The sequence below is a fragment of the Sceloporus occidentalis genome, unplaced genomic scaffold (genome assembly GCF_023333645.1).
Source record: "Sceloporus occidentalis isolate IW3139 unplaced genomic scaffold, rSceOcc1.0.p SCAF_164, whole genome shotgun sequence".
Classification (NCBI taxonomy): Eukaryota; Metazoa; Chordata; class Lepidosauria; order Squamata; family Phrynosomatidae; genus Sceloporus; species Sceloporus occidentalis.
Window position 1 is genome coordinate 844,209 of NW_028317144.1, and position 72,089 is coordinate 916,297.

The 72,089-nt window shown below is 39.4% G+C and overlaps 1 protein-coding gene across 1 annotated transcript; it reads left to right on the forward strand.

The window, feature by feature from the left end:
* The first annotated feature begins 26,791 nt into the window (after window positions 1-26,791).
* On the forward strand, window positions 26,792-39,028 carry LOC149279486 (purine nucleoside phosphorylase LACC1-like). The gene is made up of 5 exons (XM_089501119.1): window positions 26,792-27,362; window positions 28,947-29,128; window positions 30,025-30,190; window positions 33,299-33,524; window positions 38,854-39,028. Exons 1-5 carry the CDS (start codon window positions 26,792-26,794, stop codon window positions 39,026-39,028), a joined length of 1,320 nt encoding a protein of 439 aa, XP_089357245.1.
* The last annotated feature ends 33,061 nt before the right edge of the window (window positions 39,029-72,089 follow it).

Below are 72,089 nucleotides of genomic sequence, written 5' to 3' on the forward strand. Positions count from 1 at the left end.
ATTCTGTACATGCCGCTGTACAGGAGGCAGGGAAGCCACACATACTACATACTAGTCCCAGGATAAAATCTGTTCCAAAATTAACAGGGTCATGGTAGCATTACTTTGCCAGTCAGGAGCATATCTTAGGGTACAGAAAACACTGCCATTATCTTCGTATTATATATATATATATATATATATATATATATATATATATATATATATATATATATACACATACATTGCTTCATAACAAGTGACACAAAATGCAGGATACCAAAATCACTGTTGTAATACACATGTAGTATACTAATTAAGAAAGCATGCTAATTAAAAAATACCAACTCAGCATACAGCATACAGATCTTAGTGGTTTCCATGTTTGCTGGCCACGTGAACAATGTTACTGCATCACAAATTAACTGAAAGAACTGACTCAGTTTTCACATAAACCATATTATTACTGAAGCATATGACAAAATGAGGAAAAAGTCATCAAATGTAGAATAAACCTTGTTAATATATTTTCACTGCAATTACACTGCAAAGAAGCAACAAAATGTAACATGCACAATCTGGTGTATGATACACAGTGGAAGGGCGTTCACTCAAGTGAAAAGATTATCACTAGGCTTTACTTGAATATAGTCTGAATGAGTATATTTGTATAGTATTTTCTGCTAGGTAGAAAACAGAATACAGAAATATAAAAATATGATTTCCATTAAACACGTTAGGGAATTACTTATTTTTCTTTTTAGAATTTAAGACAAATTGGATAATTTATCATCAAGTACCTGTAATACTACAGGCGTAAGTAAAATCCCATCTTCTAAGTGATGCTCCTTCTTCCTTCACCACATTCTCTGTAGTATAATTAAATTGTCATAGTTAAACAATACAAACACCGTGATGCTGTAAAACGATTTACATACATATTGCCTTGACCTTGGTTTTGTCTTTTTTGGTAGGCACAGTTCTTCTGTAATTTTACCCCTGAGAACATGATAGGTTTACCCAGAGTACATTGTTCGTAATGCAAATAAAAGACAACAAAATGTTATAAAGCACAGTCATGCAATGAGAGCGAAGTGGATGCTTCAATAGATCTAAGCCTGCACTGCCGGCAGTAAAACGCACTGTTGGTTTACTGAGAGAGTGGTAGATAAGAGGAACAGACTCCCAGCAGAAATGATAGAGGCTAATACAGTGGGGGAAATTTCCCGGTGGGCCGGTCGGTCCGGGCTGCCGGCAGACCAACATTCAAAACAGCCAATCAGCAGCTGCGATCGGGATTGAAAGCGGCAGCCGGGTCACCTTCTTCGTCTGCCACCGCCAAATGAAGTTAAAGGGGCCAGCGTGCACGCACCGCGCCGCCCAATGGGCCTTTTAACGTTTTTGCTTTCTGGCATTTTAATACAAATAATGTGATAAAAAGAATGTTATTTGTATGGCAAATAGTGTGATTCGGGTATGTATAAGGGGTGCGTGTGAGTACAAGAGCTCGACCGCAAGATAAACTATATGGGGCTGGTCTCCAAATGTTTCCAGGGCTGCTTTTCAGTCCCAGTCCGGCCCTGCCTGCAGCCGCGAGCCGCGGTCATTCAGTAAGTGCGGCCGCGGTCACTATGGGGAGGAGTGGGAGCGAGTTTGCCAGTTAGGAAGACCTTATTTGATCCTCAAGCTGAATTGGGGGAAAACTGTAAGATATCCGAAATTAGCTAGTCTAGTAAAGTGCTGCATGCAAAAACATTGGTTACTGACTGTGACAATGACAAGCTGTCCTCTAAATTTGTGACAAAAATATTTGTTAATTTATGCATAAAAAGTGCCGAGGTAACAAGCATTAAAATAGGTGGATGTGACAAAAGGGGGAGGGGCTTTTGGGGGTGGAGCCAGGGGCGGCAAAATTAGGTTTTGCCTAGGGTGGCAAAAATCCTTGCACCAGCCCTGTGCATAGGATAGGCATTTGAATTACATATGGCAAGACCAAGGTCTAGTTAAGGTTTAAGACTTTATATCTGGACAATATCTGGGCCAAAAAGCCTATGTATCTATGCAGGGCCGGCCTTAGGGGTGTGCGACCTGTGCGGCCGCACAGGGCGCCATGGCAACAGGGGCGCCTGCCCGGGACTTAAATTAACTTTATTTAACATCCTCCATATTAAATAAAGTTGTTTTAACTTTATTTAACATGGAGGATGTTAAATAAAGTTAAAACAAACAAAAAAAAAACATGTTTCAATGTAAGTCCCAGGCAGGGGCGCCAAGCGCTCGTGAAGTTTTCAGCGACCGCTCAGTGCCCCTCACTCTCTGTGACTCCGTTGCGGTGCCGGCGTTTCATGCTGAACGCCGGAATTATTCCGGCGCTCAGCAGATCGGGAAGACGGACGGCTCCCACTCCCACCGCAGGACTCCGGCAACGAGGTAAGTAAGGATAGGGAGAAGGGGCAGAGGGAGGGGGCAGTGAGAAGGGGCAGGGGGGAGGCAGTGAGAAGGGGCAGGGGGGGAGGCAGTGAGAAGGGGCAGAGGGGGGGGCAGTGAGAAGGGGATGGGGGGGCGCCAGAGGAGTAGTCCGTACAGGGCGCCAGAACACTTAAGGCCGGCTCTGTATCTATGGATCAGTTATATTTTTGGAACTGGGGAAGAAATAGTAGGGTTTGAGAGATAGGGTTTGAGAGATGTTGCAGATTTTTTAAGCATCTCAGCCTCTTGCTTCTGTTGGTCACGGATATCTGGCGATATTTTGGAAAAGTTTTAGTGCAACTATTAGGTAATCATTAGTGTATGCCTGATGCAGAAGTTCTTGTATAGGAATACATTAAAAATTAGCACAGAATGTATTCTAGAGCCGTATCTAAACTTTAAGAAAAGCAAGTTATAACTTTACAATTACTGAAGTCACTCCAGGACTGATGCAGGCAGCCTTTCCACTACTCCCACTATTCACACTATAGATACGAGTCAAACATATTTAGAAGTCAAATGCAGCATAATTGTTGGCATTATTGCTTGCTGAAGAATAAATATTAACACAACGGAAGAGAGGTGATAAGTGTAACACTGAGCAAAACTGATAAGAATGGAGCTGTTGAATTTGGCTGCCTGATTAAAATTGACAAGCAATTGGAGCATGGACACATTCTGCTGTTAAATACAAGACTGCAAGGGTGTTTATTCCCCAAGCCTTGGCACACATTTAAGTTTTATCGGCATGCTTGTTTTCATTTTTTTTTGTGTGGTTATTTCACAAAAGCAGTGGAGCTGTAATCATTTCTAAGATGCGTTATGCTATAAGCCAGTGCATGCTCATTATTTCTTTACTTGTCAACACTGTAAATATTCTATTTCTCAAACCCTGCTTCAGAAATACCATTAAAAATATCATTTCAATGGAATACTGCAAACTATCTTTTGTCCATGTGGTTCCCATTATAGAACAAACCAAAACATTTCTTTATGCTCTGCCTGGAATGGTAGATACACTCAACCTCAAAGGCGTGTGAGCATCTGAAACGTTCTTTCATCAGTTTAATGCTTTACGGAATTATAATTTAGCTCACAATTTAACCCCGTGGAACCATGGGACACCCATTCAGCATTCAAGATGGTGATTATCATCATCATCATCCAAATATTTGATAAGCAAGTTTTCATATATTTAGAAAATATGCTTCCATAAGCACTTTGGTAAAGATACTAACAGAATTTACATTACACTTTTTATGGATGAAGGCTGTGTTTTGTTAAACTGGATTTAACACCTTTCTAAATTCCAATTGTTTCATTTCAATGTACTAAATAAACTGATGTAATGGTGTTTACAAATACAAGCCTCATAGTTGTTTTAAGTGCTGGACTTCTAGTTCGGGTAGGATAAATCTTCATTGATGCTCCAGTGACATCTTCAGACACCTGACTGATAGCTCAGCTTAAAATTACTCTGTTTGTAGCTTGACTCAGCACTTTGGTTTTATTACTGTTAGAAATGGCAATAAAACACGACTTGTGAACATCTGCAGTCGTATATGCTGCCGCTGAAGCTATTGAGACCAAGGCGTTTAAGTGCACATAATGATAGCACAAAAACTAAACTGATGCTTGCACCGTGCAGCAAATGAATTTTTTTGTTTGCTGGCATTGAATTACAGTGGGTTTATAAAACAACATAAAAATGAACACCGTACCATTAAGGGTAATAGTATATTCAGAGTGAATATTAGAAGTGACTGGTGAGATGTGAGCGTAGAACAGCAATTACAGGGCAATCAAGCTCATGTTCTAGGTACGAAAAAGCAAACTATTAAAATAATATGTTTGTAAGCATAAGTGGAGCGAAAAGTGTCATATTGTGTTCAAAGCACTAGGAACCCACTGTATCCATCCTGAATACTGTATGGGTATGATATATAAGACTTTGGTATGGCTCCTGATATCCTTCTTTATATAGTTACATAGTTATAGTACATGTACACTATATGGACAAAGGTATTGTGACACTTGCCCATTACACCAACTGGAACTTTTATGACATTGCATTCTAAATACATAGACATTAATATGTACTTCCTCATTTTGCAGCTATAACAGCACTCTTCTGGAAAGGATTTCCACAAGATTGTGGAGTGTTTCTGTGGGAATTTTTGCCCATTCATCCAGTAGAGCATTTGTGAGGTCAGGCCCTGATGTTGGCTGAGAAGGCCTGGCTCTCAATCTCCGTTCCAGTTCATCCCAAAGGTGTTTGATGGGCTTGAGGTTGGGGCTCTGTGTGAGCCAGTCAGGCTCATCCACACCAAACTCAGCCAACCATGTCTTTATAGACCTTGCTTTGTGCACTGGGCACGGTCCTGCTGGAATAGAAAAGGGCCTTGGTATGCTGAAGCATTAAGATTCGCCTTTGCTCAAAGTAAGGGGACAACCCCTGAACAACAGCCCTATACCTCTATCCCTCCTCCACCAAACTCTATAGGTGGCACAATGCAGTCAGGCAGGCAACATTCTTCTGGCGTCCGCCAAACTCAGACTCAGACTGACAAACGGAGAACATGTTTCCACTGCTCTCTTGACATTGTACTTGGTCATGTAAGGCTTGCATGCAGCTGCTCGGCCATGCAAAACCATTCTATAAAGCTCCTGCCGCCCTGATATTAATGCCAGGGGAATTTTGGAACTCTTCATCTAAGGAATCAACAGAGCGTTGGCGACTTTTACACACTGTGCACCTCAGCACACAGTAACCCCACTTTACATGGTCTTTCACTTAATGGTTGAGTTGCTGCTGTTCATAAACTCTTCCACTTTCCAATAATACCACTTACAATTCACCGTGCAATATCTAGCAGGGATGAAATTTCACAAACTGACTTTTTGCAAAAGTGGCATCTTATCACAGTACCACGTTTAAATTCACTAAGCTCGTCAAAATCACCCTTTTTTTAAGTGTTTGATTTTATACACTTGTGACAATGCGTCTGATTGAAACACCAGAATTTAATTAAGAGGCCTGTCCCAATCCTGGGGATCCTATGCACAAATGTGTGTGTGCATCCCTGGGGTAGAGCATTTGAACAGTAGGGTGGGTCAATGCTCCATCTCCATCGTTGCAACAGACTGGAAGTCAAAACCAGATTTTTAAAGTCCATCTAGTACAGGGCTTGACAAATTTGTTGTGAATCTAGGCGCCAGCTAAAAAAGTTAGGAGCCAGGATTTTTTTTTAAACTAACAGTTGGTTAGGAGTGATCGGATCATCATCAGCCCACTTACTAAACTCACAGCATTTGACCTGGAAGCACCCTGGACTTTCAGGTCAGTGCTGTTTTTTTTAATTATTTTTTTATATATATATATATATTTTTTAACGCTTTCAATGCTGATGTTCCATTGAAGCACAGCATTGACTGATATTTAGTCCCCACAAGCTTGTGGGGACAAATGTTAACCCCTGCAATGCCACGAATGTGTTATACACAATTGTGGAATTGAAGGGGTTAACGCTGCACTGTCACTCTCATTGAGCGATCAGGCAGCAGGGGGGTGTTGGGGCTGGTGTCCACACTCATGTGGAGACCAAAGAACCCTCTCCCCGTCCCTGAAGCTGCCTCTGGCATCTGGGAAGCAATTGCTGGTCTATAGACCAGCCATTGCAGGGGGGAGTCTGATGACTGCTGTAGGCTTCCATGCCTATAGGAATCATCAAAGGGCTTGTGGGGGCTTGTTTTTGCTGTTGCTGGTCTAGCTCGGCTTCCAGGCACACCACCAGCAGGAGAGCCCCTTACAAAACGGGAATTAACCCCTAAATGCCGCAATCGCGGCATTGAAGGGGGGGTTAACGCTGCACTGTCGCTCTCATGGAGCGATCAGGCAGCAGGGGGTGTTGTGTCAGGTCCCCACACTCATGTGGAGACCGAAGAACCCTCTCCCCCTGTCCCTGAAGCTGCCTCTAGCAGCTGGGACGCAATTGCTGGTCTATAGACCAGCCATTGCAGGGGGAGTCTCTCTGATGACTGCTGTAGGCTTCCATGCCTACAGGAGTCATCAAAGGGCTTGTGGGGGCTCGTTTTTGCTGTTGCTGGCCTGCCTGGGCTTCCAGGCAGACCACCAGCAGCAGAGCCCCATACAAAATGGGAATTAACCCTTAAAATGCGGCGATTGTGGCATTGAAGGGGTTAACGCTGCCCTGTCGCTCTCATGGAGCGATCAGGCAGCAGGGGGATGTTGTGTCAGGTCCCCACACTTGTGTGGGGACCCAATCAACACTGAACCCCCTTTCCTGAAGCTGCCTGTGGCAGCTGAAAACGCTATTGCAGGTTTTCCTGCAATCGCGGTTTCAGCCTACAGGATCACTCCGTGGGAGTGATCTCAGGCTCGGGGGCGGGCTCTGAGTGGCTGTGCTGTTTGCCCAGACTCCTGGGCAGACAGCAGCAGCAGCGCCCCCGCGTGGTGACGTGGGGGCATTTTTTTGTGGATGTAAGAGGCTGACAAACTCCTAGGCGCCAGGACAAAATTCTGAGTCGCCATGGCGACCTGGCGCCTGGGATTTGTCGAGCCCTGATCTAGTAGACATTTAAACTCACCGAAGGTTCACAATCAGAGAGAAGGTTGAGTGGAGAGGTAGTTTCTCTGAGCTCCCAGACCATCCCTGAGTGTGGCACTTCCTTCCTGGACCTGTGTATCTCATTTTAGGGTCTGATTTGTACACTGATTTGCTGCAAATGGGTGTTCCTGGGCCTTATTTACCTAGAGGACTGTGCTTAAGATCCCTAAAAGCAAACATCATATTTATAAAACACTATATATATATATATAAATGGGTACTCGCACATATTAATGTAAGACATACAAAAACACTGGTATGAAATTATAGGTAGTCTATTCATCCCCTTTTGCATGAAGTGCTTTTTATTCATAATAGCACCTCTTGCTTCTAAAATATGCTACTTCCGGCATTTGTAAGAAATGCACTTTGTAGTGATAATAATAATTGAATAGGTCAGAACAATGTTTTTATTCTATTTATTGAAAGGAACTGTAAGGAAGGATTCTTAAAAGCTTTTAGCCAACACTGGGCTTGCCAAATTTCAAAGACAGACATTCAGGAAAAAACTTCAATGACAGATCTACATACTTAGAGTTCTAAATACAACAGGCAATACATTTAGGAGCTGTGACTAAGATGTTCTTTTGCATAAATACAAAAAAGCCTATGTCCATACTTTTTATTAAAAAAAAAAATATATATATATATATACAATATATATTATGTGAGTCTGTTTGAAAATCAACCTGATTAATAATCATTTCCCTGTCAACGAGATGTTTGTACAAATCTTATTAAAAGCTTGGAACATCTGTATTTATTATTTATAAATCCAGTTGTGCTGTGGAACAGTGCCATCTACTGGTGTTTTTGGACTTGCAAAGTTAATGTGGTGTGAGGGTTTTCAGTGAAGCATTAAATACAGCACCTGGCCTAGTCCCTGCAGTCATTAATATGCGATTTGCAACATTATGACATTTCGGGGTAAATTAAGTAACCTGATGGAGTACAGCACTCTTTTGGATGCACATCAATCATAAATTATTGGTACAGGGTGGGCAAGTAGCTGTAGGCAAGAGCTCACCATGGACAATTTAACACAGTTCAAAAGTTATATATAAAACTTTCCACTTTAGAAAAAAAATTGGATAAAGAAACACAATGAGTCGAAGAGAATAAAAGTTAGTCGGAAAATCATGGCGTCTATGGCAGATATAGCCACTATTCCTCTGTTAGGTTGTGCACTTGGCAAGATCGATTAGCTTTCTCAAGCCTTAAATGATAGTTGCCTATACCATGAATAATTCCTTCTTTCTGTTAAGCATTAGAATGTTGGGTACCAACCACCCCTTTACTGTCCAGATTGCAAAGTGACCTCCAGGAAGGGAAGAAGTGACCAAACTGTTTTCACATAAACAACGTTCTTTTAATTTATATGTCACAGTATCCCACACATACAGACACATACTGTCTCTGTGCCTCATCGGAGAGCAGGATATCCCCGCAGGGGTTTTTGATACCTCACGTCCCGGAGCAATTTTGCCATTTTTGCGCTCTGTCGGTTCAGTAATTACCGTATTTGCTCGATTATAAGACGACCCTGATTATAAGACGACCCCCCCCAAAATCTGAAAATTAACTTAGGAAAAAAAGAAAAAGCCTGAATATAAGACGACCCTAAAGGAAAAAAGTTTTACCAGTAAATGTTAATTCATGTAAACTATTTTTTTAAATAAAAGCTATGATTGAGAAAAATATTTTTTTTATTTCCTTGTATTTTCCAACCTGTCCCCCAGTTACGAACATCTGCCCCCAGGCTTGCCACACCAATATGGCACTGTGGCCCATGATATGCCTTTTAACCCTCTATATGCCACTGTGCCCCATGGTATGCCTTTTGACCCCCTATGTGCCACTCTGCCTCCAGAAATGCCTTATACCCCTATATGCCACTCTGGCATTTAGGGGATTAAAAGGCATATTATGGGGCAGAGTGGCATATAGGGAAGTATAAGGCATTTCAGGAGGCAGAGTGCTCTATTAAATGCCCCCTTAACGCCACTCTGCCTCCTGAAATGCCTTATACCTCCCTATATGCCACTCTGCCCCATAATATGCCTTTTAACCCCCTAAGTGCCAGAGTGGCATATAGGGGTATAAGGCATTCCAGAAATGCCCTATGCCCCCATTTAACACACACACACACACACTTACCGGTGCTTCCAATTTCCTGCTGTATTGCCGGGGCAGCGGGTTGACTGCAGCCGGAAGGAGGTGGAGTTGGCAGCGGGGGTTTGTCTGCGTCCGTCGCGCATACCTTCCCCGGCTGTCAGAGATCAGAGTTCCCCGCACCGGTGCGGGGAACTCTGATCTCTGACAGTCGGGGAAGGTATGCGCGACGGACGCAGACAACCCCCGCTGCTAGCCACACCTCCTTCCGGCTGCAGTGGACGTTGTCTACGCGGATCGCGTAGACGTCAACCCGCTGCCCCGGCAATACAGCAGGAAGCACCGGTAAGTGTGTGTGGGGGGGTGTTAAGTGTGGGGGGGGGACAGGAGGATCCAGGTCCCCTGCAGAGGTGCGGGGGATCTGGATCTTAGTTTCATAATCAGACCAATATTTGAGGTCTGATTAGAAGACGACCCCGATTAGAAGACGAGGGGTATTTTTCAGAGCATTTGCTCTGAAAAAACCTCGTCTTATAATCGAGCACATACAGTATTCTCTTTTCCTGCGAAAAGTGTTCCCATGTAAACTATATATTGTTTTTTCAAGGAGAGATAGAGCTTTCTTTTGATACCATGGTTGGATGATTAGCTGAAAATTTAGAATGAGAAATTTAGTAAAAACTAGCAAAAATTAGAAAAAAAACACCTAATTTTTTAAAATTTTCCCTCTGAATCCTCATAAAATTAGGTAAAGTGATGGAAAATCCCCTCCAAGTTTATCAATTCAGGTGTCCTGATTTCAGAAATACCTAATTTACCGTATTTGCTCGATTATAAGACGAGGTTTTTTCCAGAGCAAATGCTCTGAAAAATACCCCTCGTCTTATACCTCCCATAATATGCCTTTTAACCCCCTAAATGCCAGATGTGCATAAAAAAAAGGAAATAAAAACAAAATAGTTTACATGAGTTAACATTTACTGGTAAAACTTTTTTCCTATAGGGTCGTCTTATATTCAGGCTTTTTCTTTTTTTTCATAAATTAATATTCAGATTTTGGGGGGTCGTCTTATAATCGATCAAATACGGTATATAGATTTTCCAGAGTTTCCCAGCACTTATAGGGAACATACTATAAGGAATAAATTTTTTGTAGAATTTTTATGATTATGGCTTAACGGGTTTGGGGGTTGTGAACGGGGGCAGGAGGGTTATACTGGGTAGATGTTGTGCTAGAGCAATGGGGTGTAAGGTTTTTTATTATTATCTTTTTAATATATTTTTGAATTATTTTATTTTTTGTATTTTTTTTATATATATTTTTTTTAATGGTTATTGGTCCTCTTAGGGACCTCTTGAACATGTTATTAATACCAGTGATGTTACAATGACATCACTTAGCTCACTTAATTTTTTTTTATTATTATTTTAATTATTTTTTTATTATTATTTTTTTAAATTGAATAACCTTTTTTTTTTTTTTTTTTCTTCTTTTTCTGTTTCAGCATGGGATGAGGGTGAGAGACATGGTTTCTCACACTCCTCCCCGCGAATCCGCGATCCCCCTGCACCGATCACACGGTGATCTCCATGCAGGTCGTCACAGGTGGCTCTGAGTGTCCTAGAGGGAGATTGTCTCCCGGATATGAGTCAGAGGGGCTGGTTCACTGTCCTCTCAGAGTTTATTTCTAGCAAATATTGTGTTATATGTAGATACACAGTTTCCTGAAAAAGGACAAGAATGACCACACTGATCTTTAGAGCATTTAAGACACTTAGTCATTAAGTGGTTAATTTAGGTGTTACATAAGTACATATGCCACAGGTTTGTGCAAGTACAAGGAGCTGTATCTTCAAGATAGCATATGCACATTTGCCTGAAAATATGGACAAAACCTTTGTAATTTGTAAGTCTGGTCTAATGGAAGAATAAGCCAACAACAAAGCAAATGTATAAGAAGCGCTGCAAGATAATACATAAGTACAGCGAATTAAGCCTAGTGCCATATTTACTGGTTAAAAACAAACATTCTTCAACTCACATCATACAGCGCTTCCCGCGCGCAGAATGTAAATACCATGGCACGTTCCATTTCCCTTCAGTGCGGAGGGGGGTTATACCACGTGACACCTCAGCGTTTTGAGATGGTAAACTAAAGAGTTGTAAGAAGTGGAGAGCTATATCTTCCAGCTAACATGTTTTTAGACGTCTTTGGCCTCGACCATTTTCCTGGAGACCGGAAACACAATGACCAGGAACTACTTACGCTCTTGGCTTTAGAACTATGTCTTTAGAACTTAAGACACAGCGCAAAAGTCGTGCAGGTTAGGATGCTCTTTATTCGGAGTCAGGCCAAGGGTTAAATAATAGTTTTAGGCACAGGAAGTCCAATACTCACCTCTAGGTGAAAATACACTACACTGTAAAGCTGTAAAATACATAGTTGTACTGTAATTGTATTTATATAGATTCAACAGATCCTGCTTTTACCCACTTTCAAAATAACAGTATTAATAATTTAAATACATAAAATTATATTTGTAATCTATACCTTAATTGCATTTATATAGATCCAGCAGATCCTGCTTTTACCTTTAAATGAACATAAGTATAGATGAATAAAATGCGTACAATTATATCTGTTTAACCCCTTCGTGACAAAGGCTGATTTTACTTTTTGTACTCTTCGTGACAATGGCCGTTTTAACATTTCTGCGCTGCTTGTGTTTAGCTGTAATTTTCATCTTTCCCGTTTACTGAACCCACACACATTATATATTGTTTTTTTCAGGACAAGAAGGGCTTTCTTTAGATGACATTGTTTTGATTGTATCATATTATTTACTATTAAAAAAGTATAAAATATGGTTTCTAACTTTTAGTTGAAAAATCTTTTACTCATCTATAAAAGGTAATGAAAAAACCTGCTAAATAGATTCTACTATTTGTCCTGAGTTTAGAAATACCCAATGTTTTTATGTTTTTTTGCTTTTTTCTACACATTATGGGGAAAAAAGTACAGGTAGCGTTTTGCTATTTCAAAGCCATTTTTTCCAAATCTGGTAATTCTTCCCCTCATGTGCCATTTCAGGTATCTTTGAAGCCGGCCAATGCTATTTACCCCATCAAGTCATATATTTTTGAAAACTAGACAGCCCAGGGTATTCCAAATGCTAGTATTTTAATCCTTTTCAAGCACTAATTCTACCATCAGCCTTTGTCAAACTTTATGGTAGTAATTTTTTTTGCATTTTTTTTTTCACACACATTTTACTTTAGGTATGAATAAACAGGTTCTGGTATATGTCACTATCATAAAACACCCCAATATGTGTTTAGCAACATCTCCTGAGTACAGCGATACCTCACATGAATAATTTTGCCTGGCTGTTTGGGGGCAAAAGGGCCACGTTTGGGACATGCGCATTTTTCAATGTTGAACTTTGGCATTTGGGGATCCACTGCCCATGCCCTATTTGGTACATCTTTGAGCCGGGCCATTTCAGTGTGGCCAATAAAGCCATATATGTTTTGAAAACTAGACACCCCAGGGTATTTTAAATGCTGGTATTTTAACTCTTTGCATGCACACATTTTACCACCAGAATTTTTTCAAAGTTTGCAGTAGTATTTTTGTGTGTGTATTTTTCCCCCCACACACCTACTTTATGTATGAATTTACAGCTCCTGAGCGCAGTGATACCCCACATGCATGGGTTTGTAATTTTTTGGGGGAACTAAAAGGCCACATTTGGTACGTGTGCATTTTTCTAATTGGAAATTAGATGTGTGGCCATCCTTCCCCCCGTGTTATTTGGGACATTGTTGAACCCGGCCAATTCAATTTACCCCATCAAATCATACATTTTTTAAAAGTAGACACCCCATGGGCATTTAATATGCCAGTATTTTAACTCTTTCCATGCGAGAATTGTTTTAAGCTAATGTGCTAATTTTAGGACTTTACATTTTACTGGTTTTTTTACTATTTTTTTCTAATTATTAATTTTATTTTATTTTTTAATTTCTTTTTACTAATCGCACTGTGATTAGAAAGCTGGGCTACATTGACTTGCATGGTTGAATGCAGTACCTGTATTCAACCTGCAAGTGGAGCCAGAGTTCTCTAGAGGATCAGAGGACTTCTGGGGGCTCGTTTTTGCTGTTGCTGGTCTGCCTGGGTTTCCAGGCAGACCACCAGCAGCAGAGCCCCCTACAAAACGGGAATTGAAGGGGTTAACGCTGCACTGACGCTCTCATGGAGCGATCAGGCAGCAGGGGGGTGTTGGATCAGGTCCCCACACTTGTGTGGGGACCCATTCAACACCCCCCCCCCTTCCCTAAAGCTGCCTGTGGCAGCTGAAACCGCGATTGCAGAGTTTTCTGCAATCGCTGTTTCTGCCTACAAAATCACTCCGTGGGAGTGATCGTAGGCTTGGGGGCGGGTTTAGAGAGGCTGTGCTGGTCTGCCCAGACTCCTGGGCAGACAGCAGCAGCAGCACCCCCACGATCACCGCGATTGTGGTGATGTGGGGGGCGTTTTTTGGAGCAGACGTACCTGGTACGTCCCGGTCTACCGGTGACCAGTAACCAGGAAGTACCAGGTACGTCCCGGTCCTGAAGGGGTTAAAGGGACACTCCGGCCATCATATTTACTTTAATGCACATTATAGCTTTGTGTCACCTTTTTAATTAAGAGAGATTTTATGAAGATAAATATAGGTATACCTTATTGGCCCGATTATAGGCCAGATTTTCCCCCTAATTTAAATCTTTAAAGTGTGGGTGCGGTTTATAATCTGGGTTTATCGCAGGGATGCAGAATTCGTATTGCCTGACACCCGGGACGTGCAGTTCCTGGTGCCGGGCAGGGACGTCTGCGCAATGTGCAGGCAACCTCCACTGCTGCTCGCCACTTACGTGTAGGCTTCTATGACAAAGTGGCGTCGTGACATGACCTTCCGGCGCTCCGTCATAGAAGCCTCGGCGGACGTGCTGGGCAGCTGCAGAGGTTGTCTACACGCATCGTTCATATGTCCACCGGCTGCCTCCACTAGATACCATGGAGTCTGGAGCGCGGAAGGCTGGGGATGCATTTGTATGTCTGGGGGGGCAGAGTGGGATGTCTGGGGGTTATAAGGTATATCTGGGGCAGAAGTCATATCTGGGGGCTTAGTGGCATATAGGGGGTATAAGGCATATCAGGGGAAAGTGGCATATCTATAAGTAAGGTGTATTATCAATTAAAGGGGGGAACCTTAAAATGACTAATATCAGGGGGGCAGAAGGCATATCTTGGGGCATAGTGGCATATAGGGGGTATAAGGTATAATGCAGAGTGGCATATCTATATGTAAGGTGCATTATGAATTAAAGGGGGACCTTTAAATGGCTATTGATTTTTCAACTTTCAAGTTGTATATAACATATCCTGTCAAAAGCATGACTAACTGCATAATAAATACCAAAAATCTTAAAATACATGTATTCCTGTTCATTAAATAAAATACTGTTTTACCATTCCACTAATGTGTATTTTTTAGTTGAAATAGCACCAAACTATAAGGGTGCGGCCTATATAAGGGTGCGGCCTGTAATCGGGCAATACGGTATATGTTTGTGTTTAAGAATGCAAGCTCACAAGTGGGGCCCTCTTAAGCCCCGTTGATGAAATTGCCATACGGCTAGTTCTCAATCTTTATGAGTGTCTTTCTTTGTTATATACTTGTTAACCGCTTCATATTTTAATTATACAGCAGTGCTGGATATGTGAGTGCTTAATAAACATACTGTTGTTCTAGGAAATGGCAGATAATACACCTTCACTAACTGAGGTGGTAAATCAAGTGGCACAGCAACAGCAGACACAAGCTTCAGAAATAGAGAAAAGCAGGGACGTGTTAAGAGAGTTCCAAGTAAGTTACCATAAACTCTTGTTAGGCCTGATTCATTCATACAGCACGTTCTTCATATTAGCCTGCCCAGCACATAAATTAACTAGACTGCTGTACAACGTTTTTGGCGTGGGGGGCTGAATTTTGTCTGACCAACAAGCTGGGGAACCGGACCCACAAATACTACTACAAATTACACACTCACACTACCACACTCACACGCTTACTAATAGACACTCACATTAAAATGTCCTCACTCTATCAACTTACACTTTCACACATTTAACCTCCACAGCTTTACCTTGTGTGGAGCCTATCCTCATGGATAGAAAACCACATTTTGGGACCATAACAAGGTTAACCGAGCTTAGAAAGTGATCAAACATTGCCTTCTGCTCCCAAACGGTGTTGCTGTAATGTCTCAACATCAAGGCATTCAGCAAAAGTGAAAACTCCAACAGTGGCCCCGTCTGATCTCTCCCTGGAGCGACGTGCCACCCGCCTGCTTTAAAACAAGTTAGGATGTTCAGTGATGCTGAAAACCCACAGCAGGATGCACTGTGACCTCTCATGAGGTCACCACATCCAAAAGGTGCTCTGTTGGATTGCGATCTGGTGACTGTGGAAGCCATTGGAGTACAGTGAACTTATTGTCATGTTCAAGAAACCAGTTTGAGGTGATGTGAGCTTTGTGACACGGGGCATTATCCTGCTGGAAGTAGCTATCACAACTACCGCTCAATCGATAGTTTTTCTTTTCCATACCATACTCTGTAAACCCTAGAGATAGTTGTGCGTGAAAATCCTAGTAGATCAGCAGTTTCTGAAAAACTCTGACCAGCCTGTCTTGCACCAAAACAATGCCATGTTCAAAGTCACTTAAATCCCCTTTCTTCCCCATGTTGTCTTGACCACGTCTACATGCCTAAATGCATTGAGTTGCTGCCATGTGATTGCTGCCATGTGATTGCTGATTAGCTATTTCTGTTAACAAGCAATTGAACAGGTGTACCTAATAAAGTGGCCAGTAAGTGTATATGGCTTGATGGAGGTAAATTGAAGTGACCAGTTTCAAAGATGTCCCAAATAGGACATGAGGCAGAATAACTAGTTTTGAAAAAACGGTTTTGAAAATAGCAATAGGCTACTTGTACTTATTGCCCTATAGCTTACCCAAAAAAACATAAAAACATTGGGTATTTTTTCAACTTGTCACCATATTTTATTATTTTTTATAGTAACTTAGATGATATGGTCAAAATAAGTGCTATGGAATTTGATGGCGCTATATAAAACAATAATAATAATGATATTTAAAGAAAGCCCTTAGAAAAAAACGATATATAATTTGTGTGGGTACATTAAATGAGAGAGCAGAAAATTACAGCTAAACATGTGCACTGCAATCATTGTCACGAAGGGTACAAAAATAAATGTTAAAAACAGCTCTGTCCTTAAGGGATTAAATTGCCATATTGTTTGGTCATAAGAAAATTACTAAGCAAACCTTACTTCTATAAAAAAAAAATTCCCAAAGATTCTCTAAGGCAGTAAGAAACCCCACTTACTTTTAGTTCATAACTTAATAATACTTTACAGCTTTTGCCGCTTATGCTGAAAGGCTTTCTCACATATCCGCCACCTTATTAGTATATAAATACTTGACATTTTCACATCTTTGTTCTACAACCCAAAACACATGTTCTGCTCTCATCATCACCCCCTCCTCATTTTCCTTTTGTCAATTGTCAGATAACTCCCTTTGTCACCAGCCATCACACCATCAAAATGAATATTATTTATAAAGCGCCATCATATTTCGCACTGTACATACATGGTAACCATTTTTTATTTGTTAAATGTTACTCATGTCTTTGTGTTCAATGTAAATTTAGGTTCACAGTCTAATGTATTACATTTTAAAATTATTTTTATGTTTATATGTCTAGAGCACAAATGATGTTTTCTTTCTAAATAATACCATACTATCTTTTTTTCATACTGACTAATTCTGTGCTGCAAAAGTAAGGATATTGAAGTGCTACTTAATGATTTGGTATTATTTGGTATATAATCTCTAAAAATCTAATAAAAATTTAAATTTTCATAGACAAAACTCAATGAGCTTGAAAAAGAGCTGAAGTCTGTTTTATGGGATACAAAGGCAGTTGAAAAACAAATGTGTTATGAAGAAGACACAATGGAAAATATAATGCATCTCTGCGGAATCTTAGAGAGCCAAAACTACTCAATTTGTGCTGAGAATATTAAGCTTAAACTTGCTCTGGAAACCCATAGAGAAGATTTTGAAGCTATTGTATCAAGAAATACTGACTATCGCAAAAGAATTGCTAATAAGATCAAACACTTTGATGAAGAGGAAAACAAATTGCCAGTCATGATTGAGCTTATTAAAAAGAGGAATGAAATCAGAATTCTGAAGAAGAAGAAGAAGGAGCAAATGATGGTCAGTGTGCATAATCCAGAAAGTACTGCAATCAAACAAGTGCAGGTTTGATATTTATTTCCTTTTTCCGTATTTTACTGGAAAAAATAGGTGCCCAAACACCTTTTTCCTCCTCCACTAGAAATATACATTAAACAGGACCCCTTCTTCACCCCGCCCCAAGGTTCAAAATTAAGTACAAATAATGTAGTATGTAAGGGACTATTTTGCTCCCAACAAAATATATGCATATGGGATATTGTTCTACTCAGAGGATGTTGCTGGACATATATCAGGGGTATGTTTTATTAGTGGCACCTAAGTAAAATAGAAAAAGCTGTGATTTTTTCAATGTGTTTGCTGTTTTTTGACATATAAATGGTCCTTGAAAAACAACAATATATAATTTGTGTAACTACACTAAACATGGAAAAGGGGAATCATGATTGAAAAAAGATATGGTAAAAATGTAAAAAAAAAAAGCTAATCTGGATGATTTATAATCATGTTTATTGCAGAAAACATCACCGGTGTGTGTGTGTGTGTGGGGGGGAGGGGGGGCCAAGCTCACTAGTTCCGCCACTGGTCCCAATACCTATTGTACATTGCTGTGGAACATGATGATGCTATATAAATGAATACAAAATAATAGTTATTCTTTTTTTGTTAAAAACCACAGTAAAGCTCCATCCTCTGGTTACCTCAAACTTAAAGATTAGTTATTTATGAAAAATGTTTTCTTTTTAGTTATATATCATCTATACAATATGCTTTTTGGCTGGTTACTAACCCGAGCTATCCACTTTATACACTTTTACACAAAAGTATAAATGGCGAAGTATACACTGTACAGGTTTATAACACTTTAAGATACTGCGGTTCACTTGTGACAGTATTCCTTTTTCTTAACACCGCTGTGTACTATTGTTACATCTGGGGTTTGCAGTAAGAAGTCTGTAGAGACTGATTTATTTGATGCTGCGCTAAGTCTGTTGCTACCCTCATATGACAACTCATTTTTTACAGTCTTTTTAATGGCTGGATACATAGCGTAATAGAGTAAGTGTTTTTACTGCTGTCACAGCACTTCCTTAAAGTGGATCTGTCACCTTTCTTAAATCTTACAATTTATAGTTCTGCACACTAAATAAATCAATGTAATGGTGTGTTTACAGAGTAAAATAAACAATATAAATGTATTTTAAACTCACTTTATATGCATAAAGATAAGTTAAATGCCTGCTTTCAAACGCAGAAAATGTGTGGGCTAATCATCTCAATGACCCTTCTTCAGCTGATGATACAAAATATTAATAAATACATAGATACATTGAAGTAATAGAAGGGGCTCCAGTGAGGTTACCATGAGGATGCACTTCTTGATCCCAAGAAGATCGTTTCTCATGTTGAATTGCTCTCCAATGAAAGCAATGTGTAAAAAGTCATAATAATAAAAGTAAAAAAATCAGCAAGACAAGGCTGACAGTAGCAGACAATTTTCATTTTGTGTTAATAATACTGGTGTTGACAATGTTAGAAATCATCTTTTTGGGGGGGAGAGGGTAAAATAACTTGCAAAGCGATACTAATGATCTTTCATTCTATGCACCTCTATAATAAAGATGGATGCTCGTATGTATAAAAACAAAACTGCATGGCATTGTCATCATCGCACAATACTTTATCTTTTAAATAATAAATAAATACATAACATGCTGAACCTGTTATCTGTATTCATAGGAGGAAATGGAATGTTTAAGGGCAAGAATCAACAATTTAAAACAATCAATTGCTGCAAAACATGAAGCTTATGAGAAGGAAAGGGAAATCCATGCTGCCCTCAGGAAAGAAATAGAGGCAAGTAGCAGTTACAGTTTCATTTTTGTTGTAGACAGCAAACAAAACAAGCAGGAAAAAAATAAAAGGAGAGCAAACGTTAAAGGGACCTTAATATTAATTTATTATGTATCACAGAGATATACCATGATATTTAAAGAATCCAAATTATTAATTTTATTAACCTTATCAGATATTTCCTTTCCAGCAGCGCTGTGGCATATGATGGTGATATATACATCACTAAATAACTGTAATGAGCTGTGTATTGTGAAGCCAGTGTGTAGAGTGCCGCTTGTGTTGTATAGTGAATATGTTGCTAAGACATTATGATGGTATGGCTATAGTAGACAGTCTTTCGTCATATTAAACAAAAGGTCAAAACATATATAAGCTAAGTCTCTTCAGTATGTCCCAGAAATCACATGATATTTCATCATAAACAGGTGCACAAGAAGAGATATGACGCTATCTTGAAACGTCTGCATTGTCAGCTGAACCAAGCACAGCTAAAGAGAAGACAATATCAGTGGGACATTGAGCGCATGGAGAAGATTGCCGCTGATCTGCGAGAGAGAGCCGTGGTATGATGATCTGTACGGAAGCAGAATAGTGCTTGTGAAAATACAAGCTGAATTTAGTGTGGCCACTTAGAGCCATGTCTCAAGTTTGATCACAAACCTTAAGAGACTGGCTGAGGATGATGAAAGTTTAAGTTCAAACACATGGAAACTATTGTGTTGGCAGACATTGGTTTAGTGAAAGTCTTATTAAGGCTCCTAGCTTTCTCAAATGTAGTAATGTAAACTAATTTGTTAAGGTGTAGCTGTATTCATGTTACATAACATTGGAATAAGTGTTCTTTAAATGTATTTCTATGTAAAAAAATAATGTATATTGGTTGTTGTTTCTGTATAAAACTGCATCTGCCATTTGTAGAGAACATAGTTTCTTAACATGTCCACGTCATTCTCTTTTGGTGATGTCAAATGCTGACACAACAAGAAGCATCAGACAGTGTATCTATTTTGTTGGGGTCTCTACAGACCCTTACTGGGGATTTCAATAAGCTCCCCTGATCTCTGTGGGATTATCCGAAAGGTGTTTGTTCACTAAAAGGAGATTCAAAGTGACTTCAGAGTTTCTCCCTCTTCAAAAAAAAAAGAAATAATAATTTAAAAATGTAAAAAACCCCGATAGATCTGTACAAAAAAGTACTCCCTGTACCCCTCTTAGAAGAAACAATATAAAACCAAAACAATAATGCAATGTTTTCTTTATTAATGTAAAACCATGGAGTTCTTTGTTTGTGATTGGGATTTAACCCCTTGATGACAATTGCCGGTCCGGGCACGTCACGGAAATTCAAGTCGATAACGACAAATGACGTGCCAGGACCGGCACGTCTTTAAACGGGTGCAGAAAGCGATCTATTTTCGCTTTCTGCACCGAAACGGCGTTGCTGTAATGCCTCGACCTCGAGGCATTCAGCAACGCCATTATCGGCACAAAGGGGCCATCTCTGGCCCCTCCCCGGGGCGTCAACATCCGCCATACTTTGTATGGCGGCGGACGCCGCTTTAAAAGCGTTTAGGAGGCGATCAACGATCGCCTCCTAAACTTAAATGGTGTCGCTGGAATGCCTCGATCAGGAGGCATCCAGCGACACCAAACACTTACCTGGGGATGGACTGTGACCGCTCCGGAGAGCAGTCACAGCCGCAGCTGCCGGTGATCTTCGCCCGGGAAAAAAACCCAACAAAGACTAAAAAGTTCGCTAGACGGTCTCCAGACCCTCTAGGGAACTCTGGCTCCACTTGCAGGTTGAATATAGGTACTGCATTCAACCATGCAAGTCAATGGAGCTCAGCTTTCTAATCACAGTGTGATTAGAAAAAATAAATTAAAAATAAAATTAATAATAATTAGAAAAAAATTTGTAAAAAACCAGTAAAATGTAAAAATAATTTCCCACTGATGTCACTATCAGGGGAACCTTCAAGTTGAACAAAAATGTTAAAAAAATAAAAAAAAAGGCAAAAAAATATATACATATATATAAAAAATATATTTTGGTGAGCAAGTCCTAAAATTACCATATTAGCTTAAAACAATTCTCACATGGAAAGAGTTAAAATACTGGTATATTAAATGCCCATGGGGTGTCTACTTTTAAAAAATGTATGATTTGATGGGGTAAATTGAATTGGCCGGATTCAACAAGGTCCCAATTAACACGGGTGGAAGGATGGCCACACATCTAATTTCCAATTAGAAAAATGCACACGTACCAAATGTGGCCTTTTAGTTCCCCCCAAAAATGACAAACCCATGCATGTGGGGTATCACTGTACTCAGGAGATGTTGCTGAACACATATTGGGGTGTCGTGTGACAGCGGCATATACCAGGAGCTGTAAATTCATACATAAAGTAGGTGTGTGTGGGAAAAATACACACACAAAAATACTACTGCAAACTTTGAAAAAATGCTGGTGGTAAAATGTGTGCATGCAAAGAGTTAAAATACCAGCATTTAAAATACCCTATGGTGTCTAGTTTTCAAAAATATATGGTTTTGTTGGGCACACTGAAATGACCCGGCTCAAAGATGTACCAAATAGGGCATGGGCAGTGGATCCCCAAATGCCAAAGTTCAACATTGAAAAATGTGCATGCCCCAAATGTGTCCCTTTTGCCCCCGAACAGCCAGGCAAAATCATTCATGTGGGGTATCACTGCGGTCAGGAGATGTTGCTGAACACATATTGGGGTGTTTTGTGATAGTGACATATACGAGAAATTTTTAATTCATACCTGAAGTAAAATGTGTGTGACAAAACAAATGCAAAAAAATGACTACCACAAAGTTTGACAAAGGCTGGTGGTAGATATGGTGCATGGAAAGAGTTAAAATACTAGCATTTGAAATACCCTAGGGTGTCTAGTTTTCAAAAATATATGGCTTTATTGGGCACACTGAAATGGCCCGGCTCAAAGATGTACCAAATAGGGCATGGGCAGTGGATCCCCAAATGCCAAAGTTCAACATTGAAAAATGCGCATGCCCCAAATGTGGCCCTTTTGCCCCCAAACAGCCAGGCAAAATCATTCATGTGAGGTATCGCTGTACTCAGGAGGTGTTTTATGATAGTGACATATACCAGAACCTGTTTATTCATACCTAAAGTAAAATGTGTGTGAAAAAACAAATGCAAAAAAATTACTACCATAAAGTTTGACAAAGGCTGATGGTAGAATAAGTGCTTGGAAAGGGTTAAAATACCAGCATTTGGAATACCCTGGGCTGTCTAGTTTTCAAAAATATATGATTTGATGGGGTAAATTGCATTGGTCGGGTTCAAAGATACCCGAAATGGCACATGGGGGGAAGAATTACCAGATTTGGAAAAAATGGCTTTGAAATAGCAAAACGCTACCTGTACTTATTGCTCCATAACGTGCAGAAAAAAGCAAAAAAACATAAAAACATTGGGTATTTTTAAACTCAGGACAAATAGTAGAATCTATTTAGCAGGTTTTTTTATTACCTTTTATAGATGAGTAAAAGATTTTTCAACTAAAAGTTAGAAACAGTCATTTTTTTCTAAATTTTTCACCATATTTTATACTTTTTTTTTTTAATAGTAAATAATATGATACAATCAAAACAATGTCATCTAAAGAAAGCCCTTCTTGTCCTGAAAAAAAAAATATCTAATGTGTGTGGGTTCAGTAAACGGGAAAGAAGAAAATTACAGCTAAACACGAGCAGCGCAGAAATGTTAAAACGGCCATTGTCACGAAGGGTACAAAAAGTAAAATAAGCCTTTGTCACGAAGGGGTTAAAAACTGGCTTTTTTGTTGTTTTGAGTTTAGTGGTTTCCTGCATACCTGCATTAAAGGGACAGTATACCATCTGTGACAGCCTGCTAAAGAAGAATGCATATTAAAGTACCCTGGGAATACTTTAACCTGCAAAATAAAGTTCTTACCTGAGATAGAAGCTGTAATTCTATAGCAGCCGTGGTCTGGAGATTCTTGACAGCTTGAAACAACTTGCAATGAGATGTGTTTGGGCAGGAAGGTGGGGAAAGTCTGTGGATTTATATTATATATATATATATATATATATATATATATATATATATATATATATATATATATATATATATATATATATATGCTCCTGTTCTCAACAATTACTTACTTTTGTGAATTTACAGAAAAAATACGACACAATATGTAAATGAAACATTTTGAACTAAATGGAACAAAAACAACCCATAGCTGATTTTGGTATTCTTCAAGTGAGGAATTTCCTCCTGACTTACTGTATACATGCTGTGGTAATATACATATGCATGCATGATTCACTAGGAAAGGGTGACATGTGACTCTTGTAGCTCTGTTAGCATTTGGGTATTTCCCACTCACAGGAATGTACATTATGTACATTAATTCTTTACATTGTGGTCATTAGAATGAAGACAGATAGAAAGTATAAAGGGGAACCTGAACTACTACACATCTCCTGTGCATTGTGTACATGCACATGTACTCACCGCCAGCCAACTCTAGCACTGGCTTCTAAAAGAGTCCCACTGTGTCTAATGAGAACCACTGCATGCATGCGCACAAAGCACTCCCATTGATTTCAAAGGTAGCACTTTCCTGCCAGTGATTGCAGCCAGCAGAAACTGGAGCAAACTGGGAACATCACAGAGGTGTCTCCGGGTAAGTTTTGTTTCTGTATTTTGTACTGGTAAATAATGTATATTTAAGTACTTACAAAGTACTTTAAAATGCATTTTTTGTTGGTGGGGCTGCTGTGGGGAACATTAATTTGTCTCAGATGATTGTGTGCTGGTCAGCAATATGTAAAAATGATGTGTCCTGAAAAACATCACCCTAATTATGGCACTGAAATTGTGCACATTTGCAGAACAGTAAAAAAAATTTTTTAATTAAAAATACACAAAACGGTTTCATTGGACGTCTTTCCATATATATATATATTTGATTTATTATGTTTTATTGTTTGTTTTTTCCTTCATTTTTTTTTCAAAACACCCTGCAATAATGTTAATAAAAAGCTAGAGAAATCAGGCAAAGTATTTGTAATGTGTCATTGTGGAGCTGACATCTTTACTTCCTTAGAGGGAGGAGACTCTCTGTACGTAATGCAGAGTTGCCCTTAAATCCCTTGCAGTTTAAGGAAGTGCAATCTCCAGTTACTGAAAGCTCGAGATCTTTTGAATGCTGTACCTGTAAGTTTGCTATCTGATTTCTATGCTGTATTACGTGCCATGTTATCCTCAATGTTCAAAGTATGCTTTTAATGCATATGACTGTTAGCGACACTAAGTAGATATAACAGAATAACTTCAGTTGCATACAGTGTATTATTAGGAAACACTTAACTTGTTTTTTTTATTGACATGTATGCTAAAATGCATTAAACAGGTAAAGAAAGTTCTCCAATCATGAACTTCATTTTCAGTTAGACTAATAAAAAAAGCGCTTATGTGTTTTATTTTTAAATAAAATATAATAGACATAAGAATGTATGTTCATTCCATTAGATCTTACATCCTCTTATTCTGCAGTAATATTTAATTACTGTTTCATTTATTTCTCAATTATGCGTCAGTGTAGACAGCAAATATATGAAAAGCAAACACTGTGAACTACCGGTACTTTTATATCGTTCATCTGACACACACCCAAACGCCTTTAAATGGGAGACTCCATGTGAAAACACAACTACCCATACTGATCTTAAGGCTGGATTCTCAACATGAGATGATGGAAATAATTTATTGTGTAAGAAACCAAAAGTTTGTCAGTTTTGAGATGTGCTGAGAAATGTGCTGAGATCGGGCACTATATAAATAAGTGTAATGTAAAGCTGTCCTGAATGTATGACTAGACCAAGACCTGGTTAAGCTATGCGTCTTTACATCAGGAAAAATGTGAAGACTATATGGCCAGGTGGTTCTTATCTGCAGTCAAATGCTATGTTTTTATGAAATTATCTGCACAGGTTACAGTGAATTTGTAGTCATACTAACCAGAGAGGTCGCAATGAGAAGTCTGCAAAATAGCAGAGTCAAAATCAGAGTCAGGAGAAGCTTTAGTCAAAGCCAGAGAGGTCGGCAAATTACCATGCAGGTCTATAGTGGGAACTTGGCAGAGGGTAGGACAGGTACATCGCCAGAGCTAGGGCACACTGACGGATAGCTTTGTTGTAAGTATGAGCACTATCACAATTGAACACTAAGGTGTAGATGACAAAGGTTTAAATAGGTTTTAACCCATTTAAGTGCCAAAATAGGCAGTGAGACCTTTAAGAGAACCTTACCTGGCACACATACCAGGAGCCACCAGATGTCCACAGATGGAGAAGCTCCATTGGCAGCACATGGAACCAGCTGTCTGCAGATTACATCTTCATGTCAAACATTTTTGCAAATGTGTGGAATACATTCTAATGCTGTAGTTTAACAAAGAAAGAAAAAGAGGAAGCACCTTCCCTTTGTCCTACTTAAGGCTTCTATCACAAACAGAAAAGTAGAATGTGATAACAGCGAAAATGTTTTTTTACCAATTTCCATCAATGTTTTTAATTTTTGCTGTAGTTAACCTGTGTAATGCCTTTTACAGAATAAAATAATCAATGAAGCCCACCTTATCTGTACATTATTTTCCTCTTTTAGGCATCTCCATTACTTTTTCCCCACTCAGTTATCTCTGCTCTTTTGTTACATTAATAATCTAGTTAATAATTGTTTACTCAAGGGAATTGGCATTACGTGGCCTTTGGTGGATGAAAATATGAATCTCAAAAGGAAAGGTAGAAAAAAAGTAACATTAAATAAAGATATTAACGACAATACTAGTGATAAATGCTTTTGAGTGCTAGATTCAATTACGTATTTCCATTTATAATGTGACAGTTTTATATGAATGTATTATAGAGGAAGTAGATAAAGTATAGTACTATAATAATTTATAACAAATATATCATAAAAGTGAATAAATACAATGCTGTGCAGTATTCAATAAAATGAATATATCTATTCTTTCAATGTAACACCAATGTGAATAAAGTGTAATTGAAAACTAAAAAACATATACTTAAATTCAAATTGTGGATGATGTCAAGCCAGTTTGTCCAATTCGTTTGTCTCATAGAAGACATCATCCACAATTTGAATTTAAGGATATATTTTTTACTTTTACTTACTCTGAATACTGCATAAACCTTTGACAATATTATCGCGTGCTACCAATGACTGGGTGATTGATTTAGCCTGCATTGGTTTTATAGTTTCCCAAACCATTTTTTACCCTTTCTCTTAACCTCTGTTCTTTTTGCTGTAGGTATATTATTTATTCTGGGTTTTTATTAAATGATGGAAGAAATGAGTAGAGAAGAAGCAGTTCTTATCGACCTGTTTGATCCAGGATGCCTTTTGCACAACCAAAGAAATGAAGAAGCTTTGAACTGTGCCCTAAACACTCTTGAAAAATGTTACGGCACAAATGCTCCATTTACATACTTAATGCTCCATCAAGATTCCAGGTGCGTAAACGGGACTCAAGACGTATCATTTGTTGTAACAATCCAGCATTTAAAAGTCTTAAAAAATGGTCTTCAAATAGTACGGAATTCAAGCATGGCAGCAATTCTTTATTCAATCAAACAAGACATTGATAGGTTGAACATTAATAAAATACTTGTCTTATTGCCACAGCAAAAAAAGAAGCAAATGGGTATGTTTTTAAAACTTCTGTTTACTGAGATCTATAAATTCAGAATTGAGACATTTGAAGTACACTATGAAACAGACTATGTGAAACATTTAAATGGTGTATCACAAGTAGCCTTGGAGGATTATGAAAAATACACAAGGAGAAGCATCCAGGAGCATCTAGAAAGTCTGGCGCCTCTAAAAGGAAAGCTTGAAATCCTTAAATCATATCTTATCCCAGGTAAGGTTATTTATTTCCCTAGGGTATATATTGTAAAAACAAACTGTGATCATGGGGATTCTACCTTGGTGAGGATCCATTAGATCTTATGAGCAGCAGACCGGCCATCTAGCCCAAAAGACAAATGCCTGGTGGGCTGCTGGCACGCAGCGCTCCATAGCCCCCCAAACTGCCGCTCCTGTGACAGACCAGGCGCTGTAGTGTGTGATTGCCAGCTAGATATACCCGGCTGCAAGTTGCATGAGCATAAGAAACGTAATGTGCGGCCACACTATCATCACTGCATCAGACAAGAGTATTTTATTATAGTTGTTATTTTTATTATATTTTTTATAGCGCGCCTGCAGATTCTATAGCAATATTACGGTGAGAAAAAATAAACATTTTTTAAAATTCTGCAGGTACACCTGCATGATGTATAGTAGACTTGTACACATTGCAAACTTACCAAATTTTGGTAAAATCAATGATTCGTACAAAGCCACAAAAATGAAGCCAGGCCACTGCAAAAAGCTCAAATCGTTTTCGGTCCATCTGCACATGTCTAATGTAATGTTGATGCATACAAGTACAAAACCAACCCAGCCCTATTCACAATGTAAAATCACTGTGATCTCTCACCATTTATCTCAGTATTGAAAAACATTTTACTTTTCTGCAAAATGTAAAACTAAACGTTGATTGCAGTATAACTGGGGAGCCTCTGAATTTACTTTCTAATAAAAGCAAGGATGGGGAATGAACTAATGTCTACTTGTTTACAGAATTATGAGTTCATTGACTCTCCCTCCTCACCAGTTCAGAGATAGCCTAAGAAACTTGAAGATAATGGAGTGATAAAAAAAATGTACCATTTTTCTTAAAGTAGTTATAATTTTAGCTAGGTTAAAATCAGCTCTCTCCATGGATGCTCCGTTAAAATTAACTCACAGTAGTGGTGGTGCTCACATTATCTCACCAACATTGTGGTTTTAAATTGCTAGTGTGTTTTTTTTGTACGTATACTAAAGTTGGGCCATAACATGAATTCCTTGGGCTCCTTTACCCATACCCTCTCATGTTAGATTTTGGTAAATCATAAACTGGATTTGGAAATTGCTTGGCTTTTAAAACTTCCCATGAGTGAGCGTTAAATACATGACTTGTCTGCCAGTTAACAAATGCTCCCACTTTAAGCTTAGCTAAATTTCAGAAAAGCCAGTAGACAAATTTTCTCAAAGAGGAAATGGGCCAAATATTGCAACATTTTACCAGCAAACTATATGTACCAGTAAATTGGTAATATTTGTCAAGAATGCAAATCAATCCAAATGTTAGGACGCTGGTGCTTTACCCTTTGAATCCACTAGATGGCGCCATGACCCAAATATTTATCCAGCTGTGTGAATCAGAAGCAATTAGCATCACTCTTCCTGTTTTGTAAGAGCACACTGTCATTTCACATAACTGTGTGCAATAAAGAACAAGCTAATAATGAATACATCAAACACAACTTAGAAAATAAACAGTCATATTTGTATCCAGTGTCAATACCTTTCATTTTTAATATTTCTTAGTTTACATTATTATTATTATTCCTTATAGAGGACATCTTTCTGCATGGCTATACAACAAGATCAGGAGGCATATCCTACATACCCACCCTGAGTGCACTAAATCTCTTCAGTAGTTCCAGAAGGAGAGATCCAAAGATGGTTGTCGCAGAAAATTTCCGACGGTTAGGTGAAGTTGCCGGATTCAGTCCAAAGAATTATGTCCCTGTGAAGGTAATACAACTTTAGAAAATTACTTCAGTAAATTATTAAAGTGGTAATCCATCACCCTAGTCTACATTCCCTATAACGCGTCCTTGCTTTCAACTGTATTGAGTTTCTCTCTATTAAATCTTGATGCATTTTGTGACATCACAGGTTTTCTATAAGGGTTCCCCCAAACTTCCTTAATTGTAATCAATTTTTAAGTAACCTTTTAAATCTCAAAAATGCGTAACTGTTACATAATGTTTTGAACATATCCATTGAAAACAACTGGTAATTTGCAGTTTTACCTAAATCCAGCATACCCCAAATTATGTACCATGGCATGTAATTATAAGAATTAGCAATTAACCAAAATAGGGACTAGGACTTGGCAGACTTAAGTACTTCTTGAACCTATTTTTATATTTTTTATAGCCATGTATCTTATTTATGTATTCTCGATTAAAATCTACCATTAAACCTGAGTGCAAAAATGTTACCAAAATATATTACATTAAATAGGTAATATCACATAATGGTATTTGCAGATTATACAAATCTACTCTTAACACTCCACCCATGCATATGATAGCAGAGTGTCACCTTTATATATGTATTTTAACCAATGCAAATGCATGGAGGGATTTATCAGTTACCCCAGGAGATGCATTACCATTGCACCAATCAACTCCAGCACACTCAGTTCCAGGGTATCTAACGGGGCCCCCTGCAACCTGCTGTATGGGGCATTATACTTTCCCTTTAAGGGGGCATTTTGCTAATAGCTTATATTTACTTTGGAATTGTATAATTTCATAAACATTTGTAAACTATAGCAAGAGATCCGAGAAACTAATAACGTTAAGACATGGCTAATATAGTTAAAATCAAAGATGACAACATTATGTGTTACTTGTTTGTAGGTGGATCATGCCAATAATGTTTGGATAATGGGAAAACCTGAACCGGACTGCTATGATGGGATAGTAACCAATCAGAGGGGTGTCGTAATAGCAGCTCCTGGCGCTGACTGTATACCTCTTCTATTCTGTGATCCAGTAACCAAGGCATGTGGAGCTGCCCATTCAGGTAAACTCACTGGATCTGCTGAAAACACCACAATCTCCTGACATGTGACAATTTAATTTATATTAAATGTTAGGGATTATTATAGACTGGTTAACATCAGTGGTGTTTTGTAAAAATGGTTCCGAGAGGATCAGCATCCTGCAAAGGGGAAGACCTCCCAGGTCAAGGTACTATCCAAAGCACACAAGCTTGGCTTTGTAGTTGTTATTTTTGTACTGTATAACACACGTGTGTTTAGCGTATCAATTAGATTACATGTCATCAATTATTTGCTCTAAATTCTACATTATTTTACCAAAAAAGGTTAAAAAATGGGCAAAATAAATGGTTCTTGTAAATCAGAAGGCAACAGTAAGCTTGATAGAAGCTTATCCTATTGTGTCGCTGTGTAATATCAGCCCTTGGTATTGTCAGATGTTCTTTTGGGATTACTCGGTGAGTGTTCATATATTGATTTCATGTATTTAAAGCTTTTGTCTGCTTGTCTTCAAATTGTCTATTAATTATCTATGAAGCAGACCATTTGCTATGAATCTCTTTATCCAGTAGGTGGCACTGCAGCACACCAGACTGTTATAAGTTTGCAAATATAATATTTGGAGCCAGAGGCGTATCTACTGAAAATAGCGCCTATGGCAAGCACTGAAATTGCGCCCCTGTCCAAATATCTAAAACCCATTTACTAGCCCCTGCTGCCTATATATATATATATATATATATATATATATATATATATATATATATATATTAGTCCCTGCTGCCGATAGCGGGTATAGATCAACACGCAAACCCAGATCAATTGAAATTCACTTGTGATCTCAGCACTGAAGGTATATATCAAATAAACAGAATCAGACATACAAGTCCTGTATTTGCAGGTATTCAATAATAATATATGAAACGTAGCATCGCAGGTATAGATCAACTGAATAAGACATATTAACCCTGTATTTGCAGGTACACATAAATAATGTATGGAAACATAGCATAGCAGATATGGATCTACAGCATAACACAAAAACCCAGCTTTGCAGGTAAAGATCAATTGGAATTCACATAAAAACACGGCATTAAAGGTATATTTAAAACCCCCTAAATTACAGGCATAGATCACAGGTTGCACCCCAAAGCCAGCCCTGGCGTCCACACTGCCCACATAGAACCTGACCAGCACCCAGATTACACACATAAGATTTGCCATCTTTGTCCCCAAATAGCCCACCACAAGTCAACTTTGTCCTCAAACAGTCCGGCCAGTGCCATCTTTGTCCCATATACACCCTGCCTGTGCCATCTCGGTCCCCAAGGCTCAAACCTCCAGCTAGTGCCATCTTTGCCCTTCCACAATTATACATCTATGATACACAAACACTTTTACAGTCACTCACTAATTCACACTTTAATTCAGACAACTCATCCACACATTAACTCATGCTCGCCCTCATTCAGACAACTCATCCACACATTAACTCATGCTCTCTCTCATTCACTCAATGCATCCACACATTAATGCACACTCTTTACTTATATCTACCCCCCTCCCTCATCACTTTTTAACCCCCTCCCTCCCTCATCACTTTTTAACCCACCCCCTCCCTCCCTTACCACTTTTTAACCCCCTCCCTCCCTTCCTTACCACTTTTTAACCCCCTCCCTCCCTTCCTTACCACTTTTTAACCCCCTCCCTCCCTTCCTTACCACTTTTTAACCCCCTCCCTCCCTTCCTCACCACTTTTTAACCCCCTCCCTCACCACTTTTTAACCCCTCCCTCCCCACTTTTTAACCCCTCCCCACTTTTTAACCCCTCCCTCCCCACTTTTTAACCCCCTCCCTCACCACTTTTTAACCCCCTCCCTCCCGCACCACTTTTTAACCCCCTCCCTCCCTCACCACTTTTTAACCCCCTCCCTCCCTCACCACTTTTTAACCCCATCCCTCCCTCCCTCCCTCACCACTTTTTAACCCCATCCCTCCCTCCCTCCCTCACCACTTTTTAACCCCATCCCTCCCTCCCTCACCACTTTTTAACCCCATCCCTCCCTCCCTCCCTCACCACTTTTTAACCCCCTCCCTCACCACTTTTTAACCCCCTCCCTCACCACTTTTTAACCCCCCCTCTCACCTTGACGATGTTGCTGTCTTCCTGCACCGCTCGCTGGTGCCCGCTGCTTCTTTGCTGAGCGCCGTAATATGATGTCATATTTCGGCGCCCAGCAGTGAAGCAGCGGGCACCAGCGAGCGGCTTTTAAACACTGATGCGGAGGAGATAGAGGGGCGCCTAGCAACCGCTCGGCGCCCCTCTATCTCCTCCGCATCAGTGTTTAAAAGCCGCTCGCTGGTGCCGGCATTTCATGCAGAGCGCCCCAATATGCCGGCATATTGCGGCGCTCTGCATGAAATGCCGGCACCGGGATGGGGGTAGAGGGCTCGTGGAGGAGAATGAGGGGCGCCGAGCGGTTGCTAGACGCCCCTCTCTCTCCTCCGCATAAAAAAAAATGAAAAAAAATGCCGGTGAGCGGCATTTAAAAGCCGCTCACCGGCGCCCCCCTTGAGATGGCGCCCATCTCTATATACGCCTCTGTTTGGAGCACTTAGTGGACATCATGGCAGAACTTGACAAGTCACGGTTACTTTTACTATATTTTCAATCAAACATATGTTATGTGTAATTTAAAAAAAAAAAATTATAAGTCAAGTATAATATTCATCCCTCACCCCACCTCCCTCCTACATACACTCCATAAAAAGCCTGTAGTAAACACATTATTACTGGATAATGAGCTAGACGAAACAGCTGTGTCCCTAAGAAATGGCAATTAGAAAATGCTTTAATTTGCTTTATGAGACATGTGTGGTGTTATATATTAGCATCATCTCTATGATGAGCAAAATATCTGGAATAAACACTAATTGCACTACATGCAGCCAGTGGCCACATACTAACAGACGGCATCTGGCGCATTAGTGACCTTAAGGGTACGTGGAAGGTGTTTGGCCAGTTTGCCTGATGGCCAGTCCAAGCCCTTCTTGTACTATTATTTTTTTTTAATAAATTCATTTTAAATAAATAAACTCAATTGCAAGCAATAATTTCTTTTCTATTTTAGGTTGGAAAGGTACCCTACTAGGAGTTGCAATGGCCACAGTAAATGCTATGATGTCAGAGTATGGGTCCAATGTGAAGGACATATTCGTGGTACTTGGACCTTCTGTGGGACCTTGCTGCTTTACGCTCTCACAGCAAGAAGCCAAAGCATTTCATGCAATCGACCCTCAGTGTGTTAGGCAGCTTGACTCACCCAACCCCTACATTGACATACGCAGAGCTACTAGGTGAGTCTTTGTACACCTTAACATAATACCCCTTTACCTGTAACATTTAGAGGCAAATGTTTTAGAACTACTTTGCCATGGACTCCAGTTGATTCATTGTTTGTAAGATTATTTGTCTTCATGTTAAGTTGTTACACAATTGTGCTGTGTTTTGGAATTCCTGTGTCAGTAGTGTCAAGGAGTGGTATGATGACACATACGGTCCATTAGACTCAACCATTAAGTGATTGTGCATCACCAACTGCGTTATAGCATGTATCAAAGAGCAAAACAACCAGGATGAATGCATCTATTAAAGTATACGGTATATTTTGCATGTTTTTCAAGTGAAATACTTTATTTCTATGTTTGCTGTCATACTTGTGAATATATGGGCATGTGTGTTGTCTGGTCTATGACAAATGTCAATATTTGTCAGTGGCATCCTTGGGCTTAATTACTGCAGAAAACAAAGGTGAACTGAAAACTGGTAATTCCTCTATTTACTAGCTAACAAAATATAAGATATTGCAGACTTTGTTTGAAACTAAAATATAAATATATTAAAGAAATACATTTGTTTTTTAAAAATACGGTTTTTAAGACACAAGAGGCAGGTTAGACACATTTTTATTCAAATAACGATACTGTTTTATTCCGTCTAGAATTAAAAGAGCACTTCAGCCATCTTATGTGTTTTAATTCGTATTATCGCTGAGTGGTACCTTTAATTAAAAGCTTTTCCTCACTTGCAGAGTACCCCCTCTTATACATTTGCCTCCTCTTTTCCTGCCCCCCAGTTACTTGCCTTGCAGGAGATGTGCTCGACTTACACATTCATGCTGCGTGTGCCCATGTGCCATACTCACCACCAGCCTGCTGCAATGCGGTCTCACAGCAAGACTGACTTTGTGGTTAGTGTTTTTTGTAGAAAGAAAGAAAAAAGGCACTTGCTCTGCATCCAACGGAAGATGGATTTCCACGACGACTTCATCAGCAAAAATAGAAAGCGTTTAGCTTCATATAGAACCGCTCATTATACTTTCCATGGTTCATTTTATAGAAACTCAGAATTAAGCTACTCCACCAAAAGTCTCATTTTATTTTAAACTAAGTCCCTTTGGAAGTATGCAGTTTCTCCTAAAAGTAAAACAAATGTAAAAAAAAAATGGAAACACACAATTTTGTTGCTTGTTAGTACAGGAAATTAAATTAAAGTTTAACCAAACTGGTGTAGTGTTACAAGCAGGGTTCCTGTGTAAATATTGAGTCTGCTTGTCTCTGCGCTATTGCAGACACACCTGACTAAGCTCAGTTTATGATCCGTATTTTCTGGGAAATACCGATTAGTATTTCAATGGCATTAAACTGGTTTTGTTTGGTAATTACAGTGAAAGTAAAATGCTCAGTTCAGGAAAAGTTTCCATAGATACTCAAATCTCAGTATAAATATTTTCCCTTTCTACCTTCGTGGACTGTTGAGATAGTGGAAAGTATTTGAGGCAGGATTCACATCACTCCTAGCCGGCAGAATGCCTTTTATTAGCAAAGAAAAGATTTATTTTAAAATCAGCTGTGTAATGATCACCCATTGTTACTTCTCATTTCCCAATAACCCATTGTTAATTGATTTTTCAGTACATATAAATGTACGCATGTGGACAAGAGGTGAAATATATGTGACATTTAAGCTTGGTTATACACACTGACATCCTTATACATATCACTTATGAACAGAAACAGTGAATAACCAGTAAATCATACAAAAAAATATAGGATGCCACTATTATACCACAGTATATAATCTTTGTACTATAGATTAAGGTGGGCCTTAATCATATGTGTTTTCTTCTAATATGCTGGTGCTTATAAACATTTAGGTATGGCATCACTAAATAACCTATACTTCTGTACATTTGCAGTGATACACTCATACATGCACACACTCATTTTCGAATGAATACATACTTGTACCGACTTATACACATCCTGGTACTGTGATGTACGGTACTTACCCTGGCACCCATACATATATATAGGAAGGCATCTAGAAATGCCACAATATTACCATTTGTTGTGCTAGTACAAAGTAACCATCACCGCTCCTTTAGAGGATGCAGCTGTGACCCGATTGCTCTGTAACTCCTGTGGATTCTGTATGTTTATGATTTAGAGGGCAAGTAGGGTTATCTGCATCTTTCTCAGAACTGATCTGCCTTAACAGCTCCCATATTATTCCTGTGTTAGTAGGGATTCTAGATCATGATTCTCAGAGCCTCTTGATGTGCCAGCATGTGATAGAGAAGAGGAGTCTATATCTATATACCACTAGGGAGGGAGCTCTGTCTGTGGCATCATGGTGACATGTAAACAGACAGAAGGGGGTAAAACCTAGACTTGCGTAAGATAAGATTTTTTTATCTTCTGGGATGTCTTTCTGCATTTCTACTATAAGTGTTCCTCAAATTATAGGAAACCAAACCAGTTGTACAGATTTAAAGCTTTCCAATAGACCTTATTCAACAGAATGGCAATTGTATTTGTCCCCTACTGCTTTTGATATATGTTAAAGAAATTGGGCATATCTCTCGGTCATTAAATAAACCATTTCCAGAAGTTCTATATCTTACAGTGCGTTAAATCTTATTCAGCGGATTGGCATGACTTCCCTTACACCTAATGTTATATGACACTGGTTAACAGAGTTCTGGTGCTAAATATTTTATGAAAGTTGCTCAGCTCATTATGAAGAAGCCATTTTCAGTGCAAGATTATGCAATATTAATTCATTTGGTTTGAAGCCATATTGGAAAAACCTATGAACACGTGATTACAAATAATGGTCAGTTGTGCTCATTATCCTTGCATTTACAGTATTGGCCGTGAGGATGTTGAAAACCAAAATGTGTTACGAGTACACAGACCATCCTTTTTAAGAGGGAGTCTTCAGGACCTGTTGAATATCTTTAGTAATACATCCAAGTATTATGTCACTGACCTGCCTAGCAACATCACTGTAGTTGTAGAGGAGATTAAATAAGGTTAAACCGTTTTGTTGTGTCAAATATTCATAAAAGAACATGTTGAAATACAGTCATTATTTATTAATTGACAGCACTGAATCCACTCATAAAAAAATGTGTTCTTGTTTCAAAGCCCACTATACCTCTTCTGCATCACTTATTGAACTGTCTGGCTAACCCGCTATCCCAACCTTTAAAAAAAGGTCAAATACAAAGCATGCACATGAAAAAACATGCAACAAAGTGCACGTACAGATTGTTCTAACATGTGAAAGGGTATGTACCTGTTCAAAGAAAGGCCAAATTGTAATACTGGCGATAAAGGGGTTGATTGTCTTTCCATGATTAATAACATATCCTCTCCCTGCCCTGTAAAGTAATTCTATGAAATTGCTTGAATATTTTGTAGCGGCCAAAATGTAATTGAATATAAACCTGGAATTTAGTGTTGCACAATCCTGTTTGTCGATGTAATTTGCTGGTATAGAATTCTAATCTTTGTTATGCAAAAGACCAGCCTTTTAAAGCTGGCTTGGGCACAGGTGGTAGGGTAATTGGTTCAGTTATCTGTGAAACATTAAACCATTATCTCCCTTCTGTTCTCTGTGCGGCTTTTGTTTGCATAATAACTGTCTGGGGCCTTTATATCTATTGTTGGCTGGGTTGTCATTAGGGAGAGCGTTGAAGTCAGACCTTCCCGGTGTTAGTATTTGTGAAGCCCACGTCATATTTCTAGACTATTAATAAAAATAAGGTCAAGAATTTATGCAGCCAGTGTTAACCTGAAGATGTTCGCTGCACTACTTAACATTGTCCATGTCCACGAATTCAGAGCACAAATCACGCACAGTATGAATGTATCACTTTTCCCAATATTATACTTTGTCTTTGAAACAGTTGGTTGAAGAGAAACACAAGCTGGATGTCATTAAATATTAGATATTTAGAGGGACGGAGATTTAGATGTAATGTAACAAAGTTTTACTTTACAGAGAAAGGCTAATAAGCATATGGCTACCTTAAATATATTTATGTCTGAGTCTTTACATTACAAAAAGACCAGAGAGGAAGGGGAAGGGAAACAGGTGAGCTTCTAGAGACTGGCACAACAGCCTGGACAAATCCGCCTGGGGGTACGATCTGGAAAGTCCAGACAGCTGTCTAGATAAATGTTCTGCTGAATGAGTTAATGATAAACAAAATGAGTCGATATTCAATCACAAAAAAAGCGAAATGGGAATTTGTGAAGTTCTGTAGTACTGATTATGCCGCCCCTGTGTACAGCATCTGTCCAGAGAAGGGGAATTAATCGATGCATAGCCACATATTACTAATTCTCACAAGGTGACCGGCAACACAGTGAAATTATTTTCATATGCATCACATGCTGTGTCTATTATAAGGGTTCTGCCAGTTTGAAATTGGGATTTGGGGGAGGTACATACAGGGTTCATATAGAGTTTATTCAGCAGAACATACAATCTAATCATAGTTATTAATTTCCAACTGAGCTTCTTTTAGGTTATTTGTTGGTTTCTTAAAAGTTATTTTTTTGGCTCGCAATGTCAATTACATGGAAAATTACCCAATATTTTCAGCCAGTGTAATAGAAAATGTTGCAAATGCTTTTTTGTTTTATATTTATGGTCTTTCTCGAGATACAGTCTCCTTTTGTTTGCCTTTGCTAGGATTTCCTTTTCACTCCCGTGGGATGTGTTTTCTTGTGTGCACGTGGTAGTACTGAAAATAATATAGCATATTACAACAAAATGTAAAAGGTGCTGTACCATTAAAAACTGTTTAACTCATATGTTTCCTGTATAGAACCATTAAGGAATGTACGCGCACAACAGATAAAGAGTCAATTAAATAGTTGGGGATTCTGCTGAATTCTTCCATGTAATTTTAAGGAAAAACCAAGCAAAAGTGTAAAGCATTCACGCAGCTGTTATATGCCATTTTTTATTTCTTCTGAAACTGTAATCACATAAAAACAATGCAGAAGCTTTTCTTTAGTTTCTACAGCAAGAACCCATGAGTACATTTATGTCACATGACAATTAAGTACAGCCCCGGGAGGATTCATAATTAATTCAGTTTGATGCGGCCAATTCAAAGCTTTTGAATCATTCGGAAAAGAGTAGCTTTCCGCACTGATGACTTAGTGGCCTATGCTGCATCATCGAGAGAGAGGGAAAGAAACAGTAACAGATGTTTTTTTTTCCAATTTTGTTTAGATTAATTATATTGAATGTGACATTGTGTCAGTTATAGAAGCATATAAACAGTCTGATATGTGATTTGCATTTTTTTCTTTGTTGTTTAAGAATTCTTCTAGAACGTGGAGGTATTCTGCCAGAACATATCCAGGATGAGTCGGTCGCTGACAAGAATCAGAACCTTACCCTCTGTACCTCCTGCCACCCAGACAAATTTTTTTCCCACGTTCGAGATGGCACAAATTTCGGCACTCAAATTGGCTTCATATCAATTAAAGAATAACACAAGTAGGATGGTGATGTTAATGCCACATTTATCCTGCAGATAAGGAAGAGGAGATAAAGCATGCGTCATTTAAACAGATCTGTCATTTTCCCAAATCCTACACATTAATAAAAAAAAATTATAATAATAATAATTTCCTTCTAAACTCTGTACCATACATATATATGTTCCAAACACATTAACAGAAAAGGTTTACGTGATGTCTCCCCACAACAGAATGTTGGCACTGGTGCTTTTTCCACCATATTGGGCAGGATTGCTACCTGGACAGCTGAACACTTCCTCTTACATTTTTGACAAATGCTTTTTTCTGACAAGTTCATTTAAGGTCATAAGTTGACCTAGTGGGAAGTATGATAACAATATATCCAGATGTGTTATGCATAACAGTGTAACAAACAGTTTAACAAACAATTGGAGTCATACACGTTGGCATCACTTTAATTAACATTGGACCACAACACAGATTATTATTGTTAGAATCTATTTATAAAACATATGAGTAAACAATATTCTTCTGTTAAAAATATTGTTATTCTGATGAACAGTAATATGATACAACTTGGAGCAACCATTTTACTCTACAGACAGTTTAATGTCCCTCATAGCCTCACCAAAGAATAAAGCATATTAAAGAATAAAGCATATTAAAGTATAAAAATAATCAAAAACTTACCATAAGGAGAAGCTCAGGAGCGTAACTAGAAATCACAACCCCAACTTCACCAAGCAAAATGTCCTACAATGCCAAATTTGGCCCCAAGCAGCTTGTCAGTGCCATCCTAACCTCCAAGCACTCTGCCTGTGCCATCATTGTCCCCAAACAGTTTGCCTGTGCCTTTTTTGGCCCTTGCAACATACACTCTGGCACACATACGTAAACACACTTACACATAGTTACACATGCTAACACACATACATATCCTTCCACATATACTTACTCTTACAAGCACACATGTACACACTCCCACAAAGTTTGAAGCATAGCATTGTCCAAAATGTCTTTGTATGTCCACTTGGAACAGTTTGGGGAAGGCACTATTCTAACAAAGCCCGCACAGAGCCTAGACCTCAACCCCATCGAACACCTTTGGGATGAACTGGAATGGAGATTGCGAGCCAGGCCTTCTGGTCCAACATCAGTGCCTAACCTCACAAATACTCTACTGGATGGCTGGGCAGTAATTCCCACAGAAACACTCCACAATCTTGTGGAAATCCTTTCCAGAAGAGTGCTGTTAAAGGTGCAAAAGGAGGAAGTACATATTAATGTCTATGTATTTAGAATGCAATGTCATAAAAGTTCCAGTTGGTGTAATGGGCAAGTGTCACAATACCTTTGTCCATATAGTGTACATGTACTATAACTATGTCCAAAGTCTTCTGGAAAGTGTTCCCAGATGAGTGGAAGCTGTTATAACTGGAAAGGGGGAACCAACTACATATTAATGTCTGTGTATTTTGAATGTGATATCATAAAAATCCCTGTTGGTGTAATGGTCAGGTGTCCCAATACTTTAGTCCATATAGTGTGTGTGTATATATACACCAACTGGCCACTTTATTAGGTACACCTTGCTAGTACCGGGTTGGACCCACTTTTGCCTTCAGAACTGCCTTCATTCTTCATGGCATATTTTCTACAAGGTGCTGAAAACATTCCTCCGAGATGTTGGTCCATATGGACATGATGGCATCACACAATTGATGCAGATTTGTCGGCTGCACATCCATGATGCGAATCTCCTGTTCCCCCCACATCCTAAAGGTGCTCTATTGGATTGAGATCTGGTGACTGTGGAGGCCATTGGAGTACAGTGAACTCATCGTCATTCTCAAACCAGTTTGAGATGATGTGAGCTTTCTGCCATGGTTCACTATCCTGCTGGAAGTAGCCATCAGCAACAATATTCAGATAGGCTGTTGCATTAAAACAATGCTTAATTGGCCTGAAACGTTGATACAAGGCAGGATGGATCTGACCAACCGCGGCATTGAGACTCATCAGACCAGGCAATGTTCTTCCAGTTTTCCATTGTCCAATTTTGGTGAGCCTGTGCGAATTGTGGCCTCAGTTTCCTGTTCTTAGCTGACATGAGTGACACCTGGTGTGGTCTTCTGCTGCTGTAGCCTATCTGTTGAACGTGTTGCGCATTCAGAGATGGTATTTGCCATACCTTGGTTGGAGCGAGTGGTTATTTGAGTTACTGTTGCCTTTCTGTCATCTCGAACCAGTCTGCCCACTCTCCTCTGACATCAACAAGGCATTTTCGTCCACACAACTGCCACTCACTGGATATTTTCTATTTTTCGGGCCATTCTCTGTATACCCTAGAGATGGTTGTGCGCGAAAATTCCAGTAGATCAGCAGTTTATAAAATACTCAGACAAGCCTGTCTGGCACCAACAACCATGCCACATTCAAACTCCATTCTGATGCTCGGTTTGAAGATAAAAAAGTTGTCTTGAGAATAAGAATGTCCTCATGCCTAAATGCACTTTACTGCAATGTGATTGGCTGATTAGCTATTTGTGTTAACAAGCAATTTAACAGGTGTACTTTAACAAGTGGCCAGTGAGTGTATATAAAATTGACTAGAATGATTATTGCAACATATTTGTGATTTTGGCCACTAGGTGGCACCTAAAGGATTTATATAACTACTCAGAAAGAAAATGCTAGAAAACTGACGGGAAGTGAGGGAATTGTGTGTAGCTGTTTGGAATATCAGATAAATATAACTATTGCATACAAGGAAGCACTTGAGCATTGAGTATATATGTACATTGCATTGTACATTATGCCAACATGTACTGAATTCTAAATACATTCAGTACTTTTAAGAATTATTATTTTTGATATATATATATATAATACGAGCTATATTTATGAAATTTTTTCATTTTCATATTTGCCAAAAAGAAGGGAGGTATGATGGGGAGGAGACAAAAGGGTATTGCCACTACAGCAGGTATATTCACTTTAAGTGTAAGAAGGTGCAGAGAACTGTGGTGTGAATACAATACAGAGGGAATACCAAGTGAATACAAGCACAAAGCATCTGCGTGTATGTATAAGCAATATCATAATTGTGAGATATGCCATAAAAACATGTCTGCCAAGACTTTGGAAGGGAGGATGGGAAAAAGGTGGAGGAAAGGGGGGGAGATGGAAGGGGAAAAAAAGGGGGAAGGAAGAATACAGAGAAGTGGAGGGATGAGTAGACAACTAGAGAGCTATGATCTCCTTCAGAGTGGGAGAGAGAGAGTGAGAGAGCATTAGTAAGTGTGGGAGAGTGACAGGATTTATGCTGTACTATTGTCAATGTCTTGTTCAGTGTATAGTGGTGGGAGTTATGCTGTAAAGTAGATCATAACTCCCATCACTATATACTGAGCTGTGCATAACATGATATGAATGTAAATAGTGCCAGCAGATTTCATAGCCCTGTTACAATAAGTCAGTAAAATTTAAAATCACTTATCAATCTGACACAAAAAGAAAAGAAGGCCCTGCTCTTGTGAGTTTACAATCTAGTTGACGGTGTCACAGCCTAACTCCTATCACTATATACCACCGTCAATGTCTGTCTCAGGGTGAACATATTGGCCATGTTTTCCAGGATATCTATACGTTTTTCATATTGATGACCAGCACATCATCCATACTGCAGGGCAGCACTTTATCTGGTCTGTTCAGTAATAAGTGAAAATTATATGTGTCCTGGAAAACATGGCTGATGTGGTCACCCTAGTCTAAGTATATAATGATAGTAGTTATCCTGTACTACCGCCAGTGTCTGCCTCAGTGTATAGTGATAGTAGTTATTCTGTTCCACCGTACTGTCTGGCTCAGTGTATAGTGATAGGATTTATGCTGTACCACTGTCAATGTCTGCCTCACTGTATAATGATAGGAGTTAGGCTGTACCATCGTCAATGTCTGCCTTAGTATATATTGGTAGCTGTTTTAAAGAGGGGGGGCGCCACATACGGGATCTGCCCCAGGGACCAAATACTCTAGGTACGTCCCTGAGTGGAGTACAATCCAATCTGAGTACCAAAGCCCAAAGAGGCGATCAATTGGATTCAAGGCAGCTAGGTTCACCAGTTCCGCAACTGCCCTTGTCTCCTTCACCCGGTCAACCCACTACCTAGTGGAGGGGACTTGTTCAGTCTTCCAATGTAGTGGGATCATGCATTTTGCTGCATTAAGGAGATCTATCGTAAGAGAGCACTTATAGGTAGACACCCCCGCATGGGTGTAGTGGAGAAGCATTGCACCAAGAGCCAGCGGAGGTGGAAGTCCCCTCTCCATATCTATCAGGAAGTCTGGATTCTAGGCCAAAGACAGCATCGGCGCAGGGTATGTTGAAAGATTCCCCCCAACCCCTCTCAGCCACCAGATGAGAAGAGTGGCCCAGATAAAGGGTTGCGGGGAAACCACCTCCTCAACTGCAATAGGGACCTCCAGTGCTGAGGCCGGCTCCTGGCTAGTAGTCCTGTGCACATGAGTCTCCAAGTAATACATGCAACAGGAGCCTGTGATCTCTGCCAGTTTGTGGGTAATCTTCCCCGTTGTCGTTTCCATTTTATGTATAGGTGTTGTTGTTGCTTCTTGTGTGCATTTGTCACCATGTGAGTAAAAGAAACCTTTCGTGAGTATAAATGAACGCTGGATGCTTCCAAACATCAAATGGGAAAGAAGGCTATCTGTTGGGATACTGTAACAATTTCTGCAGAGGGAGATCGTTCTCATGGAAATAATGATCCAAGGTCTGTCTCACTTCCATGACCACTAGAGAATCCGACAGGAGCACCACACTGAGCCTTCAAGTTGTTTGAAAAGGCCTGAAGATGGGTGCACTCAGAACCAGGGAAACTAGGGAATGATTGGACCACTCTGCTGATGCGATGGCTGCACTGACAATGAGATCCAGGTGGTAGTGCTTCATAAAATTAGGAGCCTATCCGTGAGTAAATCCCATGCAGTGGGGAATAGAACATGTAGCCCCTCTCCTCCTAACAGTCCACCAATCGGTTGCTACGCAGCGTGGAGCAAAATTTACGGAATGTGTGTGACCCCACTCGAGGTATCAACCCTAGGATCCAAGGAGATGTTCAAGTCACCTCCAACACTAGCACTCCTTCATTAAACCCTGTCAAGGAACCCATGATGAAGGCAAAAGCCTTGTGTTTTTGCCTATTTGGTAGATAGACATTAGCAAATGTGTATGAGAAACCCGCTATGGATCCATCGAGAAAAATCTACCCTCTGAGTTAGAAAGCCAGTCCACCAGCAGAAAAGGAGTGTGTTTGGAGAGGAGAATTGCCACAACCTTGAATTTGCTTGAGGTATTGTTGCTATAGAATGCTAATGGGAAAAGGTGATTGCATAAATGAGGGGGGTCATTGCCCCTGAAATGCTTTTCCTGTACAAGCACAACTGAGGCTTTCCTACATTTGAAATCTCGTAAAGCTCTGGACCTTTTTTGGGTTGGTTTAAGCTTCTAGCATTGATTGAGGTTAGTACTAGATTAAACTGAGTATAATGGCCATGAGAAAGGGCTCGACCCCCTGTCCGTAAACCCATTCCACCCACAACAGAACCAAAGGAGGAACCATTGGAAATGATTAACACCAATCAATTTTAAACAATGGAACCCAGATACATAAGCGGAGGCCACCAAATGATATAAGAGAAATGCCCTGAGTGGCTCAGGAGCCCCGTAACTGCACACTAAAACTAAAAAAAAAACACATTAGATACAGGCAGTCTTGCTTTTAAACTTACAATCTAGAATACTACTGAACAAAGATAACATTAAGAAATAATCAATGTATTAAAATATAACTGAAAGTCTTACTTCTTTCCTCACACTACTAGACGCTGTCATATATGTATACTTTGACCATTAGATACAGAAGAAATACACATTTAGTTACACAGATGCTTCTTGTTGGTGCATGGTAGAACAACATGCCAAGATAAGGCCTTCATGTTTATATTGAAAAACATAGGGAAAATTGTAGTTTGTTCAATAAAAATTATTGCTGGAAATCAAGTGGCAGTCATCTGTAAGTCACAAATGTACTATGGTAATATCTACTTTAATATCTAGGAGGTGAATGCTAGTTTTATTTTTATAGTTCAATAGTTTTTAAGTTTAGTGTCAGCTCAAATGAAACCAGAGGTATGCTCAAGGAAGAGGATGCTGGAGATGCGGAAGACTTAGAGGCAGCAAATATTTTTGGATGAATGGAACTCCCAGTTAAAATTGTAGGGTTTACAAAGTAAAACAATTAGAGGGTAACTGTGATAGACAGGAGTAGGATTGACGATTGGGTAAGCCTCAGTTAAGGCTGTGTTAATCTTTCCCAAAAGAATGACGCATGCTGAGTCATCATGACAAAATATTTTTGAACATTTCATATGTATTAATAGTTAGAAAATAACTAAATGGATCACGTACTACAGAAAGTTTAAAGGTTAAACCTGCACCCACATTTTTTACATTTCAGTTAATAGAAAGAAAAATTGAATTTGCTTCAATGACCACTGTCAAATCCAAGCGGCATTAGTCAGTCAGTGGTAGTGGGTATCTGTTCATGTATAGCTGGGGGAGCTTGCAGTAGCTCAACCCCAACACTGCATAGGCCAGCAAGAGTATGGGTATATTAGTCGGAGCAGACCCAAAGCAAAGCCACCAAGCTGGCTCAAATTCCTCCTCAGGTTTTGGGTTTTGGTCATTGCATGTATTGTCAAAAAACTTTCCTAACACTTTGGGCAAGTCCAGCTGCACTTACACACATTGTGGTCCTGGCTTAAGTATGGCATGGAGGTTTGGGTCTGCCCAGGCTTGTTGAGTTGTGCGCCCAGTGCCTTTCAAAATAGTTATATTAGCCCAAGAGACTTAACTTTTAGTAGGTCAACATAGAAAAAGATGTAAAGTCAGATTTATTTCAGATCCTCTGAGGTCTCCTTTTCAGATGGAATTCATCCCACACACACATCACATCCACATTATTTTATGGAACTTAAAAGGGTAGGGTAGATATTGATGAGACAGAGCATATTACTAACATCAGTAGTCACAAGATGATTTCCCAGTCCATGTATCTTGGGCTTGCCGTGGGCCATTTACACTATGAAGGGCTTTGGCTAACGGACACATTCCTCTATGGCATACTGCTCATACTTAATAGACAGAGCATCAGGATACATAATATCCCAAAGCTCAGCAGTAAGGATGGCAGATGCAGAAGAGAAGAGATTAGATAATTTTTTATTGGGATAAGTCTGCCTAGACTAAATAAAGGTATGTTATGAATATTACAGACAGTAGACAGAGCAGACACCACAAATCAGCTCAACTTTACGTGACTCAATCATATTGGTCTGAATACATCAGGTAGTTTTTTTTGTACTACTTCCTTATTTTTGTGGCGTACCTAATAACCAAGCAGTAAACATGAAATGTATTATATAGAGCTGAAGTTATACTTGACAGTGGTTCATTATTCGTGCTGGAGGCTCATTTCCATATACCCATTTGCTCTGAGCACACTCCTGGCAAATTTGTATTCTCATCCACACCGGAGACAGCACTGAAAACATCTACTTATTGCAATGCAAATTTTCATCCAAACATACTAAGCAAACATAACCACGGCACTTTAAAAACACTACATTAATAAATTGGTATTTCAGGGAGAAAGTAATAACTGGGACACAAAAGATGGGTATTACGATAGTACAATGATGGGGTAGATTTAGTGATAGAACGAAGAATAGTCATAGAGGTTAGAACTGACAACTGAAGTTGTTGCTTCACAAGTTTTCAAAGCATTATAGGTCATCATTCAAGACATACCTGGGATGTATACAAAAATCATAACTTATCATTATAATTCACAAGAAAAAACCCTATAGGCTGGAGTTTTATGGCCATTAGTCACATACTACAAACTGGACAGATAAGGATCATAAAAGGAGCTTGCAAAACACGAGATGTGCTGGATATATGAATTTAAGACTCTTATACCAATTTGAATGCTGAATTCAAATTGTACAATTTCATGTAATAATCTAAACACTTGTGGGGGGAGGGTGTCACTTTGATTTGCATGCAACAGTTGTGAAGTCTTTATTTCATAAATTATGTTTTTATGTAAACTTATTTTTAATGTGAATAATGAGGTCATCTAAGAAACAGAGACCAAGTTATACTAAATGGGTATGTACACAACACATTAAATAGTTTAAGGATTTAATGAACCCTTTTTTCTCCTTTATATCATAAGGAGAGTAATAAGAGTAATACTATCTATCTATCTATCTATCTATCTATCTATCTATCTATCTATCATACCCCTCTCATAAGGATGGTTTAATTCATCTTTAAATGAAGATTTAACAGGCTTATATTAACATTTGCCTTTACAAAATTTTAGGCTAGAAATTAAATAAAATTAAAGCTTTATGAGGGACATTCGTAAAGTGAAATATGACGGCACTGTAAATAAATACGGTAGATTTGGAAGCGTTCCTCACGTTGGATACTTGATGTGTAAGTCTGTAGGAGCAGAGTCTCAACAGCTCATTTTCCATGTCAGGAGGCGCGTTGCTATGGCAACGTGTCTCTATCACATTGAAATCATGGAACCTCGATGTGGGGTTATCCACTTCATTAGTGTGCAGCTGCAAGCCGTGCAGTTTTTAAAACTGCGGGCTGACAGTGTCCACTAAGCCGAGAATCAGAGTATAGCACTGCTGATATGTACAGGAATTATTCTTAAATAAAACATCCAGCTTGATACATTAGAAATGTAACAATTCATGATTTTAATACATGGGAGTCATTTTTAAATTCATTTTTTTTACGCCTGTTAAAGTAATAATCACACGGTTTATTGGGTTCTTCATTTATGCTGACCAATTATGTTGTTTTATGAAAAGTATTTAACAGGGAAACTTAAGATACAATGTGTGCCTTATGAATAGTATTTGCAGATTATATGATGCTTAAAGAAAGGTTTGGAAACTGTTTTAGTTAATTACACAAGTATACAGCAACAGTGGAGGTTTTAAACAGTTTTATGTATTTTATATATTTGTTTAAATACTATATATGTGGTCATTGTTTCGTGTTGGAAATGTATTCAATTTCTTTTCATTTGGCAGGACTTGATTGAGAAGCCTCTCATTTTGGGGGAAATGAGTTTATAATACTTTCATTTTTTGGTGATGATTACTTGCTCCACATTTTTCTAGTAACCTTGTTCTTATTAGAAGAGGAATTGCACAAATCATGGATTTCATTTACTAACAAGAAGATTTAAGACGTGGTGGTTGATGACTTGTTTTTTTCTTGGCTGTTGTTCTGGACATTGATATTATCCACCACAGCAAAACAGTACAAAAATCTTGTTTACTTCATTTCAATCAACTAGGAGACATTATGCATTCTTTTTTGGTTCCTGTCTTCCCCTGTGAAAAACACAAATGTGTTTATAGGATGAATAATTGTGTTTGCATTTAATGGGCTACCGCTTGCAGTAAGGAACATTTTGTGACTCATTGGGTGGTAATGAGTTCAGTTTATGTTGTTAAGTGGGGTGTTTTTCTATTTTATCAGCTGAAGTGGTTTTTAGTAGCCAGTGAACAGTTGAGAAGATTTTGTTGTCCTCCCTTCACTCCCACAAATCTTCCATAGAATTGTATAAAGGATCATTAATCATCCTTTGCGCAACAAAGTGTTAAATGCAAGCTCATCTTTGTATTAGTTTTTTTCAGAGAACAATGTAAAATAATTGACTTACATCCCCACATTATCCAATCAACAGCTCATTATACTCATTTGATAGCATTCAATATGATAGTTATCATGTGTCAGAGCCAACATTTGTTTTTGCACTAATATTAGATGAAAACCTTCTTAAAATTGTAGTTGTAAAAGCTTGTCATTTTAGTAGAAGATGTCTAGCATATTTACATATATGTATCAAGTTAAGTTATATTATTAAATATTTACCAAAACATTAATATGAAATATAAACCCTGCAATTATTGGAAGCGTACTGTCCCCTGTTCAGGGTTGCCATGTTGTTTCCAACTACCCCAATCCCCATGGGGCGATGATGTGCTTTATGGGCATTGGCTCCCGGTTAAGATCATGTTTTGGTACACTTCAGCCTACAATATAGCAAAAGGATCACCGGAGCTGCTTATAAATATGAACTCCACTCTGTAAGTAGCAACAATAAATATTAAAAAGCTCTCAATGAGAGAGAAAGGGGAAACAGAGGAGTAGGTACTCACTGGATACAAATGTATCACCCTCAATAATGAATATGAAGAAAAGCAGAAGACCTTGATAAGGGCGTTTGTTCACGGCGAAACCAGTCGGTGTTTCCATTAAGAAAGAGGAGAACTGTTTTTGACCATTATCCTGGCTGAGTCTTCTGCTTTTCTTCATATTTATTATTGAGGGTGATACATTTGTATCCAGTTAGTACCCACTCCTCTGTTTTCCCTGTCTCTCTCATTGAGAGCTTTTTGAATTGGTACACTTCAGGCAACATGGCTTATGATATTTCCCTGGTGTAAGACAATGGGTTACTGGTTATTAGAGCCCATTTGGGTATTTCATTTAAATATACTAATTGTTTTGACAAATGTTATTGTTCTGTTAGTGAGCCAGAAGGATAGATGGAGAAGGTGGAGAGTAGACATAGAGGAAAGAACTAAAGCAAATAAAAGTATTAAATTGATGGCAGAGAAGAACCAGTCAGCTCATCTGGTGTGGTCTGTATTATTGCTGTACACACCCAATCAGTCTTTGTTCTTGTCTTAACTTCAGGGTTGCCATATCTCATTCATGTTTATAATCCCTACTTTTATTAACTTCTACCACTTCTGCTGAGAGGCTGAAGTGTAATCCTCTCTGTAACATCAAACCTTTTTACATCTATGCCTCTGACCTTCTCGTTTTAGACTATGACCTGTTATTCTATTATTTCTCCACTTTAAAAATAAACGTCGCTCCAGGTAGGTATCCAACAAGTGAAACTAGTGGGTCTTTACAGCGGCTAAATTGCAATGTCTCTTTTATGATAGTTTGTTTATTTTCGACTCTTTAGGGCAGCTAAATGCCTACTAGACTTGTGCAACCGGATTTGTATGGATTGCTACTTTACCAGATTTTGGCATGAAAGCTAGGGCAGACCCGCAACAAAGTGGAAGAAAATTTTTCATCCAGAATTCTTGGGCTCTTTCACTCATACGTTCATTCTCGATCACTCTCTTTCTCACGCTCTCTACCTTCTCCGTTGACCACTTCCACTTTTGCATCTTCTTGTTCTTCATCTTCTATCTTTTATCTTCTATCTTCATCCACATCTCCATGAACATAACCTGGAGCAAACTTGAGCCAAAAAACAATGGGCCAAAAGCAAACCAAAAATGTGTATAAAAGTTGGCCGCGCAAAAGAAAATAAAAAAGGAAAGAGCACAACTGATATATATGCTCTAAAAAATAGTTTTATTGACAGCAAATAGATTAAACATTGCAAAAGGTAAAGAGACTTACATCCAATATACTGTAGATGGCATATGTGTGTGGCAGAAGAGCGGAAACAGCCTAAGAAACTCAATATACTCTACCCGTAAATGTATTCGAGGCATTTATAAAGTTTAAAAACCAAACCTGGAACACCTACGCGTAACATGTTGTCATGACTTCCGCATAACGTGATGTCATGACTTCACACTTCAATGCGGTGGTACTAAACTCTATCTTGTGCACATGCGCCTCATTATACCAAGATAACAAGGATATGCACACACTGTATCAAAGAGACATAAGCAATGCATGATTCATTTGCATGAATTGTAATGTAACAGCATATAAATAAATATAGTAACATGGCAAGACCATGTATAAAACACAAAAAGATCAAACAAATCGTTTTGACCCTGTTTGCATATGTGTAATATTATATGCCTCTGATGGAGCAAAAGGGTTAGATACAGCTTATGTTTTGGACTGAAAAAAACAGTTAGATTGCCTGTATGTGAGGAAGGTGGCAGAAAATCCACACAATTGTGTTTTTAAAGAGGCACATAACCTAAACCTCTCAGTCTAAAGATAGCTGGTATCCAGACTGGTTGTTCACTGAAGCTTGTCTGAATTATAGTAACTATAGTTAATATATAAGTGTATGTTTAATTTAGACAAGATGTTTTTTTGTTTTGGTTCCAGAGCTGGTAATTATCTCTAACAATAATCACTTATGCACATTTAAAATAACAAAACCCTTTCTATGCCGATGTCTCTCAACTGTTCTACAGTCTTATCTGGACAACATCTGTTTCAATAACCCTAGAGTAGCTACTCCGCTATTTTCATTTTCCTGGTTTAATTTTAACATTTTTTTCTTGCTTGTTTTTTACTTTCAGAATACAGATAAAATCGTAGTTCTAGTTCACCACTAGGCATTTGTAATTCTACATTACTTTCTTGTAGACAGTTGGTAAACTCTCTGATGTTGCTATGGCTAGATGCGTATTAATTAGCAGGACATTAAAAGAGACTTTGTAAGAATGCACTGTATAAAAGTCACCATTTGCATCCACTACAATAAATCTAAACTACTTCTTTAATTTTGTGTGTTCCTTTCTAATAGTGTGGATTACAGGCTACTGTAGTGTAATCTTGGAAACCAATACATACCGGTGTACAAAAGTCACCACAACTTCAAAAGCCTGGCATCGAATTGAAAAGCTTGATCAGATTCTTAGGCATAGTGCCAAATTCAGGCATAAAAAGAAGTTTGGTCAATAAACTCTGTATCTTTCTACAGATCATTCAAAGTCTTTGTAGCCTTGTTTAATAGCCGCTGATAATCCCAGCTCTGTTTTACAAGGTCTAAGCAAATATCAGCATGAACAGCAACCTTGTCAATGATTTTCTTTAATTACATATACTGTAGATATATATATATATATATATATATATATATATATAATGTGTGTGTGTGTTTAAGGAAAACTAGTTCATTACCTATTAAAATAAATAAATATATTCATGTTTGATTATTTTTAACAATGTCACATAATCTGATTGTTACATTTTAAGTGGATTTGCGTGTTCTCACATCTCACACTAAACTAAGCTCATTACAGTTGTGAATGCTTTATGTGCCCACTTGCATGCTATATATGGCCACTTTTATGCCTACACATGCTTTTTAAATTATATAGCTAGTGCTTGGAAAATGGGAACAAGTGTGTAGGCAGGAAGTGATTGACAGCAGTTGACAGATTCTGCATCACTGTGCCACAACGCATGCAAGACTGATTGTATTAACACAGTGAGATCTGGTTCCAGCTACAAAACAGAACTGGTTGATAATAAACATATATTTCTACAAAATTATTAGGTGTGTACTGCAAATGTGCAAAATGAAGTTGAACGTCTATTATTATTATTATTATTATTATTGCTCCGTGATAGCTATGTGTTGCATTTGGTTGCTCAGAACTTTGTATTGCTAAATTGGCTGAAATTGTCACCTTCCAATCCAGATCCATTGTATCTGAGAATGTGGTTTGAGATCAGTGAAGATGGACACTAATTTGACGTGATCCCTGGACCTTCACAGTTTTTGAGATATTTGAAACAAATGATTTCAACATATTTGTTGAAAAAATGTAAATTGGCATTTCAGCCTATATCCTGTTTTAAATACCTTTAAAGAGAATTCAAGAAGCCTCTAGGCCTGACTAAACTCTCATGCCCCCTAATCTTAATTTGCCCCACCCCTTCCTTTCCACAGTAAATACCACCCCTTTCTCATTTGGCCCCACCCCCTCCTCTTTAGGCTCGACCCATTCCTCTCTGTATGTTAAGCGTGGATACGGAGTAGTTCATAAAGGGCTGGTCCCTCCCTGTGTGCCAGTGTGGCGCCCCCCTCATGAGAGGCATCTGGGGTGGATCGCCCCCCATGTACATCACTGGTTCTGGTGCACTGCCACAAAATGGTGGAGCTTCCAGACACAGTCTCTGTCCCTGATGGCTCCGCGAAAGTGCGCTGACCAGTCAGTAATGAAGATAGATACGTGGAGAAAGAGAGGCGGAAAAAACCCTGGGAACCATGTAAGAGCCTGCTGTGGGTAAGGGCAGCTTTGTATGCCACCCCTTATAAAGTGCCGCCCTAGGCCAAGATACCGCCCTCTGATATATTAGCATATAAACTTGGATCTATAGGGATTAACTGCACTGTGTGATGCAAATTCATCACAGAAGAGACATGTACAAATTATTACCTGAAACCTTCATGGGATGCCTTAATAAAAACGTGATAGGTGATATTAGAGTATACAAAATTCACTATGATGCAGTCAAGATTAGTATACAGGTTTTTACTAGACTTGGGCACCAGGGGGCTCTTCGTGTTCGTCTTCGTGCTCGTCTTCGGGGGAAAAAAAATCTTCGTATTCCGCGAATATTCGCCCGTTCCGTGGACATTCTTCGTGTTCGATTTTTCTTCGTTTTTTCCGGTTAAGGGGTTAATAAGGTGTTAACGCAGCTCTGGTGCCAGGAGTTTAAATGTACGTATGAGCAACTCTATTGGTCGTCAGCAGGGGGCTCGTCTGCCATTGGTTGATGGCAGACGAGCCCCCTGCTGGCGACCAATAAAGTCACTTGTACGGACATTTAATTAATTGAACAGGGAGGGAGACCAGTGGGATGTGCCGGGTAAGTTGCAGCATTTGGGTTTTAAAAGTCTGTACGAGCGACCAACAGAGTCGCTCGTGCAGACTTTTAAAACCTCAATGCTGCAACTTACCCGGCACATCCCACTGGGATGTCGTACGGACATTTAACTAATTGAACAGGGAGGGAGACCAGCAGAGTCGCTCGTGCAGACTTTTAAACCCCCAATGCTGCAACTTACCCTGCAGATCCCACTGGCCTCCCTGTTCTATCAGTTAAATGTCCGTACGAGCGACCAATAAAGTCGCTTGTACGGACATTTAACTGATAGAACAGGGAGACCAGTGGGATCTGCCGGGTAAGTTGCAGCATTGGGGTTAACTTTTATTAGGGGTTAACTTTTTTTTTAAAGGGTTAAGGGGCCGTGCGAGTGAGCCTATTGGTCACCTGCAGGGTCTTCCTCTGGCATCAACCAATTGGCTCATTCGCACTGCCCTGTAACCCGTGACGGCGAACCTGCGGATTTCCACTTCCGTGAACTGCCGCGATGCCGCGAAGACAAGGTAAGTTAGAAGGGGGGGGGGAGAATGGAAGACGAAGGCGATCACGAAGATCTTTGTGGTGTGTGTCTTCGTCTTCGCCTATGTTTTACCGCCGCTGTCTTCTCTTCGGCGTGTCTTCGGAACGAACATGAAAACGCACTCTTCGTGTTCGTTTTCATGTTTGCCCGAAGACGAATGCACAAGTCTAGTTTTTACTTTAAAAAGTTAGGTCATATATATATAGGGCAAGGAGAGCAATGACATCTCTGGTCCTAGACTAAATGGCATGCCAGGCAAGAATACTCCTTGGTGCTCACCCTATTTTTTTCTATTTTAAAAGAATCATGACTTTGCAATGTTTACTTTATAAACCCATCTTTGCCCCTGCTTCTTGCCTTGCTGTTTTATCTCAACATTGTAGAACACTATAATACACTCATAGGCATCTAACATTCTGAACTTTTAGAAAGGAGGCACGTCAGAGGAGGAAAGAGGGACTCGATTTGGAAGAATAAACAACTGCCCAGTGCCTCCATGCTTCAGGTACCCCGTGCGGCTGCCTGGGATGCCTGTTGCCAATACTGGCCCTGAACAGTGACACTAAGTCGAATGGGCACAAATCAGAAATATGAAGACTGGAGAGAACTGGCAAGATACACTCACACTCTCTCTCTCTTAAAATTTTGTTGGAAATTATGCATATTAAAGGTGCTGTTCCATATAGTTCTTTGCCCAACTTTCCTAGATTCTTATATTAAAAAAACATCTTAAAAAAACATATTCCTTTTTCAATATTGTAATGGAAACCTCTGTGCCTTGGGCTCCTGAAGGGGCACGAGGACCAGCGTCCTCCCTACAGACTATTGCCCCTGGCCTTGGGAGGGCTGTTTAATGTTCAGTACTTTTGTGCTCAATAAATGTTTCTGCTTTTTTGGCATATATCGTTTCTATGTTTCCTTATAGTGTTTGAGTGCACCTCTATATCACTCTACTCTTATACACAGCAAACATGGGGTCAGGGCCGGCCCAACAATGGAGCCAAGTGGGGCGACTGCTCCAGGCGGCACTTTTGAAGGGGGGGCACTTTTGAAGGGGCGGCACTTTGCCGCTCCAAGCCCCTTTTTTAGAGAAAGAGGGGCGCCGAGTGGTTTTCGCTTACCAAGTTGTCAGTACCTGCTCGTCGCCCCTCTCTGTCACCCCTGCGGCGAGTCTTCCTGTTCGGTCTTGGTGCCGGCTTGTAATGCTGAGCGCCGGAAGTAGACGTCATTTCCGGCGCTCAGCATTACAAGCCGGCACCGAGACCGAACAGGGAGACTCTCCGCAGGACTGCTGAAAGGTAAGTAATAGGGAGGGGGGGGGAGAGTAAGGGTAGATAATAGGGAGGGAGGGGGGGAGGGAGAGTAAGAGTAGATAATAGGGAGGGGGAGGGAGAGTAAGGGTAGATAATAGGAAGGGAGAGGAAGGGTAGATAATGGGGGGGCGGCAGGGACGGAGGGAGAGGAAGGGTAGATAATGGGGGTGGCGGCATTTTAAACTTCGCCCCAGGCAGCATTTTCTCTTGCCTCTTGAGCAGGTCCTGCATGGGGTCCTAGAAAAGGGGGCATCAAACACGAACTACAGACATTCATCCTTCTCATACAACTCCATAGGATATCATATGAATATTAGGTCAACTGGATATTAATGTTTACTCTAAGTAACAATACACAAACCTGAAATGTATTGTCTTTAATGACAGCAGAAAATCCAAGTATATTTATTTATGATCTGTAGATGTAGGTCACTATTTGGTTAACCACAAACATTACATGGAAGTTTATGTTTTTCAAAACCAGTCAGTACAACCAGAATTAAAAAAAATAATCCAGAGACCATTAAAAAGTCTATATTTAGTAGCTGAACAGACAGTCTTTACACTCGTCTGTTTAGGTCAAACTGCTATAGACTTGTTCTGTTTATATTGCTGATTCATTTGTAGCAAGAACAGGAGACATCACATACAGGATTTCCTTGTAACCTTTAGAGACTTTTCTGAGGTCTTAGTAAACAGTATCTACATAACATGGACACATTATTCCATTTGGGAGTGGCAAAATATAAGTATAATATTACAAAGGGGAACAATAACGTCTGCTGTTTCTGCGTAACTTGTGTTTGTAACAAAAGGAAAATGTGAGTCATGCATTATGAGATTCCCACAGTCTTCCCTAACTTTTGTATTTGAAAAGGTTCCAAGGGGCACATCCCTTGTTGATGTTAATCTTGGGGTTATTCAGTAAAAGCTGAGTTTTCCCAGGAATAACTATAAGTAAGGGTGGCCCTAGAGGGGAAATTTTGACCACATGTTCTGTAAAATGCATTTAAAGCTGATCACCTTTTGGAACAAAAATACAAAAAAGTCCATACAGGACTGATAACAAACAATCTATCATGGGTTAACACTGATCACGCTACCGCACTGATCACACCTGAAATCACATGGAGAAGGATGTCTGATGACTGCCTAATCTCTACTCCGTCCCAAGAGCCATTGCTGGCACTTATAATGGTACTTGATACATGCACCAGTTACATTTAAGGCATCTGAATGTCAGAACAGAAGTTTGAACATTCCCTTCCTGCGGTATCAGTGCTGATGCAGCATGTAGCATTGGACAGCATTGGAGAGTGTATGATCAGGAAAGAAGAGGTGTGATCTGCAGGGAGCTTGATCCGAATAATGAGAGATGCAACAAAGTTTCTGTCCCGGGGAAAAGGATTTTTTTTTAAAATGTAAAAAATCATAAAAACAAAATTGAAAAATAAACAAATATAGGGACCCCTGGGGGTACCTAGTTACAAGACAAATCCTTATGTTCTGCAAAAATCCCAAGGGAACTCTTGTTATGTTGCTCTCCTCTCTGATAAGGGTTGAAAAAGTAAATACGGCACATAGATAAAAAAATGATTTTAAAAGTGTCAAAATGTTTCCAAAAACATTGTAACACCAACCCAAAAAGGGCAGTGCCAAAAAATAGGATTATCTGACTTAAAATGGACAGTTGGAAGGTATGTGGACTATTAGTTTTCTATTTAGTTTAATGCTATACTTAATTATCATGAATATTTCATGAGGATGAAGAAAGAAGAAGCTGGAAGCCGGCAAAATATATAGCTAGAAGCAAATTATCATTAGTTTCTTATTTAAGTACTGCTGAAATCCTTTGGAGGCATCATTAAGTCTACATCATTTGATTCAGTGAAGGAAGCTGCTCATACAGAAACATTTCATTAATTTGCTTTGATGTCTGTTGCTGGTTGCATCACGAGGTGTATGAACATAGATGCACAAGCATTGGTGTCGGATCCATCTGGCATAATGGCACACCAAGCTGCTATGTGCCATGGAGACAAAGGGGGAAAAAAAACTCTACCAAGTCTTGACTGCAGAACATGGAGTGCTGATGGAGTTCATAAAAAAAAGTAGTCATGTGACTTTTTAATTTTTTTTGCATGACTGTTCCATTTAACCTTCCCCTTTACGTTTTATAAGTTCACTTTAGGCCTTTGGCAACATGTTTATAGAGTCAGCATCTTCACTGAGTTTACAGACACACACTGTCTGTCGACATTGTGCCAGCTATCGTCTCAGCCAGCCTTTTAATGATGCTGACTGGTTCAGGAAAATACTTTGTGACTAGTGCTGTATAATTAATTCTAAATTGGGAAAAATGTGATTTAGGAGCAGGGTACCAGCTTAAAGTGGATAATCTCACCCGAAAAATGTGCAAATAATTATATGGTGGAAGGTTGCCATTGCCCCTCATATGCTTAGATTCATTGCACATTACTGAAAATCTTTTCCCATAATGCTTAACTTGGGTTAAAACTCACCAGCAAGTTGTCCTTGACTTTATCACTTATACTTTAATAAGTTCACTTATGGGAGTTTTAAACCATTAAATGCATCGCTACAGACATTTACAAGAAAAAGATCATTGCCTTTATTGAACAAGTGTACGATCCATAGCATTCTCTTAAAACTGCACCCAACTGACCTTCTTTCACCGCATTCTATCTGTAGAAGAATATGAGACTTTGTTAAGTAAAGCACTTAATAACAGAATAGAATTCTTAACATTAAAATGTCCTCAACAGGTTCATCTAAATTTAAGTATGAGAAACAACCATAATCACAGTGTGCAAATTCTTACCATAACCATAGCAGCATTGATGACGATATTATATTTATTGATATAATTTGCAAAAACGGATCAGGAGCATTTCCAAAAGTTATTTATTTATTTGTTTTTATTTTATATAATTTCCATCCTAATTCATACTAGCTTTTTATAATATTTTTCCCATTACATTGTCCATAACCACAAACGTTCCTGTACTTCGTGTGTGGGTGAAACACATATTGAAAAGGCTTGCCACAGGAAAGATATTATGCAAACTGTCTCACCTGTTTACCTTAGCAACAGTTTCAGTTTACATGTGTGTGAGTGGGAAATAGAAACTGGTAGTTCGTATATCCTACCTAGAGAATCGCACACTCCCTAGAGAGGTTTCTGTTTGCGAAGATTTCTAATTGCATAGGCAAAGTCTTATGACATCACTCTTTAGAACAAATTTACAAATACTAATGATTTTTAAACACGTGAAAGGAATGCAGCATTTAGGGTGTGTTCTGAAACCTATTTTTATTTGTTGTATCATAATATGTCATGATTTTTCTTATTCTTAAAAAAAAAAACGTTACCTATAAAAAAATTAAATCTATTGCTAACTGTGAAAAGTAGTACAATGAACATTACACCCAGATTCTGCTGGTCAGTGGTGTAAACCCTTTGTCCCTGTCTCCCTGTATGGGTTAAAAAGTGTTTAGAAAGGCTCCTTGCGACTGGAACGCACCAGTCCAGGTCGGAAGAGCCCTTTCTAAACTATTTTGAACAGGAGACAAACTACGCATTTGAAGGCTGAAGGGCTGAAAATATGCAAATCATCTGCATCTGACAGAATCTAGAAAACCAAATATAAGCGGAAGGAAGGTTACAATCCATAATATTGCGTTTTTCTTTGTTTCGGTAGTCTGAGGTATCTTATGACTCCCCTCATCATGGATGTGATCCAATATAACAGGGCTACAGTGGAACCCCAATATTCCTCTTGTGGGAAAGTGTGCCCCCTTAATTGTCCCTTTGGTCAAACCCTTAGGGAGAAAAAGGACACAGGGGCTGACTGGCCTGGAGGGAAAATTTAAATAAAAAACTTGGGATGGGGGATAAATATTTATACCAGCGTGGTGCATAGATAGAGTCTGTGGAAACATTTTTGGATTTTTTTTTTGCATCTACAATTAAACACGCATTAGCTAGAGATGGAGTTACATCCCAAGATTTAGAGTGAAAACTCTATATGACTCATTATATAGACCACTTCTTCCTTACTCTTCCATATATCCTGTATCTCAGATGTTATTTTAGGTGCTGACTGGCCACGGGAAGGGAAATGAAGAAACCGTATGACCAATGTTTCTGGACCTCCAGAAACAAAATATTTGCTGAGTTAGAGTCAGTGAAACTTGGGTTCATTAATGGTTGCACCCCTTGTAGTTGTCAATGGAAATTTACTTCAAACAAAATTCTTTGTCTTTAAATACCCCAGAGACAGGGACCAATTTATCACAGGTAATAAAATATTCTAGCCCGTATTCCGTGTCTCTAAAGCTAGTTCAGTAACCCCACTGGGTATGTGTACAGTACTGAATATTCCAGGTCTGTTTTTTTTCACAAAGCAAATAACAAAATATGCTTTCCTTCTTTCCTCATTGCTTGCTTCTGCTGTGTAAAATAAATAAGGATGTGGAAGGAAAGATAATAAAAAAACTAATTACACATCAAGTAAAGGAAAATATAGTCCTGCATGTTTGCTAAAAAGTTTTTGTCTGACAGGAATATGGAAACATACTCATCCTGCTTAATTACAGACTTATAAATCCTCTCTAAGCTCATGTCGGATAAAGAGTTTTAGTGACAGTAGAGCATGTTTTTTCCTTTGGTCTTTAAATATTCAGTAATGACAACAAGAAAAAAGATTTGCAGCACACATGTTCGTACATACATTCAACTTTGTTATGTCTAGATTGGACTGAGAAAAGAAGACAGCAACAACAACGGCAAGTTATTGTTATATGATGTCCTTGTCTTTCTTTACCCATTTCACACCTTGCTTGAACACTTTCTTGAGGTTCACTGCAAAATTGCTTAAATTAGACAACAATGTCCAATTCTCAACTCATAACCCCTTGCAAGCACTCATATTCACTTGAGTGAGTGGTCTCAACTTAACTCAAGTCATGTCAGCTGAGTTAATACCTTAAGTCAACTGGTGAATGGACCAGGCTGAGAATAATAATCTACACCAAGCCAGAAACTTGAACTTGAAGAGTATATCTCTACAGAAACAGAAGTGTCAGCAACAACCAGTAGTAATGGACCCAAAAATATAAGTGATTTTAAGAAAACTTTTTAAGTTGAATTGTAACTATTATGTTGTCCTTGGTCAGTAGTGTAGGTCATTGTGGTCCTTCTAGACCAACAGAAGCTAATTGTTCCAGACATTTAACTGAATAGAAGGTATTCAACTTTTGTCAAGGTTTTACATGTATTGTAAAATTATTAGTTAATATTTTTATTGATACAGATTGGTACTTACACTGTAAGGGGCAGGGGCCTCCTTTCCTCATGTATTTATAGCTATTGTACCCCACTCAAAACTGTAACTGTAAAGCTCCAAGCAAGAAATCAGGGTCTGCATGTGAGGCAACTAGAATTATCTAATCACTTTTTTGTTTCGAACGTCCCTCATTTCTCGTCACTGACCTTAAAAGGACTGCTTGAACCAATCAGCAAGTTAATAACGGGGAGGGATAATCATAAAGCTCAAAAGAAAGAGAAGTTAAAATAACTGCTCTCATGGTATGCACTAATGGAGGGGGTTTGAATTATAGAATGCTTCAGGTTGTTGGAAAAAGTCAGAAAAAATTGCATACTTATTTTTTATTAAAAATAAAAAACGAATAATAATAGATTTTCAGATAGATCAGATAGATGGAACACAAAAATTAGGAGATGTCTTCACTTAAAGCAACAATCAAACATTTTTGCTTCTTTCAGCAGGAGGCTGGTAAGTCCAACGAAAATCCAATTTGCATTAAATCAGCTATTTCCAAAATAATTCAAAAAGCAATACAAACATAGAAAAAGCCAAACAAGTTACAATTTATTTCATGTCAAATAAAATTTAGTTTTGTTGTTCTGAAAGCATTTTCTAAATAGTAAATTGTTTTGAAGGTATGACAGTGTAAATGCGGCTTTGAAACCCAGGCCACCTAAATACCTCCACTCAGAAGGCTACGCCATGGCTTTTAAATCTTTCGTGTCATGTTGTTTTTCTTGTTGACTTTTAAAGCACATATGTTTGCATATTTAAATTATTTGGGTAATGTGAAGTAGGATATACAGTGAGAAAGCACTGTGTGTTCCTCTGATTTACCTAATATGCCCCTTCCAGACACACAGAGCGTTACAGTGATCAGGCTGTCTGCCTTTGGCTCTTAGCTGTATTTGGGCTTAAAAGGCCATTAACCTCAGACTTCAACTTGGCTTTCCTTAATTTGGTCCAGCAGGACTGCCAAGGCTACGAGACACAAATAACCACTGCTATTATTTTAATAATTTGCTGACAGGAAATAATGTGTAAATTGCAAAACTCTGTTATAAATGGTCATTCACCTAAAGAGGAACTTTGTTTCCTTCACATCCTTTGCACTTGAAGGTAAATTGTCACCGTATTAACTTGTAACTAAATTCATTTATTTCAAATAAATCTGCAACTCCTACTTTTTATTTATTTCATTCAATGTAACTGGTTCGGGAATACGCAGATTACAATGGATAATGTGTGGCAAAAAGGGGCACAATTAGCATAAGTAATCATGGCCCTTTTCTGAAGCTACTTCTCGACTCATCACCCTTAGGTCATAGCTCATGAGCGCTAAGAGCGCATGTACATCTGGGAATTCTGGCCTCTGATCTCAAAGTGTTAGAGTTAGGACTGGAAGATATGACCACAAGTAAGCACCCTATTTTCTCCCATTCTCCCTTGCTCATTAATGGCCTCCATCTCCCAATGAGGTTGGTGCCCCCTCTCCAAACACCCCCATGACCCTCAGCTAGACTGACCACATTTGGAGGACCCATACATTCTACATGTTGCTGACCAGCAGTATTTGGAATGCATAAACTAACAGAAGAGGAACTTATGCCCTATTATGTATTCCATACTGCAGGGTAGCAAAAAGGTCGCCCTAGACACAGACACCATGAGTGACCAACGCGTTGCACTTCTGAGTTCTTTTCCTATTGAAATCAATAAAATATGAATTTGCAGAGTGAGTGAGAGACGAATGTTAAATTCTCAGAGCAGTCATACATAACTACTCGGGAGTCATCCCTAGTGTATAGTTTTTGCTAACCTTAGGATCAACAATAACGTCTGAAGAGGGATGGGTCTACCAAATCTCTAATGTGTTTTTTCAAAAGGGCTTTACTTAGACTGTTAAATCAAAAATTATCTTTTTTAGCGTCACTGCAAATGCACAAAGGATAAAATACAAATTATATATTTTGCTTTGACTGTCACGCCATAAAGCTGATTTGAAATACCCAGTAAGCTTATAATTACAGTATTATTTCATGTTGACAATTGAAATGAATGTAATGAATAACTTGTATATGTAGGACACATCTGATTTATAGTTATTTCATTTAGAACTATGGAATCATTCCAGAGTTGAAATTTAATGCTATAATAAATAGATTTAAATTATTGAATATTTCTTTAATACATTTGCCAGTATAAACTGTAATTTTTGTAGATGTCATGTACTTCTGTACTGTTGTTTAGGATTTTGGTACTTTAGAATAATTCATTGGACATCAAAAAAATTAAATTGCCCTATTTTTCTTTAACATCAAATGCCTTCTTTCAAATACATGTAACTTATCATTAACTTTTTAGCTACTTCATGTGGTGTCATTTTATTGTATAAAGAATACATTTTTGGTTATGTTTTTTAATGCTTATTACCCACCGGGTATGATCCTTCACCTGCCAAACAGGGCTGGGTGAAATGTTCCCATATCTGAAATATGGCGGCATGTAGTATTTTCTTTCCTGTGAAAATTCATACATAAAAAATATTCTTCCGTTGTTACTTACATCATGAGCATTGTAACGTTTATGTCATATGAACACATGCGACATCACAACGCACACAACACTTCATAGAGTGTTTTATGATGTCAGCAGGTATTTACTCCCATGAGAGTTACTGAAGTAGTGGACGGAAACATGCCGCTTTTGCTTCAGTTCCTGCAAGAAAATGTTTCCGTTCTTCACTTGTCTTGTAGTTTATGTAGACCTTGGTCACAAAATAATCCCTTCACCTCCAGATATTCCTTTATTGTAGTGTCAGTTGTGCATGTAAGTATAGTACTTTATTGGAAATAGTAAAATAACCCAAAAACCCCATGCACTTCAGTCTAATTTCCCAGCACTCTGAGTGCCTGGCAACTTACTGGTCAGGCTAAATATGAGACTCTGTAGGAAACATAATTTAAAACTTTAATTGGAAAACATTCGGGAGACTTGTCTCTGTTGGTTGACAGAGGCTAGAAAGCAGGTCATGTGGGCACTACTTAAAATGATAAGGTCTACCAAACTCATATAAAGATTTCATGTGGTGAACTGGTTATCATTGTGTATTTGAAGTTACTTATTGAGAAACTTTCCTTGTGGTTCAGTAGTTTCAGTTGCTGCAGCTGTGACTAGTATTGGCTCCCAGGAGACCCAGGGTTGGCTTGCATTCACTGTGACTCCTGCCCCAGAATCTATCTTGATAATTTGCTCTCTTGTGGGGTACTTAGACTTCGAATGGCATTGCCAACACATGACATCATGTTTTCTGGCAGCAGCACATACTGAGCAGCCCATTAAACAACATTCAGCAGACTATGAAATAATATATTGGGTGCCATCAATGATACACAGAGAAGCCTGTGAATGGAAAGGGAGCCGATATCTGTGTCAACACCAGCAATGCTTGTCCATTTATACAAAGGTTGCATATATTCCAGGCTGAGCGCATGTTGATCAGCATCCTAGCCCCTGATGCAAGTACAAAAAAAAGGTCTTATGTAATAGAACTTTCCGCAAATGGAATGCCTGATGCAACCTCTTTTACATGGCCAGTAACTGAGCAATCAGTCAAATGCTTACCATCCCTGATGCTTGTGAGGCAGATCTGGTCCTTTAGTGTATGTTCTTCAACTGAAAAGCAGGAATCAGGAGTATAAGAGCATGAGGCTGCATGTATCTAACAGGCAGATCCATGCAGTATATGGAATTTATCTGCTGCTGGCCTTAAAGTGCCAGGGTAGATTTCAATCCCCAGTCCATCCCTGGTTGTTGGCACTGCTTTCTAGAAACGTCTATACCTACTTTGTAAACACTGTGCTGTTTAACGTTCATTTCAATTATTTCCTATAGAAATGTAGCCATATCAGCAAATATTCTACTGGTGAGATGTTACAGTTTGACTTTTGCTTTAGTGTAATAAAAGTTTTGATCAGCTTCTATTTATAGAAATATATATATTTGCCATGGGTTTTATAGTTCTTGGAAAAAATGTCTGCCAAATCATAACTTTTTCTTTCTATATATAGCAATATAGACAAAAAGTCATACTGAATGCTGCAAAGCTGAAAGCAAAAACAGATGTAGGGAAATAGAGAACATATTGAATTGTGAGCGTGCACTTTAATCTTGCCAATATACTGTGTATATATATATATATATATATATATATATATATATATATATATATATATATATTACAATTGCACTTTTAATGCTTATAAAAGCAAAATGCAGCTGTATGTTTTACTTTACCTGCTTTAACTGCATGTCTTTATATTTTATTGTTAACTCTTTAAAAGCCTGCACAGTGAGAAACGGACTGACAACGTATATGTCTTTCTCGCCAGCCTGGCATTTAAAGGGTTTACATTTACAAACAAGACATACTGAATCTCTTTCCTTGAAATGTTTCAGATGCTGGATTTCATATCCTTATAAACATCACAGCTTCTTTAGAAACAGGAGAGAGACTGACTGTATGAATTCCACATTATATCACTAAATGTGGATGTGAATTTTAAGTAGTTTCTGAGATACAGAGTAAATAGCCTGCCAAATAAAGGCAGAACACGATATCATCACAAAGGTGAAAACAGCACTTGAAGGTCTCAACTTTTATCATTGATACGTATTACACTGAGATCTCATTACAAAAACCACACTTGGTTTTTCATTATTTGTATGCAATCTTTAGAAATAAAAATACACCTGTTGTTGCTAAGTATGCCATTCTTTTTACATAAGTAATGGAATATATTTACAAAAGTCAGTGTTGGCAGTAACCACACAACAAGGGCTATGAATAAAAAGTGATTTTGGTAAAAAGTGGTCATAACACTGTGGAAAACACACTGATGGCCAAATTGGCATATCTGAGAACCCAGAGCTCTTTCTCTTCTTAGGGGCTAGCCACAATCAGCCTTTAGTGAGTAAGAAGAAGGAGGGAAGTGGGCAAGGAGTTGGTATATCTAAGTGACACTCCCCAGCATGGAGAAAGAAGAAACTGCACTGGAGACTCAGCGAATATTGACTCACCCGTAGACTCCGGGTCAAACCTGGAGAGTTCCCTTGTGTGCCCCTCCGCTGTTACGGTAACAAGACCACCTTTAAAACTTTGCACCATCACCTTTGTAGACATAACCATTAATAATTCTACATAATAAGGTAAATAGAGAATCACTATCCACTTGACACTCTGCATGACATTTTTTATTTTTCTTCATTATATACTGTATATATAAAGTCCCATTATGGGTGCAACTAAAGTAGTTTGCATGATGAAATTATCGGGGGCCAAATCTTTAATTAAGGCAAACTACAGAGAGATGCGTTTTATCAAAACATGATTAAAGGGTAATCTTCAAGTTATTCCCATAACCCTGTACACTCAACCCAATGATTTGTTGCCCTGGCCTAGGGTCTTTCTAATATTTCCCCATATTAGGATAAATTGGATTTTATTTTTGTTTTGATACCTTTAAAATTCTGTTTGTGCATATTTTTTTCTTTTTGTAAACAAAATATTTGTATGCTAAATCCAAAAGATACTTAATGGAATGCTTACTTGGCCTATTGCCAGACAGTTTTCTGAAAAAAGAAACTAACAGCATTTTCCGTATGCATACTTTTCTTGAAGGAATATGTAATGTCCCAAAAGGTGTTGACATGTCTGCTCTTTATGGTACATATTGAGGTTCGTTTGAAGTTCCTATGGTCTGCAGAGTGTTGCATGGATCTGCACCTTTTCAAACCTAAGACCCGCTGGTGTGGGAGAATTAATTTGACCAAAACCCTCAATGTGCACAGCACATCTGAAAGAGTTGCCTGCCCGATAAGAGTCCACAAACACCAGGAGAGAAAAGAGATTTGTAGGTGGAACACTACTAAATTCACTGAGAGACATTATGCAGCAAACATCACCTGCATTGGAAATGTCTCTTTAACCTCAGCGATCCAAGGTTAACAAGTCCGCCAAAGCAGTTTAGAACGTATCCCACGCAAAAGTAAAACTACAGTATTTGCACGGTAAAATGAATTGAGTATGTATGGTTTCAGCAAATTATAATTTCTGCATGTTGTTAAAGAAATCACACATGGTTCAATTTCCCCCCCAGAAATTACAGAACAGTTTAAAAGAACTGATTACAGTTTATTTTTGCCTGCAACAAAAAATGCAGCTGTAAGATTTCTATGATATGGACTCAGCAGAAGAAATAATTCATTAGTGGTCATGAACTTTGCAAACAAAGGCAACTTATTTTTCAAGAAAAAGTAATTCTAAAAGACTGTTTTAGACAGACGTAAAAACCCATATTTGTTTATATGTTGAAACATATCACATCCTGTCGTACACCACATCATATCTAAATAGGTGCATCTGTGTCTGTATATATCTATGTATTTGCTGTGTTAGTCCGTATGGTACAATGAGATTTTAAAGGTTATTCATTATATGAGCAAAACAAATGTTAGGAAAAACCACAAAGGCAAAACAGTAACACAGAATATCTGATGGAGACAAAGTGCTTAGAAAGGTTTTGCTTTTGAACCACCAGTTTTTTTTGGCTATACTACACCTTCGATTTTGGGAAATTAAATTTAAACTTTAATGATGGTGTCAATGAGGCCAAAAGTTACAGGTATATTGGAATAGAGGTAATCCATGTTGGGACTTATCCACAGCACTCCCTGCCGGCAAGAAGTAGCCTCCATATCGACCGTGCCGGCCAACCACGCTCTCTCCCATCTGGGAATGCGCAGTCACGTGACATCGCGTCTACGAGCGTACAGGAGTGAATCGTATTTGTGACATCGTATGACCCTGCCTGACCTCCTATTCCTCGTTATTGGCTTCTGATGCCTATTTAAACATGAGACTTTCACTATTTCATTACCATGCCCCCCAACTGTCCTGATTTGGCCAGGACAATCCCAATTTTGGGAAGCTGCCTCGCCTATCCCAACCTCTGTCCCGCTTTGCAAGGGTGGAGGAAAGGTGAGGCGAGACCGGTACTCACCTCGGGCGAAGCTGCGAGGGGGCGCACAGCCGCCTGGTCAGCAGCTGCAGCCTGCAGGACTAGTTGGGAGATCACAATCCCCCTCTAGTCGGCTCAACATTAGGGAGTGCGAGGTCTGACACTTTACACCTCGCTTTACTGTTCCCTAATCACTATGCGCTGGCAAATGATGCCGAGCACAGGGATATGACATCATTATAATTGAGGTCTGAAGTGACAGACCTCGCGCTCCCACCACAGGATGGTATAAGGCAGTGTATGTGTATATATGTGTATGTTTGTAAACTTGTGTGTGTGTATGGGCAGGTGTGTGTAAGAGCAGTGTGGGTATTTATAAGTTGGCGTGTAAGGGCAGTGTATGTGTATATGTGTGTAAAGGCAGGTGTGTGTAAGGGCAGTGTATGTGTACATGTGTGTTTATGGCCAGGTGTGTGTAAAGGCGGGTGTGTGTAAAAGCAGGTGTGTGTAAGGGCAGTGTATGTGTATATGTGTGTGTAATGGCAGGTGTGTGTAAGGGCAATGTACGTGTATATGTGTGTTTATGGGCAGGTGTGTGTAAGGGCAGTGTACGTGTATATGTGTGTGTAAAGGCAGTGTATGTGTGTGTAAGGGTAGTGTATGTGTATATGTGTGTTTGGGCGTGTGTAAAGGCAGTCGTGTGTAAGGGCAGTGTATGTATACATGTGTGGTCATGGGCAGGTGTGTGTAAAGCCAGTTTGTATGGACAGGCGTGTGTAAGGGCAGTGTATGTGTATATGTGTGTTTATGGGCAGGAATGTGTAAGGGTCCTGGGAGGGAGAAATCTCTGCTGCTGTGGACTACTCTTCCAATGATACTCAGCCAACATTATGGTGGACACCTGGCTGGCTGAGAATCATGGGCAGGCCCGGACTGGCCTTCGGGCACACCGGGCATTTTCCCGGTGGGCCGGGAGGCCCAGGGCCGGATTGACGTAGGGGCTGATGGAGCTGCAGCTCCAGGTCCCTACCTTAAAATATGTCAGGACCGGACTGACTGGACCTATGCGGCCGCATTAACGCAGGGCATAAGGGGCAACTGCGACCGGGTCCGCCACTCTAGGGGGCCGGGCAGCCTCCACCAGGGCCGGCCTTAGGGGTGCGTGGCCGCACAGGGCTTAAATTAAAATGTTGTAATCCTATGTGCTTCAGATATAATACCAGTAGTTTAATACAACCTTGCTTTATTGCTGAACATTGCTGAATAATCAGAATATTAATGCTGACACAAATATAAGAGTATCATGCCATACTGCATCACTGCCTAACACTCACTAGCTTACAAAATGGCCACTGTGCTCTCTGACCTGTGAGGCATTACAGAGGCGGAGCCACTAGTTAAAGTGAGAGGGACAGTGAGATGCAGTATCCTACATTCCAGGCATAACACCTCCTTTCCAACAAAACCAAAAAAAAACAAAAAAAAACACACCGAAGAGAAGAGAAAAAAACCCAACAAACAAAACAAACATATGTCCCAATAACAAAAACAATAAAAATCCATCTGAACACAGTTAATCCACAGGAACAGTGTCACTGGTGTCAGAAGGCTAGTCTTCTAAAGGAAGGTGAGGGGGCGAAGAGCCTTCAGGATTTTTCCGTGTCCTATGGAAGGACCGAATGAAGTCACGTATTCGTTCTTGAAGTTGTAAGCGGTCAGGAGGGTGGCGGTGGCGTTGGGGACGGCCCCCATCCATCAGGGTGTCAGAACAGGAAGAAGGGGTATGTGGTGGGTTCAAGCTGGTAACCTCAGAACCATGAGGAACCTCAGAACCAGAATCACATGCCACCCCAGAAGGTGAATTCAAGTTTTCAGAGTCAACCCAAACGCCATTCCAGATGTCCTTCGTCCATTGGATTTGAAATCGGGAAGTTTGGGGTTCAAGGGTTCGGGTAACCGGGAATGGGACCTTAATTGGTCTACATGTCGCCTGGTAACAGAACCATCTTCCAGACGGACTGTGTACATCTTGGGTTCCAAAGATTCCACAATAGTGGCGGGAAGCCACCGAGTATTGGAAGATCCATAAGATCATGTCCAGACTGCTTGGTGGACTTCAAAAATGGGAGACTCTTTGGACGTGACCATTTTCTCCTGGGAGTGTAATACATGGTCATGGACAGTCTTAGGATGAAGCATGTCAAAAGCAGTCCATGGCCGTCGGCCTAAAAGCAACTCAGCTGGCGTTGTACCAGTAGTAGCATGTGGTGTTCTGTAAGCGAAAAGAAAAGAGTCCAACTTCTGAGGAGATAGGGACCTTTGGCTAGTTGAAGCCACTGTGGCCTTGAAGTAATTCTTGAAAGTCTGTACAAACCGTTCCGCTTGGCCATTGGTCGCTGGGTGATAAGGCACGGTTAACTTGTGCTTGATGTTATGAACAGTAACAAAACTCTTAAATTCATGGCTTGTGAATTGGGCCCCATTATCTGTGACAATCTCTCTAGGGTATCCAAACGTGGCAAAGAGATGCAATAATATGACAATCGTAGCTTTTGTAGTTAGCTGGGTTATCGGAAACACCTCGGGCCATTTCGAGTGGGCGTCAATTATAACCATGAAAGGTTTGCCCTTTTATTGGACCTGCAAAATCCAGATGAAGGCGAAACCAAGGAACCCTGGGCCAAGTCCAGGGCTGAATACATCCTCGTGGTGGGTCTCTGGCAGTTTGTGCACATCATATACAAGAATTGACATAGGCTGTGATATCTGCATCTATGCAAGGCCACCACACATTGCCTCGTGCTTTCTGTTTCATCCGTGTGGTACCAGGATGACCAGCATGTAGCAAGTCCAAGATATGTCTCTGCAGGGTTTTTGGAATGATCACTCATTCTCCCCATAAGACACAATTGTCATTCACAGTCAATTCCATCCGCCTCCGGTAGTAAGGTTCATAATCCTCTGTTATAGTCACTGGCCAGCCTGTTTGTGCAAAGGAAAGCACTGTTTTCAGAACAGTAGCCTTCATCGTATGGGCTGCTATCTCTCCAGAAGTCAGGAGGTGTGTGGTGGTGTACCCACAAACCTTGACAGATGGAGAAGAGTTTGGAAACATTTCCGTCAGCCGGGACATTGCATCTGCTTTGGCATTTGCATCATGGCTTCGATACTGTATACGGTAGCTATATGCGCCCAAGAACAGGGCATAGCGTTGCAGACGGGCTGCAGTTGTCTGGGAGATTCCTTTGTCCGGGCTAAAGATTTGAAGCAGAGGTTTATGATCCGTTAATATGGTGAACTCTCTGCCATAGAGGTAAAGGTGAAACTTTAGAATTGCCCATATCAACGCAAGTGCTTCTTTATCAATTTAGGCAAAGTTGCTTTCTGTCTTTGTCAAGGATCTCGATTGCCACTGGTTTCTCAGAACCATCTGGTAGGAGGTGGGAAAGAACCGCACCCAGACCATAAGGTGAGACGTCGCAAGCCAAAGTGAGAGGCTTGTGGAGGTCGTAGTGTGCAAGCATACGTGAGGCCAATAGTTTACGTTTGGAGAACTCAAAAGCCTGTTGAGATTCTGCTGACCACTCCCATCTGGAGTGTTTCTCTAGAAGTTTATGCAGTGGGAATAAGGTGTGAGCCAGGTCTGGAAGAAACTTATAATAGTAGTTGAGTAGGCCAAGGTATGGTCTTAGTTGTTGGACATTTGATGGGGCTGGCGCTTTGACTAGAGCGTCGACCTTGGCTTCAGTGGTGTGTATACCTTCAGCATCTACTAGGTGGCCACAAAACTCCAACTTGGGCATCATAAATTTGCATTTTGGTAAGTTCACCTTAAGACCATGGTCCTGAAGTCTTTGTAAAACACGCTCTACATTCTGCTTGTGTTCTTGGTCCGTACGGCCAGTGATGAGCATGTCATCTAAGAGACACTGTGTGAAAGGAATATCTGCTAAGATTGTATCCATCTTCCTCTGCCAGATGGCTGGTGCAGGTGCTATGCCAAACACCATACGGTTGTATTCGTACAAGCCTTTGTGCGTGTTAATGGTGAGGTATTTCCAGGAAGAGGGGTGGA

What these genes read in the sequence shown, in the direction of transcription:
- LOC149279486 (XM_089501119.1), top strand. Translation starts at nt 26,792, where the DNA reads ATGAGTAGAGAAGAAGCAGTTCTTATCGACCTGTTTGATCCAGGATGC. An exon ending in TAAATCATATCTTATCCCAG is followed by an intron (nt 27,363 to 28,946) that starts GTAAGGTTATTT and finishes TATTCCTTATAG; the next exon opens with AGGACATCTTTCTGCATGGC. An exon ending in ATGTGGAGCTGCCCATTCAG is followed by an intron (nt 30,191 to 33,298) that starts GTAAACTCACTG and finishes TTTCTATTTTAG; the next exon opens with GTTGGAAAGGTACCCTACTA.